This window comes from Hibiscus syriacus, unplaced genomic scaffold, assembly GCF_006381635.1.
Source record: "Hibiscus syriacus cultivar Baekdansim isolate YM2019G1 unplaced genomic scaffold, ASM638163v2 tig00117005_pilon, whole genome shotgun sequence".
Classification (NCBI taxonomy): Eukaryota; Viridiplantae; Streptophyta; class Magnoliopsida; order Malvales; family Malvaceae; genus Hibiscus; species Hibiscus syriacus.
The window spans coordinates 171,368-243,456 of NW_024063519.1; the positions used below are offsets into that span (position 1 = coordinate 171,368).

The following is a 72,089-nucleotide window of genomic DNA, read 5'->3' on the forward strand; positions in this document are numbered from 1 at the left end:
CAGAGAAACTCTCGCTCATACTCCGCCACTGACCGGTCACCCTGATTCAAGTGTAGGAACTGCTCTATTAGGTCATCGGTATGAATCTGTTCGATGTACTTCTCTTTGAACTGGGTGAGGAACTGTGTTCTCAAGTAGGTCTCTCTGGCTCCATCGCCAACTCTACAGTCTCTCACCACTCTATCGTATCACCCTTAAGTAGGGAGGTGACGCACTCTAAGTTACCCGCTGGGGCGAGATGCAATTGTCTAAGGGTATGGATCGTCTCTTTGAGCCACTGATCCGTTGCGATAGGATTATCATCCTTAGAATCGAAGAACTTGGTGGACTTATATCGGTGGAGTCGCTCTACTAGGGACTCTTGGGGAATGGGCACTAGTTGAGCTGGGGGCACTGGTGGTGGAGGTGGTGCAACTAAAGAACTAGGGAGAGACCAAGTTATATGCCTAAGTATCGATGTGAAGTCCCTGAATAAGTTAGCCTCCTCTACCCCCGCATTTGTTGGATCTTGACGATCGCAGGTATTCGGGATAAATTCCTCACTAACTTTGGGTGGTGGTGAGGCATGACTCTCGGCTTTGCCACCATGGCTATAAAATTTATCTTCTTCCATCGGATCTATCTGAAATTAGAAAAGAACGAGGACTAATATCATCATTCCAGTCATTTAAGTACTCTGGACTCTCTACAGGCATATACATATATAAATATCGACTGACTCTAACCCACAATTCCTAGAAACAACTAAACCTGAACACTCTGATACCACTAAATGTAACACCTTAATCCAGTTAGACCCAAAGATCCATGGATTACAAAGTTACATGTGACTTCTAAAATATTGACCTGAAATTTTCTTTTAAAATTGCTTGTAAATCTATGAAATTTAGACATTCATAATGTAATATAAAAACATAATAATAAATTGAGTTTACAAATAATAAGGAGCTCTTAAAATACATCCGTAAAATAATACAAAATACTTAGTTTCAAAAGAGTTACGATTGAATACATAACAAGGAATATAATAGTACATGCCTTCTAAAGATGACTCAAGACGTACTCTGAAAGTTCTTTAGGAATTTGAATCTATTACACTAGAATATCTAATGACGATAGCTCCCACGACCTGCTCCCTAAGAACCTGCGCACGAAAACACATTCCGAACGCCAAGCTTACGAGCTCAGTGCCTCACTGGAAATTGTATTATACTATATGCATTCACTAGATGAAGTGACAAGTGGCACAGGTCTAACTGTAAACCTATTGAACTGCTAATATGTGGTTGGTATAATATTTTGGCTGAGGGATTCTACATCTCGGAGCTTACACACCCCTCTAGCACTGTCAAAGCACCATTGGGTACTATTGATTGAGATCCAAAATTCTGCATCAAAACGTACACCCACCGACTTACTTCATCGAGTCTTGGGGTATCTACGCCCAGTCGGTTGCTATAGTGTCGTGGCACTGACTTGGATCCACTGACTGTCATATTTCTGCTAAAAGGAACTCGGGTGTCCTGATTGTTTTCCGTGCGTCAACCAATGCTAGTTTTATGTAAACCTAACTGTTTATGTTTATACTATTATGATATTAATTATTATTGCCACTTGAAGTCTTATTTATGGATATATTGAAGTGTTGGGTTACCTCGAGTCTAATTCCCTTAAAAAATTGACATTTTTGTCCAAAACAGACTGAAAGTATTGATACTATCCAAAGAGTATCAATACTCCTATTAAAGTTTCGATACTTTATATAAGTATTGATACTTTTAAACATTCTGTTCTACATAGTTTCAAAACCTTTTGAGAGTTTCGAAACTATGACCTGAAGTATCGATACTCTTGCCCAGAAACTTACGAGTTTACCCGAGAAGAAGAACAAGTTTCAATACTATCCCTATAATATTGAAACTCAACCTGCAAAGAGCATAAAATAGGTGCAAAAACTCCTATTATACTATCCCAAAGACCTTAGTGAGGTCCTCAAACATTATTAATGTAGATACAAAGGAGCATAAATAGGGCCTTAGGCATGTTTATAACTCTAAAGCATGAAATCTACTATGAGAATGCTTCAAGCTTATGCAACCTACTACATTTCATCTAAATGACTTACATATGATATAGTTGAGTTTATACTGAGTTAGCTTTGATGCTAAATTGCTGAAAACACCCAATGCTCAACCAAGGGTGAGTTTTTCCTTCCCTTTAGCTTTAGAGCTTTCTTCAACCTCCCTCACTAAACAAGATTCAAAACAAATATTACTAGCTGAAAGTGAAGGCTAAGAAGGGTTTAAAAACACTTTCTATAGCTAGAAAACATTGAAAACGAGCTGGATTCTCTGAATTCCTTAAACCCCTTCAAAACTCTTTTTGGCATCCATTACCAAACCTTGCAAGAGTTGGCTTGAAATTAAACTTGGGAAGAGTAGAATATGGTTCTTACCTTGGTTTAAAGGGATAAACTGGAGATAAACTAAAGTTCCCACCTTTGCTCAAGTTTTCTAAGAAGGAACGTGAAGCCTTGGAAAAAAATGACAAAGGAGAGTTGAGAAAATGAGGAAGGGAAAATAGACGTGAAATCAACTTCAATTAAAGGATTTCAGCTTTATTTTTGAACAAGGGTATAATTTCTTCCTTGGTCCCTCCAATTCTGACTACAGATTAAAAACACCCTTTTTAATCTATATTGGGTTTACCTCAAGCCCAAATCCTCTTTAATTTGGGTTAATGCTTCCTACAAGCTAAAGAATTAAACTAAGGCCCACATCAGGTTAGCCCAATACTTCTAACCCAAGATTCGGGGTGTTACAATAAGCATCATCTTTATCAGTAGATGCGGTGTCAAATCTAACCCGGAGAAAAAAGATAAGCAAAAACAATGGTCAAACGACCAAAAACTACTAAAAAGACATAGAAAAACGCATCACGAAGACAAAATTATTCTTATTAAAAAACTAAAAACATATTAACATTATTAAGGATCAAGTAATTCCATAATTCCCAAAATCATTCATATGCACACAAAAATAATCAAATTTAGTCTATTCTCTGACTTTTTTTTAATATTATATATATTGAAGGTGTTGAATTTGCATTGATCATGTTTTTATGTAGAAATAATTATTTGAAAACTTGGAATTTTGGTTGATGTCATGGATGAGTAAGTTCCTCTAAGCTAATTATTGTTATGATATCAGCAGCTACTAACAATTATATAAAGTGGGTAGATTTCTGTCATTCCATATTAGATAGAGAATGGGCCTTTTCCCTTTGAATATTTGGTTACTACACTCAATTAAATAATGAAATGGAAAGAAAAGGCAAAAGAGACATAGGAAGGAGTCAACAGTCTAATTTTTTATACAACTTGGTTTTAATATTAAAATATAACCTTAAATTTTAAATTTTACTCTAATTTAATTTGATTAGAATTATAACTTTTTTTAAGGAATTTTATATATTGTTTTCAGTATGAATTGGATGGAACCTACAGAAACAAGTGAATAATTTGACTTGCAATAAATCAAATATATGACAAAGACAGGTTATTAAGGTTCATGTCCAAGCAAATAATTAGCCGCAAATTACGGCTCTATTGTTTTATATTTTTTTTAATAAAGGATCCATTAATTAATTAGCTTCTTCTTAGGAAAAAGACAAAGCTTTTAGTTTGTTTATCAATTATTCAAATCTTTAAGTAATCAAAGGGTTTCTTTGCACTGTAATAAATTAAAATTTATAAAAATATGAAGAAGAAAAAGGTTTCTGATCATTAAAATAGAAAGGGTTAACTCAAATCGAGTAAAAAACGTGGTTTTTATTTTAAATTTCGAAAGAAAAAATGGGGTTTACTGTTTGTTGCTTATGAAGATGCATGTCCACAAGTTTCACTCTTTGTTTAGGTGGTGTGAACCTGATGATTCGAAACAAAACAAATACTTTACATTTTAAACCAACCTTTTAGGCTCTTAATCTATTTTGTTTTCAAAGCTTGATGTTTCTGACCAATTCTTTTGTAAAACTGATGAGTTTGGTCTGTCCTGTTGTAATTTCAGTGTTGTTGTTTTTTACTTTCCACTTTGAGTTTATTAAGTCGTGTATAAATAAAGTCACTTTAAAGAAAAACTTTCCGTTTGGGTTAATAAACTATTTAGTACTTAAGTTTAGTTTCAATATGTAATTTGATACTCGAGTTTTTTTGTCCCAATTTGATATATAAATTTGACTTTAAAATTCAGTTTGGTATCCACACCAAACAATCTAATGAATATACACAGGCACACATTTGGACTAAAAAATCTTGTCGTATAGTATTACAAATCAGTTTGGTGTATCCATCTTTTGTATTTTTTATGTGCTGAATTGTATAACTAATATATTGTGTAATTCATTCTGATTCAAATAAACTCAATTTAAAAAGTCCTATTATAAATTACTCTTAAAGTCCATTGTCTTGATTGCAATGGTAATATAAACCGTAATCTATAAGTTAATATGAAATGCATGCTCTATGTTTCCTAATTGATGCGATTATAGAAATTAATTCATGATTTTATTTTTGACTTATAATTATAATATTAGTATATTGAATACAACAAAATTTGAAGTTAGAATGTGAATTAATTTTACATTGAGATTTATAATGATTTAGAAAAATTATGAAGAGCTATTCCGAGAGAAAAATGTAGAGATGGTTTAGGGTTGCTACGTGGATTGTTTAAAGTTAATTCAGATGGTGCGTGCCAAGCTGCTACAGGATTTTTTACGTGTGGAGGAGCTGTGCGTGACCACACATGAGCTTGGATTATGATTTATGGGTTGTTTAAGCCATCAGATAATGTTCTATTCTTGATGAAGAGCAGTGGTGAATTTTTTGAAGGTTTAACTGTCCCGTGGAATATGGATTTGCGATTGATTCTTGTGGAAATGGATCAAAATACTATTTAAATCTATAAGAATTATTAGTTAAATATTATTTTAATAATTTTGAATTAAATTGATTTCCAATTAACTCATAATACTAAATTCAATCAAAATTAATAAATAGATATAAAAATTATAATTTATTTAGTTTTTTTAAATAGTATTATATATTTAGTTAAATATTATTAATACGAAATGCAAGATATAGTAAAACTAAAAGGAATGAAAGATGGAGAGGAAGTAGTTGCGATGAATGTGGAATAGCGGCAGAATTAGGCATCCAACAAAAGGTAGCTATTAGTACACATCAATGGGATGACTGACTACCAATGAACTACTTGTAGTATTTCTTGGTACTGCAACATAAATATGATATATAACATATATCAATCACTTGCACAATTTGGCGGTCTTAAAAGCCAAATTCGGCAACGACCCTTCATTAACACCCTCTTTCATAAGCGGCAAACAACATTGATTCAAAGCTATTATTTCATCTGATCTACTCTACCAATTTCTATGGACGGCATCGCGGGCCAATGGATGGAGCCGATTTGGCAGAATGGCATTTTTGGCCCTTTAATTTTCGCATGTTAGTCCTTAAAACTTTTGTTTTTGTTAAATTAATCTACTATTTACATTTCTTATTAAAAATATTGATGTTAATTATTTTTTATTTCAAAAAATATTAAAAATTATAAAAAAAAAAAGAAAAGATAACGTTGCCATTTCATAAGGATGCATTAGTTAATTTTTATTTTTTGATGATATGATAAAAATAAGTAAGTAATTGACAACATTTTAAATAATTCGTTTCTATTTTGTTACATTTGAATCCAATTGACAAAAAGGTTCAAATATCTAAAAATATATAATAAAAGTTTAGAGACTAACATGATTAAATTGATAAAGTTAAGGATAAAAAAGATTGTTTTACTTTATTTATTTCATATTATATTTATATTCATGGAGTAAGAATATATTTATATTAATATATATTATTAACGAACGATTATAAGTTAAATTATAAATGAAATAATTATTTGATTTATAATAAAATTTTGCTTGTATTTACAGTATAACATTATAATTAGAACAAATTAAAATCAATTATTACAATACATAATCAAATTAATAACTAAAGTATTTTGAATTTATATACTAAATTTGAATAAACCATATATAATAATATTTAAATTCAAATTCATATAGTTACGTATTTTGACGGTTTCATTCCGTCATCCTCTAAAATTGTGGATGTATAATGTACAATAGCTTTAATATACGGATGAAGTAAGACGTTATCAGAAATATTAATATATATTTTTTAATATTTTTGATAAAATATTATTTAAAATATTATTTTTTTTAAAAATATTAATATTAAACGCTACTTAAATATTTAATATTTACGGTAAAATATTATCTAAAATATTTTTTTAATAAAAAATATTAATATTGAGTTTTACAAGAAATTAATTAATGAAATTAATATTTTCAATAAAAAAATAATATTTCAAGTAACACTTTATCAAAATACTAAAAATATATTAATGTTTTCAATAATAAGTTTTTTCATATATATATATATATTAAGACTATAGTAGAGTAGAACTATTATATAAAAAAGCATCCTTTGATTATAACCCGGTTATTGGTATTCTTCGCTGACTCTTACTCCGCCTCTCCACGCTCCATTCGGGCGAGTTTTTCCACTCCTGCGTTGTCTTTTTATCATCAAGTGTTTCCCAAATGGAGACTAATATTTCCAGATTTATTGATTTATATCAATTCTTTTTTTTGAAGAGTCCATGATATTCTTGTAATATTCTGTAACCCAATCCTAATCAATTATAAAGTTTTGATGTAGAGTATTTTGTTTGTCCAAAAATACCCAAAATCTCATGCTTTACTCTTTTTTTCTTAACTAATTATTTTATTCGAAGACTATTATACTATCTATATTTGTTTTGATGAAGTGATGCGTTCCATCTAAAAATGTATATAAAAAATAAAATAATTTTTTAATCATATAAATAAAAGGTCGAGTAAAAAGTGTGGGTCAGGTGTGAGTAAGACTGGAAAAGTTTCCATACTAGAAGCCAATTTTTGCTCCTGCCATTGAAAGATGTTTTGTCAAACCCTTCTTTATACAGTTGTTTTTATCTCTCTATCCTCCTATCTTATCGTCCTGACTTTTTATATATAAATATTATATATAATTCAAACAACATAAAGAGATGGAACCCTGAAAGTCCAAAACCAAAAAGCCATTTGAGAACCCGGCAATTAAAGTTTAGGTTTTTTCTCTCACCTCCTGCCACTTGAAGCTTCTTTTCCCTCTTTTTGTGCCTCCAGTTCATAATTACCCCATGTCGGATCATGGATTTAGAGACTTGTACTACTACCATACGAGTGCGTTCAACAATGATCACGATCAGCAGAGTTTTGGTGGTGAAACTGATAGCACCTATAGGGCTTCACCATCTTCCGTTGATCCTTCGTACATGAGCTTCACTGATTGTTTACACAGTACTTCCATGGACTACGATTCACTTGAAAAAGCTATTGGTCTGTCACCGTCATCGTCGAAAGTGTTTTCCTCAGTCAAGGCAGCTCCGGACGATGAAGCAGCTGGTCGGTGCGGAGGATTTAGTAGGTAATACCGGTGAAGTTATGGGACCTCCTAATTCTTCCATTTCTTTTCGTACATGAGCTTCACTGATTGTTTACACAGTACTTCCATGGACTACGATTCACTTGAAAAAGCTATTGGTCTGTCACCGTCATCGTCGAAAGTGTTTTCCTCAGTCGAAGGCAGCATCCGGACGATGAAGCAGCTGGTCGGTGCGGAGGATTTAGTAGGTAATACCGGTGAAGTTATGGGACCTCCTAATTCTTCCATTTCTTTTTCCTCAAGCGAGGCAGGATGTGAAGAAGATTCAGACAAGAGTAGGAAAGATGGGCAGCCAAAGGGATCAGAAGATGGAGGCGAAGTTTAAAGAAAGGGTAAATTAGCTATGATTTTTCGCTTCATTTACATGATATTGGTTACTAATCCAGGGGCATAAGTGTAATTGTCTGGGTTTATTGTATTTAACAGGAACAAAGCGAAAACGAAAGCAGAGAAGAAGCAAAGAGAACCACGATTTGCTTTCATGACTAAAAGTGAAGTGGATCATCTCGAAGACGGGTATAGATGGAGAAAATATGGTCAAAAGGCCGTGAAGAACAGCCCATATCCGAGGTTTGGTTCTTTCACTTTCTTAATTTACAACCAAAATACATATGTTGTAATAATCTTTTTATCTTTTAGAGAATGAAAAACAAAATCCTGCAAAACCATACCTGAAACCTTCATCTTTGCATTACGTCGTCCCCTCTTGTGACTACACCAAGAAGAAGACTCAATTTATGAAACTTAACCTGCAAGCAATAACTTGAGGGTTTCAGTATTTGCCTTTGCAAACTACTAAACTTTTCTTTTCCTTTTTGTTTGATTCTCAATATTTGAATATGACTAGACTTTCTAGGGAAACAAACACATACTTGTGCAGCTTCTTCATCACTATCAAAGTTACATTTCTGATTTTTTTTTTAAAAAAAAATCAATGCAGAAGCTACTACAGGTGCACTACTCAAAAGTGTACGGTGAAGAAAAGAGTTGAGAGGTCTTTCCAGGATCCGTCGACCGTAATCACAACATACGAAGGCCAACACAACCACCCACTTCCGACGACACTGAGAGGAAGCGCAGCTGGGCTATTCCCGCCTTCCATGTTAGCCCCATCGCCACTGGGAGCGCCAAGCTTCCCTCACGAATTGCTCATGCTGATGCCTAATCATCATCATCACATGAATAACCAACCGCTGCTAATTCCATGTTTGCTCAAAACGTTAGCCCTCTTCAGCAGTACGCCCCCCAACTCCAGGTTCCTGACTACGGACTTCTTCAGGACATGGTTCCTCCCAGGTTCCTTAAACATGAACCGTGAGTAACCAACTCCCTTAGTTCCACATCTCTTCACTGTGCGTGTATATATATATAATATGTGATTTAGCTACTTTTATTACTAGATTCTTCTAACTTCTCTCTAGAGCCTAAGAATTATTCTTCAATTACTGGTCTGAAAGGGCCTAACACCAAGAACTAGACGGAAGTGAGATTTTTTTTCTTTTTTTCTCCCACTTGAAACATGGTTGAGTTGAGTCTGTCACATAGATTTAGAGGAAGAAAGTTTCTTTTGATTATGGTTGGTTTTTGAAGAACAAGAAACCTGGTTTTAAGAGGATTGCAGACTTGTAATACTGGATTAACTAAAGTTATGTCATTTGTATATGCATCTTTGTTTATCTTTATCGTTGATGCAATTATTGGTGTAGAATTTGAAAATTATAAATTTATTATTATTATTATATTATTATTATTATTATATTAGAGGACATATATCATTCTTAATTATTGACAACAAAATTAATATTGAAGATTCTAAGGTAAATAACACATTTTTTTAATTATTGAGGTTATTTGATAAGTTGATATTAATATTTTTATATATTATTTATAATAGCTTAAAAACATAAATATGGGGAAGGTACATTAATTGTTTGATCTAAAATTTCAAGGCAAATGACCTAACATTCCCTTTATTTGATATTTATATTTAGACTTTTTTTCTCAATAATTTTATAAAATAGTACAAAAACCATACAATCAATGTACGCGACATTTGACGTATTGTATTGTATGGTATAGAATACTTAATTAATTGAATTTAACGTAAGTTTCTATCATTTAAGATATTTTTATTTTTGACTTGAGAGACGTAGAAGCCACGTTTTTACTCGAGTCTCGAACGAAATTATTGGAGATTAGTTTCGTGTTGAGATCACCAAATTCAAGGGTACCAAAATACAAACCATATAATTCAAATAAAAAAAAAATATGATCCTGCTTGGAGCGTTGAATATATAATATAGTTATATATTAACCTAAGCAAATTATCTCAGTGATTAAAGTAATAATTGTTATTCTTAGATATCTCGAGTTCGAGCACCAACAGTTATAACAAGATGATTAAATGTTTATTGTCAAATGATTGACAATATTTAGAATATATACTATTTTATGATCAATTTAATTTAATAAAAATATAATATATATTAAGAAGTTCATGAGTCGTGGCAGTCAAATTGTGGTATGAACAAAAAAAAAGGAAGGAAAAGTTTCGATAATTATACTTCATTAAGAAATGAGGCGCCTTTTATTGTGTGTGTATATATTAATCTATAGTTACTACAAGACAATATATGTTCAAAGATAACTCTTAAGTATTTAATATTGAAGCTCACACATATGATATTCTCGGTGCTCGAACCACACTCGTACTCCCGACATTCCTGGTGTTTGAATCCGAAACTTCAATAAATAACAATAATTAATTTACCACTAAGGTCACTCGATCCGTATGCATATATAAATGTATATATAAATGAGTATTATTGTAGTAAAATTTTGAGAGAATAATGATATAAATAAAGTGTTACTAGTTCTTAAAATAACATTTTGAAAAAGTATTCCGGTGCCTTATTAGCATGTGCCGTTATTTTCTTCCACACTATTAAAGATGTACATAGAAAATATAATTAATTTTATAATAAACGTCGAATTCACTAATTAATTCCAACTAATCTTATCATTATATATTTAAAAAAAATCTTATCATTATAAAGTATATAATATATTACGGATTTATATTAGTATGGATCGAGAGGCAGAATTAACATTTGACTCGAAATAGAAACTCGTTGAAAGAGATATTGGTTCGGTATAGAATAAAATAAAATCCAATTAAATTAACAAATAACACCGCTTTAACATTTAAACCTGTCTGCACTTTTTGCATGAAGAAAGGTAAAATAAATAAATAGAAGAGTTTCCTTAAATATATCCAGATTGAGATTTTAATAAACTGCGACCAATTCTACAAATCAAATGTATTTATGATGGGCGATCGAGAATTGAAATTATATATACTCCTTACCAATAAAATATTAAATAATGGTCTATTATATCAGTACGACAACTTTGGAATTATATATCCTACATTAACAGCAATCAATCAAAATCAAATTTCAACTTAACTTCCAGAAAAAGGAAAATAAAATAAATTTGATTATGGCCCACGATAAAGGTTTTAGTTTTCACATCAGATTCACCCTCCTATCGCATTATAATTAGGCTCAAATATAAAATAATTGATTAAATTATTTCGTTTTTATGAATTGGTGTCTAAATTATTTTTTGAACCATCTAGGTGTTTAAAGTTACAAACATTATCATTTTAGGTGCCTCAAGTTCTAACGGTCTTTAAAAAAATCCGTTAAGTGACATGTGTCATAATATAATAATTTTGAAATTATTTTTTTAAACTTAAAAATATTTTATTTTTTAAAAAAAACTCCATTTTTTCCTAAAATGTCAATGAAACCCACAAAGTATTAAAATATCTTATTCTAGTTCCATTTGCTCCAACCAACGGTCATCTCGGCCACCATTCAAGGGCGACCGGTCCCATATTGTTGACCAACCACTAACCGATCATAATCCTTACTATCATCTCAAAATACAATTCTCAATTTTAAAAAATCCCAAATACTCAATCTCTTAAATTTTTTAGTTGACAATCTCTTAAATTCCTTTAGTCGATCATGATGTTAATCGTTTAGCTGACTGTGGTAGCTAGCCATTTGGTCGAATGTGGCAGCCGTCCATTTGGTCGGTTGTTTAGTTGACCGTTTGACATTTGGCCATGGAAGCAAGGGAGGGAGAAGGGGTGGGACGCAGGCTGGGGAAATGTTTATATATATATATATTAAATTTTTTAAGAAAAAAAAAATTTCAAAATTCTAAGATTATGACACATGTCATTGTACGAGGTTTTAACAATTGTTACAGTCGAGACACCTAAAGCAATAACGTTTATAATGTTAGACACTTGGATGATTCAAAAAATAATTTAGACACAAATTCTTAAAAGTCGGTATAGTTTGAACACTTATTTTATATTTAAGCCTTATAATTATAAAAAAATTAATAATCCAATATCCATATTTTTAGGTAAAACGATGATATATACTTTCGTATTTTCTTAATCACATATTAGTGATTAGATTGTTACCAAAAAATAATAATGGAATTAAGTTAAAAAAATATTAAATTATATTTTTAATTCGTTAAAAGTTTTCTATACTATTTATTTATAAATATTATCGTTTGAAAAGCATTTTTACTATCTATAAAAAACATATTTACCATTTACAATAGTACCAAACTTGAACTTAAGAAGCTTTAATCGAAAGTACACGACATAATTTTTGATTAAGGGCACACAACATAATTATTATTTATAATAATAAGGTATTGCACTAAGTAATTTACTCAGTTAATCAGTATAATATTAATATAATTAAACATTCTATCTATTTTTTAGAATTAATCACTGATATCTGATATATTAACCGACTAATTCAGATTGGGTACTGTAGAGACGAGAACGACCCTTCTAACTCAATTCGCTCTATTCGCAAACGCTAGGATTCAAACATCTAACCTTGTTTAAGGGACTTAGGTGGCGTTTGGTTCGCTGGAATGTTTATGAGGGAATTAAAATCTGTAAAGGAATTGAAATCTGTCAGGAATTGAAATTCAATTTCATATTCTGTTTGGTTGGCAGGAAATGTAATTGGAATCCAATTTCATATTCTGTTTGGTTCGCAGACATGTCAGATGAATTTGATTTCAGTAATGTAAAATGATAGAATTACCCTTCTTGGTTTTTGCTTTATTTTAGTTTGTTTCACAACTTACATGTAGTAATATATTATAAAAAATTTAAAAATATTAAAATTTCATTTTATTGATTGATTATTCATTTTAATAAATTATAAAAATATGCTAATAAACATCATAAGTTAAAATCATCGCAATCAAAATATGTTAATAAGTTACCAAAAGATAGAACAATATTTCGATATATTCCAATCGGAGTATGTTAATTAGTTACAAAAAAATATACCAAAAACTATTTTTATTCAATATATGAATTAGAAACCCGACCCGACACGACACAAAATAATAATAAAAATTATTTTTATTCAATAAAAACATTGACTTAATTGAAAAATATATATAGAGAGATATTATTGTAATTATTCCTAAATATATAAGGTAAAATTATATATATTTTCGGGTAGGGTATTTTTCACCCTAAACCTAAACTCGACCCGACTCGATTATCACACTTAAAAAAACCAACCCGACCCGACCAAAATAAATTTTCACCCGACCCTACCCGAATATATGAATTAGAAACCCGACCCGACCCGAAATAATAATAAAATATTTTTATTTAAAATATGAATAAGTTACTAAAAGATTGATGATGGTAGTATGGTCAAATTTCAATTCCCTCCAACAAGAGAATTGTTCCATCCATTATTGGATTGAATTCACTTTCCTCATTTGATGAAATTTGAAGCCATGTGGGATTCCAATTCCCTTGGAAAACTTGAACTAAACATGAGAAAGTGATAGAATTAGATTTCAATTCTCCCCAATTTCAGGGGATTCTATCTAACCAAATGCCACCTTAATTTCATCCCACTAGCTGGTTGTTGATTGTTTTTATCAAAACAATAATAATAACATTATATCTGTAGCAATATTCTGCTGGAAATAATTAGTATTTTACAAACTTCCGTTTCTTTGAGTAATTTATGTAATGTTCTCTCTGATTTTTCCCTTATACCACGCACAAAACTGAAAGCAAAATAGCAACCGGAGGCCCAACTAGCAACCATGGCAAACAACAACCTGTTGGGGGAGTGAAAACGACGTCATATCCAAAATCCTTTTTAAATTTTCTCCACGCTACTCATAGATCTCATTGGTCTCCGATTTTATTATTTTATTTATTAAAAATGAAATTGTTGTTTTGGTGTTGTATTTATGAGCACGTCCTAGCACAATCTCTCTCCATTCTACACATTGGTTTTTCTATCTTCGGTAACTATTTCTTCTGTTTTGCCTTTTCACTCTTGATTTAGATTTTTGCATTTTTTTTGGATTAGTTTAATTCGGCGTTGTTGCAAATTTTAACCGTTGCAGGAGGTTCCTGTTTTATCCAGAAAATAAATGGTGGTTTCTGGGCCAATTACGCCTGGACAGGTACGGTTTCGAATTTGAATTTTATTGGTTCGATATTTTATTTTTGTTAAGTTTAATTTAGTTTCGAGATTTGTAATTTTATTGGATTTAGACAATGTGGTTTATTAGCTGAAAGTATTCGTAGTTGTTTTTGCAATTATTGAACTTGTGGTTTTTATGTACTAATTTTGGATTCTGTTTATTTGCTTTATTATCGATAATGTATGTAAGATTCAGGCCAAACATTACTTTTACTTTATTTTTTTGTAGAGTTTCAGAGCTTAATTTAATATCTCATGAATTTTAGTAGAAAATGATTTTTTTCCCTTTTAGATTAACAATTACGGTACTTCTGACTTGTGAAGTTTGATTTTAATTTCCTCACTCTGCATTGCTGAAATTTCTTGTTTCTTCTAAAGAATTTATGAACTTTCTATAGTTAGTAGATTACTTAAGTGGCTATCTTGGTTTGATGTGTGAAGAGATTTTTCTCGCTTCTCATTGACAATGTATAGAATCTGATGCATTATGGTTTTTTGTGATGATACTAGTGTTCATAGTGTAAATCTTAGTGAATGGTCTTGGGAAATCCATGTAGTTTTACTTGATATTTGATTAAAAGAACTTAAGTACGTTTGTTATAATGCTGGAATCTCATTTTAAACCTCTCAACATCTATTTGCAACTGGGCTTTTATTTTTAATCTTTTAAACTTCTTAACCATGCATTTTGTGAATATTTCACTCTACTATTCTAACCTTGGTTATGTCACTTGTTCTTACTTTTTATAGTGTTTGATATATCTTTGAACTGTTATACTTGTTCTTGAAATACATAAATTCATTTTATATTTTATAATTGTTGCAGGTGTCTTTTCTCTCAGGAGTTATCCCAGTTTTTATTGCATGGATATATTCAGAATTCCTAGAGTTCAAGAAATCTGCATCTCTCGCTAAATCATAAGTAATCATTTGGTGTAGGAGTTAACGGGTGCACAAATTTGATATGCAGCTATCACTATTCTTTGACATTATTGAACTAAACATTTTCCGATTCTGACAATTCATTTGCAGCCATTCAACACTAATCTGGTGATTGGGAAATGAGAAGATTAAAGAAGATGACAGGGCTGTTTTGCTTGAAGGGGTCTAAACAGGATCTGCATCTACAAAATTCCATGTTTCTGCCATCAAAACGAATTTGATTAGGTCGCCTTCTTTAAGTTTCACTCATTTTAGCATTTCCCTTATTATTTCCAGGTTTTTGACTATGGAAGACTCTTTCCAGCTGGAACACCGGGCCACTTTGAGAGCAATGTTAGTGATATACAGAAATACACTTTTTGTTGGTAGCTTTCTGTTTTGTCTTGTATTTAACTAGGCAATCTATTGCAGGTCTGAGTTTGGGGCTATTCTGGTGTACTTCTACTTATGTGATCGCACAAATTTACTAGGAGAATCTACCAAGGTGCTTTTCTACTTGTTTGCATTATTGATTGTTGTTCATGCTTTTATACGTTTCCCTTTTTACTTCTCTTTCCGAAAAAGCTACACTTCTGTACGGTTGCACCTGCACCTATTGGGGTCTTGATTTTCACTTGTATATATTATTATATTCTTTTGTGATTTCTGGTTATTTCTGCATATCTGTGTAAATATTGTTCACTGTTAATTCCTCTCCCCTTTAAAATGACACAAGAGGATTAGTTTTTATTCAATTATTTGTCGCATTCCAGTATCCTTGAAGCTCATTGTTTGTTGTCCCTATTTTCCTTTTAGTTGAATGTTATTAACAACATTTTTTATTCCCTTATACTTGCATCCTTGAGTCCTTAATTTGGGTGTATATTTAGTACTTTGAAATAAGCAGGTTGTGAGTTGTGACCACAATGTCCTTTCGCTTATAGTTCGAAATAAATGAATGCCATACATTGTCTGAAAGTACCTTCTCTGGTGGTTGGAAATGTTTGATGGTTATTTCCCCCCCTTCAAATGGTTTAAGGTAGCTGTGTATTTCACATTGATGGTTGGTTAAGGTTTCTACTTTGCTTTCTTATGTTGACTAACACTATAAGGATTATTTATTTGTTTTATTTTATTTCTTAAGTGTGTTTCTTTGGACAGAAATACAACCGTGACCTTTTCCTCTTCCTGTACGCTCTTCTCATCATAGTTTCCACAATGACTTCTTTGAGGAAACATGCTGACAAATCAGCTTTCTCTGCGACTACCATGCAATACCTCAGTTGGCATCAGACGGAAGAGTGGAAAGGATGGATGCAGGCATATGTTCATTGTTTTACTTGTAACCTGTGAATGAGTAACTACTTAAGCTTAGGCACTCCCCAAATACCTATTTTAGAAAAGGTTGTTCTCTAGATTGTATTTCCTTGTTTCTATTTGGTCATAGCTAAGCTACCTCAATTATGATTTGTATTTCGATCAGTTTTATTTTTCAACTCAATAGTTGTTCATTTGACCTTTTTTTTATCCTTGCTAATTTGTTGTAAGATTGATAAGAATATTTCCCATAGATTGGGAAACTATTGTATGAAATGCTTTATGATAAATTATATTAGTGTTCAATCTTTATATCTATACTGATGTTCACATGGGCTAATTTTTATCACTGCCTTTAAACCAAAAAAAAAATCTTTTCACTGCCAGATTAATGAGATTGCTTGTGTCTGCAGTTCCTTGAAATTTATGCTATCTACTGATCATTGCTTCGGTTCTCACGTCTTTTTTTTCTGCAGGTGCTATTTCTAATGTACCATTAGTCTGTTGCGACGGAGATATGTAATGCAATATGTATCTTCATTGCTGCATATGTTTGAATGACTGGATTTGGCAACTTCTCATACTATTATATTAGAAAGGACTTTAGCCTAGCACACTTTACTCAGGTGATATTCTCTTTCTGGGACTATAATGTGCGTCAAGAAACCTGTGGTCCTTATATAAATTTATATTTGGTGCAGATGATGTGGAGACTAAACTTCTCTGTGGCATTTTGCTGTATTGTTCTCAACAATGACTATATGCTTTACTACATCTGCCCGATGCACACGCTTTTTACCCTAACGGTGTATGGAGCTCTTGGGATTTTCAACAAGTATAATGAAACACCATTAGTGATGGCTGTGAAAATTCTTGCATGCTTTCTTGTAGTCATATTTATTAGGGAAATTACTGGAGTTTTTGAAATATTCTGGAGTCCACTAGCTTTTCTATTAGGTTAGCAACCTATCTACTCCAGTCTTCTACTTTTCATTTATTTTATTAGCTTATAATTACGCCTTAGAATGACCATGTCCTTATATTCAGGTCATATTCCTCCTCTTCTTTTTTGTTTTTTGTGGAATGTCTTACTTTGAAACATGTGTACCTCACATGCGAATGAATCTCGGTTGAATTTCATTTTCAGTATACTTATTTTAAAGCATGTTCGTTCTTCTTGCCTTGGATATGTTGTAGTTCTTTGCTTATATCACCTTCCTTTTTTTTTCTCTCTTCAAATGGCAGGGTACACTGATCCTGCAAAACCTGATCTTTCCCGATTGCATGAGAGGATTTTAGATCTGGTCTGGACCGCTATATATGGATAATCGGAATGAGGTTTGCCTACTATCATCCCAATGTACGTTAAATTTATTTGTAACACCCTACCCATAATCTCAAAACACGTTTCTTTATTTTAAAATTAATAATCACACAAAATCATAATTTGATTTAAATATCAAATTTTAAATTCAATTCAGATAACATTTTAAGAAGTTATGTATAATAACATATCTTAAATCAAAACTACCAGAATTACTTGATTTGAAAATCGTTTCTATCATAAATAATTACGATTTAATAAACTAATATTCATAATTAATAATGTCCTTTGTAAAACTAAACATTCACAACTTAAACAAAAACATCTTAGACAGACTCGAGTCAGAGCAGTTAAAAACTTCTTTAATATGCATACCACTACCAAATAAATTAACAGACATGATGTCATTACCTATTGATTCTGGTGGTATAACTGATTCCTCGAAAATGATGTTGATGCGCTCCCTACTTTTCTTCTATCTTGCACCTACGTGTGAAACACTCACATGCTAAATTTTCACTTAGTGAGGCAACCAAGTAAAATAAAATAAATAAAATATTTAATTTATAAACAGACAATATCATATAAAAACATTAATAAAATAAAACATGTATAAAATTAGTTGTCAACTTGTGATAAGAATTTATTATAAAAATTTATAATTTAGATTGTACTTTGCTATTTTAGATATGTACTTTTATATTTCAGTTCGTATCATTGCAAAATTGTACTTTTCTTTTTTAAATCAGATCATTTCAAATTCATGCTTTTCTTATTTATATTAGACATTTGCCCACTGTATTATTATGAGAATACGCGGTACACGAGTCAGATAACGAGTGAGCGTGCTATATACAAATTTATTGTTATAACAGATTGCACCGAGTCACTCCACCTCATGTACCACTAAGGTACCCGAGTCAGATCACGAGTGACCCATCTTGGTGCCATATAATGCACATATAAAGCAAATCAGATGCACCGAATCACTCCACCTCTTGCACCACTAAGGTACGCCGAGTTAGACCACGAGTGATCCACACTAGTGCTATATCAGAAACATATTCAGATTCACTCAACCTCATGGCATGTCATTATACCACTAACCCTCATTTTCATACAATGGATTTTGTATTAAACCAATTACTAATTTGCATATAAAAACCATTCATCCTTATAATCGAATATAAAACCATTTATATAAAATCAGATTTGGGCAGTTCATTCCCAAAAATATTCACATGTCAGGAAATAAACTATCAAATAAAATAATTTGGGTTATTCAAACCCAAAAATCATATAAAAATCATTTAGTAAATCGGTATAAAGATATTTTAAAAAATAATTCAAATTGACATCAGTCGAAAACCTTTGAGGTTGGCTCATCGTAAGTTGTCCTCATATCGAGTATAAAATAAGTAAGTTGCACTCACCTGGTGCCTCGCGAGCTTATCCTACGATCACCTTTATAACCCTCGTATCCAGTTCATTTTGATCTTGATTATAATCACGATCTACTCGATCGTTGATTTTCAACATATAAACAATTCACATACATTAGTACTCGTACTATTATAATAAACTTAAATTTGAATCGAAATTCTAAAAATTCAACTAAGGTTTGATGCTAATTCCTACCACGAAATCGAAATCAACCTTAACTAAATTCTATTTTTAAGTCCTTTAACTAATCGCTCATTGTAATAATTCCTTAAACCATTCAGCTTTTCACTTGTAGCCTCTAACTTTTCAATATATTCCAATTAGTCCTCAACCTTTCATAATTTTCCAAACAAAAGAGTTACAAAAACTGGTGAACAGTAGGAGAAAGGTGCATCCAATCAGATCATATAATTTAACAGAACTGAATTATATCAGTATCTTCCTTCAGAAAATCCTGTGGAGAAGAATATCAAGTAATTTGTCGCAACTTTATAACTAATCACCGTAATACTTCAAACTCAAAGTATGCTTTCTGGCAAGAAAAGTTCAAATCTTTTTTATGGACACCATCCTTTTTCAATGGGTGGTGAACAGTACACAACTAAAAAAACTTTAGTCAGAATGGCTTTCATTTTAATAACAAAGCCAACAAAATTAAAATGCTCGGACAGCACAATCATTTCTCTTAGTATTCTCCAAAATGCAAGCACACGAATAACTCTCTATCGTCTTTTCTTTGTATATTATGTGAAAGCAAAATTGTGCGAGTTGTACAAGGTAGCGCGCACATAACACAGACTGTAAGCTAGGAAAAATGCATCACAATTAGGAAGTAAAGGGGATTTGTGTACATGCAAGTAACGTTCTTTGCCTATCAAGAATGAAATTAAGGCCAGGATAAGAGTTCAGGGTTTTGCAAGACCCAACAAACCACATGGGAACTCTACGTTCATGTCTCCTATATGATTTGTGGTTATGTCATCCTAGTAAACCAACCTTAAACCATTGAAATTAAACTTCTCCTTCAACCACAACTCATCAATTCAAGCATGAAACTTAAAGAATTTTACACCAAATGAAAGAGAATCTTGTGTAGAATATTTTTCCTATTCACACTTAAGCCAATATCCTAAGAAAAATGGATTAAAAATTAAAAAAAAAGTTCCCTCACCTTGGAGAAGAATCTCACGGCTGATAAAGAAGAAAGGAGCAGATTTTTCTATGAATTTTGTAGTATCTTTCTACTTTACACTTGTCTAATGCCTATTTAAAAAGATTTAAAAAAACGTATTTTTGCTAAAAGACATTTCTACCATTAGTGAATCTAAATTATATTTTTACTTATATATGAATCATATCAATTTAAATTATAATAAATTCAAAAAAATCTTATTATATATGAATTATATTAATTTAAATTATAATAAAAATAAAAAAATAAAAAATATATAACTATAATAAAAAATTATTTTATATAACTAAATATAAATATTTTGATATATAAATCATGGATTTTATTTATTTTTAAATAATTAAAATAAATTATTTTTAAGAATGTAAGTATTAAATTGTTAAAATAAAATGTAAATGCATAATTGAGTGAAGCTCATGCATTAGTAAAGATAAAATTATAATTTTCTTTCAAAATCAAAGTTAAAAAAAACTATAAATCCTAAATTTTACGGTTGATTTGAAATTACCTTTTTTACCGTAATTTTTTTTTATCTTTTTAGTATTAATTTACAGTCAAACAGACTTTTAACTGAAATATTATTAGAAAACATTATTAAACCAACCCTAAATAAAGAGTTAGGAAGATGTCAGAATTCAGCTGATTTCATTGCAAAGGCAAATGGTCCTCAATCTTATAAGCAAACATAAAAATATAAAATAATATATGTTTCAAGCAGATATGGGGAATAGATATCCGACTATCACAACAGGCATTATCTCATTGGAGCAACAAAAAACAATAACTACATTTTGATAGATGAGCTTCACCAAAATTATCCAACACCCAAAGTGCTACGAACCAATAGGAGTTGAGATATATATAATCATAAGATAAGGATCATTGTTCCAAGCACTCCATTACACGTGCGTTTGATTCACAGAATGTAAGATTACTAGTGGGAATATAAGATTGCCACAGAATAAGATTATTGAGAATGTTGTATTTTGTTTTTGGTTGGCTTAGTAGAAATGTAAGATTTTCGTGTTTGATTAAATGAATAAAAAATTATTGAAATGTATATTTGACCAAATTATCCTTATTATATATTTGTTTTTTTTACAAGTTGAAAATATTTATATATATTTTAAAAAAAATTAAATTCATAAAATTTATATAATTTTTTTACAAAATTGAAAATATAAAAAAGTTTAATAAAAGGGTAAAATTTTATTTTAACCCCTGAACTTCATATAAAATTTTAATTATAGACATTTTTTTGTAAATCTAAAATAGTTTAAGGATAAATTTATAATTTATCCTTCGTAGAATTTTTATTATTCAATGACAGAAGAATGATATTTTTTAAAGAAAAAAAATTAAATGCATTTTAATCCAAAATGCCGGTAATCAAACAATACCTAAGGAAAGGGAGGTAATGACATTCCCAGTAATATAACCAAAAAAATCCACTGTTGGTAATCTTACATTAACGAAAATGAAATTTCCGGACTAATCAAACGAGAAATATGAATTCCATTCCCATAGAAATCCTACATTCCCCGTCCAAACGCTCCCTAAGTATCTTGACTACATTATATGCTAAATTTATCCTTTCAATTAAGATAAAAATTATTGACAAGTCAATCATCGAGCTGCAAAGCACGATATTTTCCACCCTGCATATCTTACGAGCAACTCAAACTCTGTAATTTGTATTTTACTGTCATCATATTCAGAACTTCATAAAAATCTATTGTATATGGTTGTCTCTCTCGAAATTCGTTTGTTGTCCTATTAATTTGTGGTATTAATATTGAATTGTGTAACGAAATCCATTTCAAGACAAGTGAAATAAAATAAATAAATAAAAAGATGGATGTTGATGTTGATGCAGGCTGCTGTCTGTTAAGACTTTTGTGGATGGAGAGAGTGCCAAGTGGAGATGCCAAGAAAATATCGAAATCTTGAGCTCCCAATGAGATGAGAGATATAGATACTTAGCAGCGATAAGGGATTGAGGAACCTCACTCACAAGTCCCTATATAAACACCCCCCCTTCTTGCGTATCGTTCCCGGAAAACATCTCACTTTGAAAATGACCGCTGCAACCATGGCTCTCTCTTCCCCATCCTTCGCCGGAAGGGCTGTCAAGCTTTCTCCTTCCACCCCTGATATCCAGGGACGTGGTCGTGTTTCCATGAGGAAAACAGCCACCAAGCCCGCTGTCTCCGGTAGTCCATGGTACGGTCCAGACAGAGTTTTGTACTTGGGTCCACTCTCTGGTGATCCCCCATCTTACTTGACCGGAGAGTTCCCCGGTGATTACGGTTGGGACACTGCTGGTCTGTCCGCTGACCCAGAGACCTTTGCTAAGAACCGTGAGCTCGAAGTCATCCACTGCAGGTGGGCTATGTTGGGAGCTCTAGGGTGTGTTTTCCCCGAGCTCCTGGCTAGGAACGGAGTTAAGTTCGGTGAGGCCGTTTGGTTCAAGGCCGGATCTCAGATCTTCAGCGAAGGTGGACTCGACTACTTGGGTAACCCAAGCTTGATCCACGCTCAAAGCATCTTGGCCATCTGGGCTTGCCAAGTTATCTTGATGGGAGCCGTTGAGGGTTACCGTATTGCTGGTGGACCTCTCGGTGAGGTAACCGACCCATTGTACCCGGGTGGCAGCTTCGACCCATTGGGTCTGGCTGATGACCCAGAGGCATTCGCTGAACTTAAGGTGAAGGAGATTAAGAACGGCAGGTTGGCTATGTTCTCCATGTTCGGATTCTTCGTCCAAGCCATCGTCACCGGGAAGGGACCATTGGAGAACTTGGCCGACCACCTTGCTGACCCTGTTAACAACAATGCCTGGGCCTACGCCACCAACTTTGTTCCAGGAAAGTGAGCTTTAGAGAGCCGGAGTAATTTGTGTTTCAACTTTTCTTTCTTCATGTCATATAAATTTTTTCTAATCAATGAGAACTTGAGGTGAATTTTGTGTGCCCCAATTGCACCTATAGTTTGCTTGTTTACCTTCCTTAACTATATAATCTTTTTAATTTTCATTTTATTTCAAAAAGGAAATGATAACGTTCACACGAGGGGCAAACGAATAATTAACCCATTGATTGAAAATTAGGACGAAAGGAAAAAGATTCCACGTTTCATAAACAAAGCTGCTACTAAAATGCATCACAAACAAACCAATCCCAACAAACAATTAAAAAACTATACCAGCCCTCGTTCTATACAAAGATTAAAATTAACCCGATTGTCCTTGTTCATACGTTTACCCAGCATCCTAAGTCTAAATGCCTCTTTAATACTCCTCAACAGTTCATGCCCGTGAACAGACTTCCCCTGAAACATCTGCAAATTCCTCTCCTCCTAGACAAAGTAGATGAAAGAGTTCCAAGCCAATTTCAGAATGTCATTAATTACAAGTGGGAATGAGATTATATGTGCGTATAAGATTACTATGAATGTTGTATTTTGTGTTTGGTTGGTTTAGCATGAATGTAAGATTAACGTGTTTGGTTAAAGGAATAAAAAATTATTTAAATATATATTTTATCAAATTGTTTTTAATATATATTTATTTTTTTAACAAGTTAAATTCTACTATAATTTTACTATAATTAATTTATATATTTTCTTTAAAAAATTTAAATTCTTAAAATTTATATATTTTTTACAAAATTGAAAAGATAAATAGATTTAATGATTGGGCAAAATTTTATTTTAACCTTTGAACTTCATATAAAATTATAATTATGGATTTTTTGTAAATCTAAAATAGTTCAAGGATAAATTTCTAATTTAACATTCGTAGAATTTTTTTATTCAACGACAGAAGAAGGATATTTTTGAAAGAAGAAAAATTAAGGGCATTTTAATCCAAAATAACGGTAATCTAACAATACCTAAGAAAAGTGGGTAATCACATTCCCGATAATATACCCCCAAAATACCAGTGTTGGTAATAAAAGATTACCGGGGGTTGTGAAAGTTGGCCAACCAAACGGGAGAATGAGATTACATTTCCCCAGTAATCTCAGATTACTTGAACCAAACACCCCCTAAAGTTCTTTCTCTCTTTTTTCATTCGTAATTGATAGACGACTGCACCGACCTTTGTATTGGTTGTCGTTATAGATATTTCTAAATTTTCCTTTAATTTATTATATCACATTTTTATTTTTATTTTATTTTTAATTTTTAATAACTATGTATTTATCATGTTATTTTTCTTTATAACACGTTTATTTATGATTTTATGATACGTTTTTCATAGTTTGATTGTTATTTTAGTTTATCTTTTTTCTCAATATTATATTTGACATTCTCACGACTGATCAATATGTCACTTATTTATTATCATGTTGATCTTTCATGTTTCAGACCATTATATTGGATTTAGACACGTAATTTACGTTTGAGAATAGTTTTTTTACTTCGCGTAATTCTAATTTGTAATTTTTGTGGTCTTTTAGTAGTTTTATTTTATTTTATGAATTGACTCCGTTGTAGTCAGATTTGATGTTTTGTTCGGGTTTTTTTAGGTTTTTAACATTTTTCTTATATGGTCCTTATGTGACCTTAAGTGACTAATTTTTGTGTTAATTGTTATAGGAAAGTGTCATAGTTATGTGGTTAGTTTACATTTATTGTCGTAAACATTTATTATAATTTTATATATTTTATTTTTTGAATAAAACTAGTGTCTTTTATAAAAAAATATTATAAAATGTATATTTAGAATTTATTCATTAAAATCATTTGATGTTTTTTTGTTGTATGTGAGATTATCCTAGGTTTCAAAAACAAGAAGTCCATATATAATTAAAAAATAAGTTATTTATTTAGTCATTCATATATTATTTCATTTATGTTTTAACTATTTATTTTTTTTAAATTATACATAATATTATGTTTTAATTATGTTTCGATCACTCACCATTACAAAATTAAAGGTGATACTGACATGATATTTTTGAAATGATTTTTTTAATTTCTACGTAATTGCTCTTTTATTATTTTTGACAAGATAGATTGTTGAAATCGAACCATGACCCTCTTTAAAGAAGACACGCTTGTGTTGTGTGAGTAATTGAGTGTTTAATAATTTTTTTATTGTTTTGGCATAATATCAAAAAATGACCATAGTTTTTGACCAACTAGTCACATTGGTCCTTATTCTTTTTTGGAATATTTTGACCCATAATATTTCATTTTGAGGCCAAAAAACCTTTAAGTGAGTGCAAATCAGTAGTTAACAAATGGATAATGCTATAAAATAGGGGTTTTGCCCTAAAATAAAATGTTGAATGTCCAAAATACTGCAAAAAAAAAAGGACCAAAGTGATTATTTGGTCAAACGTTAGAGACTTTTTTGTCATAAATTGAAATGTTAGGGTCAAAAATACTCCAAAAAAGAAATAGGGATCACAATAATCATTTTGTTAAATGTTAGGGGCTAATTTTAATATTATGCCTAATGTTTTGTATTTAAAAATTAATATATTTATTAGATAGGTTGTTAAGCATAATAAAAATACAATTTACAAACAAATTAATTTTTTTTACCTTCTCTTATAATTCAAATTTTATTTTTAACATTTATTATTACAGGCTCAAAATTTATGTTTGCTCTTAGATCACCAAAATCTCTTTGTGTAAAATATAAATATATAAATAATTATTAAATATATAAGTGCTATTATTTTTGAAATTATGTAAGTCAAAAAATATAAAATCATCCTAAGTTATTAATTGATTTTCTTTAATAATTTAAGAGATTATAAGATAGTATTTATTCATAATTTTTTTTAATAATTATCAACATAAGTCTTATCGATGTAGCCACTTAAACTTAAGAATTACTAAAAGAATAATACTCTCTTAACTAGTAAAACCATTTAATGACTTCTATTTTTGAATATATATATATATATATATATATATATATTATGCTTTTATACCTGTTACGATTCAATATAGTTTATAAGACATTAATCGTATTATGAAAGTATAGTTTAAAATACTATTTTTTTTTAAAATTCTTATAGATCTTATAATATTTTTTTTATCTAAGTGTATCTTTAAAGATTCAAACTAATTTTCTAAAAAAAAAGTAATTTTACGATATTTTATTATTAAATAATTAAAAATTATCTCTAAATAAATATTATCTTTTATATATCTTATGTTTACTAATTAAAAAAAGTTAAAAAAGATGCAAAGTTCATAAAACTTGTTATCTCAATCTAAAGTTAGTTGACCTAGTAAAATAAAATACTATATTTTATTGATAAGATCAGAGTTTCAAATACTAATATTTACGTATAAAACAAAATAGATTAGAAACATCGTCTCATAATAAATTTATGCGAAATTAGATCTAATTTAATTTGGTCAATATATCAGATGATTAATTAGAAAAACGAAAAATCAAATGAGCACGATACGCACAAATCGTCAAACCTCGTGGGCCCCACTGTTTCCTCTGTCACGCGTGCATCCAACGGTCACTTTCCCTTCCGCGTTACACGGAAATGCCCTAAATCTGACCGCTCAAATCCTACCCCGCACACATCTCAATAAAATAATAATCTCTATAAAAAAAACAAAGGAATATTAAATGCTCTCGCCAAAAGGAAACTTACCGCATCCACTCTCTCAATTAAAACTCTGCAGCTTTCTTCAGCGCAAATCCAGGGGCTTCTTTTTCAGACCAGTTTTCCCTATTTTCTTCCTCTCTTGCTTGGCTGTTTTGTGTCCTCCGATCTATCCATTTTATTTCTTTGAGTTCCGATTCTGTAAGATTTACCGAACTCAATCTTATTTTTCTATTATTTTCTCTGAGCTTTTATTTACGTTTTCCTCTTAGAAAATATGTAATATATATTTTTGTAGTATTTTTGCTAGACTGTGTTTTCCCTTCATCTCTATCTTATTTGCTAATTATGTTTGTGGTTCCATTGAGGATTTTTTTTATTTACTGAAAGTGAGGTTTTCTAAATTATAACTATTTCTCTCTCTTTTTTAAAATTTCTCTGAGATAGATCTGTAACAAAATATAACTTTTTTGTTTGTGTTTTACATCCAGTGAGCTTGAATTATTATTGATCCGTTTGTTTATTTCATTAATCTTTTGTTGCAGATCACTCATCACTTGATATCTTAATATGAGTATCTGTGTTTGATTTTAACTGTTATTTTGCCATTCTTTTTGACAGGTTAAAAGCTTGGATTTATTTTTCAATAATCACTCCGGGATTGAACCAAAGATTAACAAAATGCCGCGGTCTTTCGTCAATTGTGTGCGCTTAGTGGTTTTCTTTCTTGTTATACTGTAATTTTTTTTATTTTTGGTAAGTTTTCTACATCTGAAAATTCTGCCGATGATTGTTTATTTGCCTTATAATTTCCAGAATGAAATGGATGTTTACATTTTTATGTGCATCACGTACGTATCCATCAGTTGTTTTATTAAAGGAAATTATTCTGCTGCTGTAGGTTCATTTCAATTGAATTTGAAAGGGAATTCAATTCATTCATCTTGTGCCATCGAAAATTTTGACCTTAAGGTGTGAGAATGTACATTGCAGTAACCATAAAGAGATATCGAGCAATTAAGGAAGTTGGGAAGATTAAAATGAGCGTTGGTGTTATTGCATACTGTAAGCTAGTTCAAGTTTGTCAGGTATGTTGTATTGTTTCAAATTTCGTGTTGCTGTTTCATCCTCTTATATATGTTTTTGCCCTTAGGATTGTATGAGAGTCCTAGATAAATCTTTGCCATGACAGATATGGTCCCATTACTGATGCTGCCCTAGTATGCCTGGATTAGGTTGAATGGGCCTCTTGTTCTGCAGTTTGTCAGTTAGCTGATTTGAAAAATCTGACTTCTTAATGCCCACAAGCATATGTATTTTCCAATTGTTATCGTTGAAGAGAGAGAAATTATTTTCAAATTTGAATCATTCTAGACGTTTGTCATTTGTTTCTCTTTGTTGTTGTGGGTTTCCTCTTGCGAGCACAACCAATCTGGACACAAACTAAACATGCAAACTTTTGACCATTTTAATTTGATTCCTTATGAACTAGAAAGTTTAGAGTGACTCCAAAATGCCAAGCAGGACTGAAGTTTTGGTTCTTATAATTGACAGAGTAACTTCATGTTTTAAGCTGCACATATTACCTGTGCAATTCTTATGGTTTTATTGACTTCCCATGTGCTATTGCAGGCTGAGTATTTCCGTCAGTTGCTGAAACCTGTTACGTAGTCTGGTATTACAGAACTCTTTGAAATTGGGATCTGGGTGAGTGTTGTTTGGTAGTGTTGTGTATAAGACTGAGAGAATGAAAAATCTGATTGTGTTCATGGCAATTTGGAATTGGTAGTTCAGTCATGTTGTAATGGCGATCCAGTAGTTTAGTCATTTTGTCTCACCTAAATTATAGTTAAAACTTTCTTCCCACTGAAAAGTTGGATAATTGCACATTCAAAGCCAAGAAGCATCTTTGTTGTGAACCTCTTAAGTAGAAATTTCGATGCAGAGTCATCAACAGTTTTACCCCCCAAAAGCAGTGCCCACATATGCAGATCAAGTTGGCGATAATTACATGCATATCCCAGTTGCATCTGCTTTTGGTACTGTTTTTCCTCCATGTGCTAAGCCATTGCCACCCATCCATGGTATCGAGTTCCAACCCTCAGAGGTTTGTCCCAAGAATTTCATTATCTTCAACCAGACTGATCACAGAAACCAGATCATGTTCAATCCTGCTGTTGCAAACAATTTAAATGGTCCTGGATTAAATGGCTTAGCGAATTACATAGATGGAAGGTACGTCATAAAAGATGTTAATGATGTGGAAAAAGAAAACTCATCCTCTTTGAAAGAGGATTCAGATGACATTGATGCACTCCTCAGCTCAGAAGAGGAGGAACAAGAAGATTATGATGAAGTTAGCACTGCACGGACTTATGGCAATTATGAAAGTGACGCTGATTCTCGCTCTGCCTATGGTTCAAAACCAAGAAAGGACAACTCATGTTCTTCTACTCTGAAATCCTCTGGTGGTGGTGACGGCTTTTCTGATCCAGAAAAACAGCTGAAAATGAAGAAAATGGTTAAGGTGTTGAGAGGAATTGTTCCAGGTGCTAATGATATGGGTACTGTAGCAGTTCTTGATGAAGCGGTTCGGTACCTGAAGTCTCTCAAGGTTGAAGCACAGAAGCTTGGAGTTGAGAATTTCATTAATGGAGATTAAACTCGTATTGCGGTAATGATTTCCTCATCTTCTGAAAGGCAAGTTTGTCATGTGTTGCATACCATTCCTTCACAGTCTCTCTGATGGTTTGCAATGCAGAGATAAAGAAGACAGGTATTTAGAATTAATGTTTTGTGTTTTAGTTTCCAGTTATGCATGCTTTAATGGTGTGCCAGGGCACGGATTGTTACTTAAAACTTCAGAAGCTCATATATTGTTCCTAGGAAGGAGAGAAAAGTTGGGATGGAATTTGTCTATGTAATATGGCTACTAAGTTCGTAGTTGTCATCATCTTTATGGCACAACTGCTTTGAATGTTAATGACGTACTTTAAAATATTCACTATTACTTTCTCCTACGCCTGATTTTTTATTGCACTTGCTCTTTATTTATTCCTCGCCGTTGCATAAATGTTGTAAGTACTTGTTAACTCCCTGATGAGCACTGATCACCTTTTGTGAGCACCACTTGCACCACTTTATTTTTTTAACACTAGACTTAATTTGTTGGCAGTCCAGAGACATGTGCTGTCTGTCAATACATTTATACGGTGCCGGAACCAGTCTATGTATTTTGTTTTTCAGTATTCGAGCATGAGTTGCATACATCTGTCAGTCTTGATTCCTTTATACATAATATGCTCTTTTTTATGTGCTGATATTTAGAGACACGATAGCTCATTGACATGCATGCATGGTGCTTTTCTTTGTGCACCTTTCCCCCACAATCCCTGCCGCTCCTGATCCGGTAGCTAGTGCTGTTAGTGGCGTACCAGCTCGACCTTTTATCTGTTTTCCAACTCCTGCCAAGTTTGTACCTGTTGGTTCCCACTTCTTTTTGACGACTCTGATTTCGTTCAACATAACGTTCAACTTGTTATGTGTTTTCAGGATTCACTTGGTTCTCTCTATTTGTTTATGGAAAAAAATTCATCTTTGACTTAAAGTATGATATAAAATAAACAATAGGGCGATGCATTACTATCCAAAATTAACATGGAGGAGGAGGATGTCATAACGAAACTGACCAACCACAGGCAACTAGTGCTACAACATTGCACGGCTCATGTCAGAGGTTGGGGTTGGCCTATAACTTGGGGCCTCGCTATAAATTTTGTAGCCCAGAGTTGACTCTGTGAGACTACTTTTTGGGAAACAGGCTGGCTTTATTCAGCGAGTGAAGAAAAGTAAAATCAACATCATGATCATTATGCCGATTTGCCCTACTTTTGATGGGTTTTCCGCCACTAACGACGGAAAATAGAAGAATGAGATCGAGAGGAACTCGAGCTTTATGAGGGGCTCGACTTCAGGTCCACAAAGCATGGCTTCAAACAATTTTTGACCTATCACCTTATGTCACTTTCTCTTGGATTAGGGATTGGTGGCCGTGGGTGGGTGTTCCAACTTTGTCAAGTTGAATGTTGCTTGAAATGGAACCATATGTTATGTTCGAGAAGCAGGGTAGTTCCTCGTGCTAAGCTTTTGGTAGTACACGCTTTAAAGCTTGAATCTATTTTATGTTCTTTCAAAGGAAGCGTCACGACTTTAATACCATCAGTGACACATGAGAAGATAATTTTGTTTAATATCGACTTTAAAAAGTGCATGAGATCAAAAGGTACGTTAAATATTAGTATTTGAAAAAACAGTTGTGTATTTTAAAAGTATGCTCAATTCGAATGTGAATAAAAATTATGTCATATTTGAAAAGTGTTTTTAATTGTTATATTGTGATTTGTTTATTTTTTTAATTCATAAATTTTTAATCAAGATATAATTATAATAATTATATAATTAATCAGTTCTATTCTATATGAATTTAATTTTTATATTTTATACCATAATTCTCTTAAAAAATTTAAATTTTATATATTTTCATAAAGAACTACAATTATTATAAGTTTATTTATTTATAATAAAAATATTTTTATACTTCTATCATGATTTAATATTATAATATAAAAAGGTTAAATATCATTGATATACTTATCATCCCAACTAAAATGGTTATTAATGACTAGAATTTTTAAAAACGCTTGTTTTTTTATTTTAATCGTATTTCTTTTATCGTAGTTTATAGTACAATTGAACCGTATGTTATGTTAAAGAAGAATGCTACACGTGCCAGGTTTTTGGTTCTTGTATTAGCTTTTTCTCAATACGTTTCATACATCATCATTGATTTTGTTTATTACTTTACCTTCCGTATCGGTAGTTTTTTTCTTGCTTTAACATGGGAGGTTAGATGCTTTGAAGATTTGTTTAGTGTGTTTATCAATGACAATGGCTTTAAGTGAGGAACCCGTTCGAGTGTGGTGCAAACTCAAGTGGCATATCAAATGCCTTCACAGTTGGAGAAGGTTAAATATCAAAAGCCACACGTACAATAATAATAAAATCCACTAATTCTATGCTATTTATATGCTCTAAATATTAAACGTGGCAAAGCCAACCTTACGGCTGTGTTCCAACCGCCCTCTACAGTCGACTTGTTTGCGCAACCCAACTCTTAATCAATCTGACTGCTCCAAGTTTCGGTTCACATTGCCTGGTTAGGAATAAAAGCACACGTATTCCTGTATATACCGGCAATCATATAGGACTACCTCTCGATACCTGCGCTATCAAATCTCAATTCATTAAAAGAAAGATGCGTCAGTTCCATGAACTAATATCGACTGCAACGGGTATTGTGTTCGCTACGGAACCACACCTCGGAGGCAAAAGAAACTGCAAATCGACTGGCCTAAAAGAAACTGCAAGGCATCACTGAAGCGTTGACTCCAATTCCTAAAAGAAATTATTTTGGCCTCAGATACAGACCAACGTATCATGATAGAGTCAGAGATGCATAAAAGCTTAAAGAAAGGAGGAAGGCAAGAGCACAGGGAGAAGATGTTATTTGGGGACCCATGGTCATACCTCCACTCTCCAAATCTTTTGTGTCTGGAGGATTTGTGACTGACACACTGAAGCAATCAAGGGACAGTGTAGAAATAGAAATAATTGAAGATTTGATGGGAAGCTTGAGCATCAATGCTATCACTGATGATTCTACTGGAGAATGCTCATTGGCATCCATTCGTCCGTGTCGTCCTGGTTTCGTTTTGAACAACTACACTGTTGAAAAACTCCCCGTGTTCTATAAATACTTGTCAAAGTAATGCATAATAACAAATCTGTCTCATTTTGACCCAAGTATAATAAGGTTTTTGTAAAAGACAAATCGTTATTCGTCATTGCTTTAATGAAATGATGTTTTCTATTCATTCTATTCTTAGCAAGTATTTCACTTAATTCTTTAATCTCTTTATTGATAATTGTTGATAAATCGGACAAAGTAAACGAAAGAACACAAGAATTTTAACGAGGTTTGGCAATGTGCTTATGTCCTCGGTGCCTAGGCGGCGCTAGAAAATTTTATTCAATTCTCATAGGTTTAGGTTACATCTCTATTTATAATAGAAAACCCTGGTACATAATTAAAAAATTAACCCTGTACCGTACCGCGGGGGCGCATCACCCGCACCCCAACCCACATAATCGTAACCCCCTCTACGAGACTTTCTTTGCAAGGACAGTTGATGTTCACTTCACTCACTCCGCTCCATCCCCTGTCCTCTTTACCGGTATATTTATGAGTCATACCTTACAAATCTCCACCTTGGCGAATATCCTGCCCCTTAGGAAACATTCAATGTGGGTTGGGTTACCTTACTTCTTTAACAACTTGAAACATTCAACAAGTCCAAGCAATGCTTGAACTTGTCTGCCGTAACTGGCTTGGTGAACATATCAGCGGCATTCTCATCAGTGTCTACCTTCTGAAACAAAATCTCTTCAGATGCAACCAACTCTCTGATCTTGTGAAAACGTACATCAATGTGCTTAGTTCTAGCACGATATACCTGATTCTTAGCTAAGTGAATAGCACTTTGATTGTCGCAAAGCAGCTGAACTCCACCTTGCTGAACACCCAACTCCTTCACTAAACCAGTGAGCCATAAAGCTTCTTTTGCTACTTCAGCCGCTGCCATGTACTCAGCTTCAGTTGTAGATAGTGCCACTACAGATTGAACAGTAGACTTCCAACAAATAGGTCCTCCACCAAGAGTAAAAACATACCCTGTCGTAGATCTTCTATTATCCAAGTCACATGCATAGTCTGAATCCACATATCCTACAACCAAAGGATTATCTCGTTGACTACCAAAAACAATTCCATGTCCCACAGTACCCTTTAAGTATCGAAAGATCCACTTGACTGCTTCCCAATGTTGCTTACCAGGTTTAGACATGAACTTACAAACTTGACTAACAGCATGAGCTAAATCAGGACGAGTACATACCATTGCATACATCAAGCAGCCAACAACATTATAATATGAAATCTTTGTACGGGTTGAAACAGTCTCCGAGACAGTGGTATAAACGGTTTGACTCCTATATGATCAAGATTGGCTACAACCGATATGAGTATGATTGTTGTGTCTATGTTAAGAGCCTTGATGATGGTTCTTTTATTTTTCTATTACTATATGTTGATGATATGTTGATTGCTGCGAAGAACATGGATGATGTTATCGGTTTGAAAACTTCAGGTTACCGCATGTAGATCTGCTCCTCTAAATCACCATGCAAAAAAGCAGTTTTAACATCCATCTGCTCTAAATGCAAATCCCAACTGGCCACCAATGTAAGTACTGCTCGGATTGAAGTGTGCCTGACCATAGGAGAAAAACTTTCATCATAATCAACTCCTTTATGTTGTGAAAAACCCTTTGCTACCAAACGAGCCTTGAACTTGAACTTCTCCCCCTCTTTTTCTGTTACTGCTGGTTTCTTCTTATACACCCATTTGCAACCAATCGGATTTTTACCCTCAGGAAGGCGAACCAACTCCCATGTACGATTGTGATTCAAAGACTCCATCTCCTCAACCATGGCTGCCATCCACTTGTCGTTTTCCTGACTAGTAACAACATCATGAAAATTAACCGGATCATCACTGCTAACAATAAGTGTAAAAGAGACCAAGTCTTCAAAACCCAATCTACTCGGAGGCTTTATATTCGTCTGTCTCACCCTATCTCTGGCGAGACTATAATCCTGCAAATCATCCGTAGTGGAACCACCAGAAGTCGGTTGAGAAGTTTCTGGTTTCTCAACTGGAAACTGCTCGAAATCCACCACTGTCGTGTCTTTCTTCTGTTGCAACATGGATTGTTCATCAAAAACAACATCTCTACTGATCACAATTTTCTTCGCAACTGGATCCCAGAACTTAAATCCTTTGACACCTTTCTTGTAACCCAGAAAAATACACTCCTTCGATTTTGCATCAAGTTTGGATCTCTCATCAGCAGGTACATGCACATAAGCAGGACAACCAAAAATCCGTAAGTTATCAAAACTAACATCATGACCAGTCCATACCTCTTCTGCAACTTTCCCAGGCAATGATACCCTTGGCGATCTGTTGATAAGATAACACGCCATGTTAACAGCCTCGGCCCAGAAGTGTTTGGGAAGCCTCGCATTCAACCGCAAACATCTGGCTCTTTCATTCAACGACATGTTCATCCGTTCCGCAACACTATTCTGTTGTGGTGTCTTGCGCACTGTAAAATGTCTCTTAATCCCGTGCTCCTTACAGAAGTGTACGAACTGTAAATCTGTGTACTCCGTACCATTGCCAGACCGCAAACACTTGATTTTTCATCCTGTTTGGTTTTCTACCTCAGCTTTCCACAGCCTGAACTTCTCAAAAACTTCAGATTTCTGTTTCAAAAAATACACCCAAACTTTCCGTGAAAAATCATCAATAAAAGTAACATAATACCTAGATCCACCCAAAGACGATGTTGTGGAAGGCCCCCATACATCAGAATGCACATAATCAAGAATCCCTTGAGTTGTGTGCCTCGCAGTCTTGAAACGGACTTTAGTCTGTTTACCAAGAACACAATACTTGCAAATATCGAGCTTACAACTTTTGACACCATGCAACAGATTTCTTTTGTGTAATTCTGTCATACCACTTTCACTAAGATGACCAAGACGCATATGCCATAGTTTTGTAGTATCATCACAGGACTCAACAGAATGAACTCCACCTGCAACGGTACTCCCTAACAATCTATAAATATTTCATGCAGTCATCTTTCCTTTCATCACAGTCAAAGCACCTTTAATAATCCGAATGGTTTCCCTATCCTCATCAGCCTTAGGGATAAAACCATTCTTGTGCAAAGTGCCCAAAGAAATTAAATTCTTCTTCAAATATGGGATATGTCGAACACCACTCAATGTTCGAACAGAGCCATCATACATCTTAATTCTGACATCACCAATACCAAGAATATTACAACATCGATCATCACCCAAATAAATAGAACCAGAATTAACCGACCTGTATGTCAAAAACCATTCCCTATTTGGCGTGATGTGATAAGAACATCCAGAATCAAGAATCCACGCATCCGTCAATTGAGTCGTTAAAATAGAAAGCATATCACCCTCACTGCAATCAGAATTGTCATCCTCGACCACGTTCACAGACTTGGATGAAACATCACGCTTCTCATCAGTCTGTTTTTTCAACTTCGGACAGTCTCGCTTCATATGTCCCGCCTCCTTGCACTTGTAATAGTGAATTGTCTTCTTATCCCTAGATTTGGATCTGGAATTTCGCTTGTCAGATCCTGCCTTCTCTGGCTTCCGTCCACGGTCTCGATTACCCTTATAAGCTATCGGCTTGAGAGTTTTCTCCTGCATTCTGCTTCCGCTGGTTGTGAGCCAACAAGGCTGCAGTAATCTCCTCAACGTTGATAGTCTCTTTCCCATATGTAAGAGTAGTCACCACGTGTTCGTAAGAGGGAGGCAACGAACACAACAAAATCATCGCTCTGTCTTCATCCTCAATTTTTACATCAAGCCGAGCAAAATCAGAATCGATTTGATTGAAGATATTCACGTGTTGTGCCAAATCATGATCGTCCTCCATCTTCAGCCCATACAGCCGCTGCTTTAGATACAGTTTTGTCGTTAAGGATTTGGACATAAACTGACTTTCTAACTTCCTCCAAATTTCGTCTGGAGACGATAGATGCATGACGTGATACATAACCTCGTCCGCCAAGCATAATCGTATGGTTCATGCTGCTCGTTATTGTAATTCTTCCCAATCTTCCTCTTCCATCGACGCCGTCTTTGTAGGTCGCAAAGCCTTTAGGATCCCCTGCTGCGCCAACAGATCCTTCACCCTCGTTTGCCATAATCCGAAGTTACCCAGACCATCGAATTTCGTGACTTCAAATTTTGCTCCTGACATCTGATACCAATTGTTGATAAATCGGAAAAAGTAAACGAAAGAACACAAGAATTTTAACCAGGTTCGGTAATGTGCTTACGTCCTCAGTGCCTAGGCGGTGCTAGAAAGTTTTATTCAATTCTCATAGGTTTAGGTTACATCTCTATTTATAACCAATTGTTGATAAATCGGACAAAGTAAACAAAAGAACACAAGAATTTTAACGAGGTTCGGCAATGTGCTTACGTCCTCGGTGCCTAGGCGGTGCTAGAAAATTTTATTCAATTCTCATAGGTTTAGGTTACATCTCTATTTATAATAGAAAACCCTAGTACATAATTACAAAATTAACCCTGTACCGTACCGCGGGGGTGCATCCCCCGTACCCCCAACCCACATAATCGTAACCCCCTCTACGAGACTTTCTTTGTAAGGTTAGTTGATGTTCGCTTCACTCACTCCGCTCCATCCCCTATCCTTTTTACCGGTATATTTATGAGCCATACCTTACAAATCTCCACCTTGGCGAATATCCTGCCCCTTAGGAAACATTCAATGTAGGTTGGGTTACCTTACTTCTTTAACAACTTGAAACATTCAACAAGTCCAAGCAATGCTTGAACTTGTCTGTCGTAACTGGCTTGGTGAACATATCAGCGGCATTCTCATCAGTGTGTACCTTCTGAAACAAAATCTCTTCAGATACAACCAACTCTCTGATCTTGTGAAAACGTACATCAATGTGCTTAGTTCTAGCACGATATACTTGATTCTTAGCTAAGTGAATAGCACTTTGATTGTCACAAAGCAACTGAACTCCACCTTGCTGAACAACCAACTCCTTCACTAAATCAGTGAGCCATAAAGCTTCTTTTGCAGCTTCAGCCGTTGCCATGTACTCATCTTCAGTTGTAGATAGTGCCACTACAGATTGAACAGTAGACTTCCAACAAATAGGTCCTCCACCAAGAGTAAAAACATACCCTGTCGTAGATCTTCTATTATCCAAGTCACTTGCATAGTCTGAATCCACATATCCTACAACCAAAGGATTATCTCGTTGACTACCAAAAACAATTCCATGTCCCACAGTACCCTTTAAGTATCGAAAGATCCACTTGACTGCTTCCCAATGTTGCTTACCAGGTTTAGACATGTACTTACAAACTTGACTAACAGCATGAGCTAAATCAGGACGAGTACATACCATTGCATACATCAAGCAGCCAACAACATTAGAATACGAAATCTTTGTACGGGTTGAAACAGTCTCCGAGACAGTGGTATAAACAGTTTGACTCCTATATGATCAAGATTGGCTACAACCGATGTGAGTATGATTGTTGTGTCTATGTTAAGAGCCTTGATGATGGTTCTTTTATTTTTCTATTACTGTATGTTGATGATATGTTGATTGCTGCGAAGAACATGGATGATGTTATCGGTTTGAAACCTTCAGGTTGCCGCATGTAGATCTGCTCCTCTAAATCACCATGCAAAAAAGCAGTTTTAACATCCATCTGCTCTAAATGCAAATCCCAACTGGCCACCAATGCAAGTACTGCTCGGATTGAAGTGTGCCTGACCACAGGAGAAAAAATTTCATCATAATCAACTCCTTTCTGCTGTGAAAAACCCTTTGCTACCAAACGAGCCTTGAACTTGAACTTCTCCCCATCTTTTTCTGTTACTGCTGGTTTCTTCTTATACACCCATTTGCAACCAATCAGATTTTTACCCTCAGGAAGGTGAACCAACTCCCATGTACGATTGTGATTCAAAGACTCCATCTCATCAACCATGGCTGCCATCCACTTTTCGTTTTCCTGACTAGTAACAGCATCATGAAAATTAACCGGATCATCACTGCTAACAATAAGTGAAAAAGTGACCAAGTCTTCAAAACCCAATCTACTCGGAGGCTTTATATTCGTCAGTCTCACCCTATCTCTGGCGAGACTATAATCTTGCAAATCATCCGTAGTTGAACCACCAGAAGTCGGTTGAGAAGTTTCCGGTTTCTCAACTGGAAACTGCTCGAAACCCACCACTGTCTTGTCTTTCTTCTGTTGCAACATGGATTGTTCATCAAAAACAACATCTCTACTGGTCACAATTTTCTTCGCAACTGGATCCCAGAACTTAAATCCTTTGACACATTTCTTGTAACCCAGAAAAATACACTCCTTCGATTTTGCATCAAGTTTGGATCTCTCATCAGTAGGTACATGCACATAAGCATGACAACAAAAAATCCGTAAGTTATCAAAACTAACATCATGACCAGTCCATACCTCTTCTGCAACTTTCCCAGCCAATGATGCCCTTGGCGATCTGTTGATAAGATAACACGCCATGTTAACAGCCTTGGCCCAGAAGTGTTTGGGAAGCCCCGCATTCAACCACAAACATCTGGCTCTTTCATTCAACGACCTGTTCATCCGTTCCGTAACACCATTATGTTGTGGTGTCTTGCGCACTGTAAAATGTCTCTTAATCTCGTGCTCCTTACAGAAGTGTACGAACTGTGAATCTGTGTACTCCGTACCATTGTCAGACCGCAAACACTTGATTTTTCGTCCTGTTTGGTTTTCTACCTCAGCTTTCCACAGCTTGAAATTCTCAAAAACTTCAGATTTTTGTTTCAAAAAATACACCCAAACTTTTCATGAAAAATCATCAATAAAAGTAAAATAATACCTAGATCCACCCAAAGACGATGTCGTGGAAGGCCCCCATACATCAGAATGCACATAATCAAGAATCCCTTGAGTTATGTGCCTCGCAGTCTTAAAACGAACTTTAGTCTGTTTACCAAGAACAAAATACTTGCAAATATCGAGCTTACAGCTTTTGACACCATGCAACAGATTTCTTTTGTGTAATTCTGTCATACCACGTTCACTAAGATGAGCAAGACGCATATGCCACAGTTTTGTAGTATCATCACAGGACTCAACAGAATGAACTCCACCTGCAACGGTACTCTCTAACAATCTATAAATATTTCCTGCAGTCATCTTTCCTTTCATCACAGTCAAAGCACCTTTAACAATCCGAATGGTTTCCCTATCCTCATCAGCCTTAGGGATAAAACCATTCTTGTGCAAAGTACCCAAAGAAATCAAATTATTCTTCAAATCTGGGATATATCGAACACCACTCAACGTCCGAACAGAGCCATCATACATCTTAATTCTAACATCACCAATACCAACAATATTGCAACATCGATCATCACCCAAATAAATAGAACCAGAATTAACCGACCTGTATGTCGAAAACCATTCCCTATTTGGCGTGATGTGATAAGAACATCCAGAATCAAGAATCCATGCATCCGTCAATTGAGTCGTTAAAATAGAAAGCATATCACCCTCACTGTAATCAGAATTGTCATCCTCGACCACGTTCACAGACTTGGATGAAACATCACGCTTCTCATCAGTCTGCTTTTTCAACTTCGGACAGTCTCACTTCATATGTCCCGCCTCCTTGCACTTGTAACAGTGAATTGTCTTCTTATCCCTAGATTTGGATCTAGAATTTTGCTTGCCAGACCCTGCCTTCTCTGGATTCCGTCTACGGTCTCGATTACCCTTGACATATAAGCTATCGGCTTGAGAGTTTTCCCCTGCATTCTGCTTCCGCTGGTTTTGAGCCAACAAGGCTGCAGTAATCTCCTCAACATTGATAGTCTCTTTCCCATATGTAAGAGTAGTCACCATGTGTTCGTAAGAGGGAGGCAACGAACACAACAAAATCATCGCTCTGTCTTCATCCTCAATTTTTACATCAAGCCGAGCCAAATCAGAAACGATTTGATTGAAGACATTCACGTGTTGCGCCAAATCATGATCGTCCTGTATCTTCAGCCCATACAGCCGCTGCTTTAGATACAGTTTTGTCGTTAAGGATTTGTACATAAACTGACTTTCTAACTTCCTCCAAATTTCATCTGGAGACGATAGATGCATGACGTGATACATAACCTCGTCCGCCAAGCATAATCGTATGGTTCCTGCCGCTCGTTGTTGCAATTCTTCCCAATCTTCCTCCTCCATCGACGCCGGCTTTGTAGGTCGCAAAGCCTTCAGGATCCCCTGCTGCGCCAACAGATCATTCACCCTCGTTTTCCATAATCTGAAGTTACCCAGACCATCGAATTTCACGACTTCAAATTTTGCTCCTGACATCTGATACCAATTATTGATAAATCGGACAAAGTAAACGAAAGAACACAAGAATTTTAACGAGGTTCGGTAATGTGCTTACATCCTCGGTGCCTAGGCGGCGCTAGAAAATTTTATTCAATTCTCATAGGTTTAGGTTACATCTCTATTTATAACCAATTGTTGATAAATCGGACAAAGTAAACGAAAGAACACAAGAATTTTAACGAGGTTCGGCAATGTGCTTACGTCCTCGGTGCCTAGGCGGCACTAGAAATTTTTATTCAATTCTCATAGGTTTAGGTTACATCTCTATTTATAATAGAAAACCCTGGTACATAATTACAAAATTAACCCTGTACCGTACCACAGGGGCATATTCCCCGCACCCCCAACCCACATAATCGTAACCCCCTCTACAAGACTTTCTTTGTAAGGACAATTGATGTTCACTTCACTCACTCCGCTCCATCCCCTGTCCTCTTTACCGGTATATTTATGAGCCATACCTTACAATAATTATTCTTTTGGTAAATATTAAATGAAATTCTTGTCCACAACCAAATATACTCATTTTCCATTCGCAGGTCTCCAGATATCAACTGTTCGGATAATGATATTTCTAAACTACAAATTGATTTTGAAAATAACATATGTCTTGAAGAGTCTGAGGGTTATGAAGATGATGAGGAATGTGAGTTAAACCCTGAACTTGTTAAAATGATGGAATAAGAAGATAAACAAAAATTGGCCCATAAAGAGAAAACTAAAACAATAAATTTGGGAACAGAAGAGGATAAAAATGAAGTCAAAATTGGCACTTCACTCTCACCGAAAACAAGAGAGGATCTTGTAAGTCTTCTAAAAGAATGTAAAGATGTATTTGCTTGGTCTTATCAAGACATGCTGGGATTGGATATTGACATTGTGAAACACAAGCTACCGATAAAACCGGAATGTAAGCCTGTTCAGCAGAAACCTCGAAGGATGAGGTCGGATATGCTATTAAAGATAAAAGAAGAAGTAAAAAAATAATTTGATGTTGGTTTCTTGCAAGTGGCCAAATACTCTGAATGGGTAGCAAACATAGTGCAAATCCCAAAGAAATATGGCAAAATTCAAATGTGTGTCGACTACCGGGATCTCAAACGAGTGAGTCCCAAAGATAATTTTCCACTTCCCCATATCGACACTTTGGTTGACAATACAGCTGATCATTCTCTTTTCACCTTCATGGATGGCTTCTCAGGATACAATCAAATCAAGATGGACCCCGAAGATATAGAAAAGACAACGTTTATGACTATGTGGGGCACATTTTGTTACAAGGTGATGCCCTTCGGACTTAAGAATGCTGGAGCAACATATCAAAGAGCCATGGTTACTTTGTTCCACGATATGATGCACAAAGAGATAAAAGTATACGTGGATGATATGATTGCCAAATCACAGACTGAGGAAGAACATGTAAGGGTTTTAAGGAAGCTATTTTTAAGATTGAGAAAATATCAGCTCAAACATAACCCAACCAAGTGCACTTTCGGAGCTACTTCAGGGAAATTATTGGGATTTGTAGTCAGTGAAAATGAGATAGAGATAGATCCTGATAAAGTCAAAGCGATCTTGGAACTACTACCCCCTAGAACGCAAAAAGAAGTACGAGGATTTCTGGGGAGGTTAAGTTATATTGTCATATTTATCTCTCAGTTGACCGATAAATACGATCCAATCTTTCGATTACTGAGAAAGCAAAACCCAGGAAAATGAGATGATAGTTGTCAAGAATGTTTCGATAAAATTAAGAGTTACCTGACTAATGTCCCAGTTCTAATGCCACCAATCCCAAACAAACCCTTGATCTTATATTTAACTGTCTTTGAGAAGTCAATGGGGTGTATATTGGCTCAACACGACGAGACTGGAAGAAGAGAACGAGCTATTTATTATCTCAGCAAGAAATTCACTGATTGTGAGACTCGATATTCCTCGATTGAAAAGTTGTGTTGTGCTCTAGTATGGACTACTAAGAGGCTGAGACAGTATTTGCTATATCACACCACCTGGTTGATATCAAGACTGGATCCATTAAAATACCTGATGAAATCGACGACTCTAACTGGAAGGATGGCAAGATGGCAAATGTTGTTGTCCGAATTTGATATAGTCTACATGAATCAAAAAGCGGTGAAAGTAAGTGTTATTGCTAACTTCCTGGCAAGCAGAGCATTAGAAGACTACAAGCCAGTAAAGTTTGATTTCCCAAATGAAGACTTAATGAGTATATTTACTGCAGAAGAAAATGCTTCGAAAGATGAAGCTTGGAAAATAAATTTTGATGGTGCCTCGAATGTTGTAGGACATGGAATTGGGGCCATACTAGTTTCGCTAGAATGAGATCATTATCCTTTTACTGGTAGGCTCGCTTTTGAATGTATAAATAACATGGCAGAATACAAAGCTTTTATACTGGAATTCAAGCTGTAATTGAGCGCGAAATTAGAAACCTGGAAGTATTTGGTGATTCTGCTCTGGTTATTTATCAACTTCGAGGGGAATGGATGACTCAAGACCCCAAATTAATAGAATATAAGAACTTGGTGATGAAGTTGATCAAAGAGTTTGAAGAAATTTCTTTCACTTATCTTCCCCACGAAGAAAATCAAATGGCAGATGCCTTGGCTACATTAGCAGCCATGTTTAAGGCCGATGATCAATCTCGAATGATGCCTATCCGAATGAGTATAAGAGAAATATCAGTATGTGAAGTATCAGGCCTACCCAGCTGAGGCAACTGAGAATGACAAACGAACTTTGAGAAGATTGGTAATGGGGTATATCCTCGATGGAGAAATTTTGTACAAAAAATGTAAAGATCAGGTGCTTTTGAGATGTGTGGATATAATGAAGGCCAAGAAAATACTTGAAGAAGTCCATAAAGGGGTTTGTGGAACGCATGCTAATGGATTCACAATGGTTAGACAAATCATGAGGTTTGGATACTATTAGTCAACTATGGAAGGAGATTGTATCAGATTTGCTCAAAGATGTCATAAATGTCAAATCCATGATAACCAAATACACGTTCCTCCTTTGTCACTCCATGTAATGAATGTGCCTTGGCCATTTTCAATGTGGGGCATTGATGTTATTGAGGCAATTTCACCAAAGGCTTCAAACAGACATCATTTTATTTTAGTGGCTATTGAATGCTTCACCAAATGGGTTGAAGCTGCCTCATATGCTAATGTCACAAAAGGGGTGGTTTGCAAGTTTCTAAAAAGAGAAATTGTTTTTAGATATGGAACACCCGAAAGGATCGTCACAGATAATGCGCTTAATCTAAACAATGATTTAATGAAGGAAGTCTGCAAAAAGTTGAAGATCAAACATTACAACTCAGCTCCTTATCGCCCAAAAATGAATGGGGCTGTAGAGGCAGCAAATAAAAACATCAAGAAGATTATCACAAAAATAACTGAAACATATAGAGACTGGCATGAGAAGTTACCTTTCCCACTGCTAGCTTATCGTACATCCGTTCGAACATCCACTGGGGCAGCATTGTTCTCTTTGGTATATGGGATGGAAGCAGTTTTACCTATTGAGGTGGAAATCCCTTCTTTGAGAGTATTGATGGAATTGAAACTTGACGACGCTGATTGGGTACAAAGTTGGTTTGATCAATTGAATTTGATTGAGGAAAAAAGGCTGAGAGCTATTTGTCATGGCCAGATGTACCAAAGAAGGATGATACGAGCTTATGACAAGAAGGTTAGACCTCGAGAATTTCATGAAGGCGATTTAGTGTTAAAAAAGATCCTCCCCATGCAGAAAGACTTTCGAGGGAAGTGGATGCCGAACTGGGAAGGTCCCTATGTGGTAAAAAAGCCTTTTCATGAGGAGCTTTGGTGTTGACAGAGATGGATGGAGAAGATTTGCCTAATCCTATGAATTCTGACTCGGTCAAATGATATTATGCTTGAAGTAAAAGAAAAAAGAAAGAGAAAAAAAAGAAAAATGAATAAATGAGGGTTCAAGGTGAAAACCCACAATGGGCATCTTGAAACCAAAAAATGATTCGAGTTAAAATCTATGATGAACGACTCGAATAGTCAGGGTGAAAATGGCAGATTCCCTCGAAAGCCTAACGGTTAAAGGAAAGACTCACATACTTACACATCTTTTGTACGATCTGAATCTTCGAGACACATGACAACTTTCAAGAAAGATTTGGGGAGAAGAAATAGAAGGACCCAACATTTTATATTTACTGTATTTTTCCTTTATTCTTTCTGTGATATTTACTTGTTTCTTGTCCCAAAAGATTATACTTTCTCATTGCCTCTTTTCACTGAAATTTTTGAATTTGATTCATCGTCCTTTCATACACTCACCAAAATACGGATCAAATAATAATATTGGTCATTATGTCTTACTCTGAAAAATGTCAAAATATGGGGATTTCAAAACAAGTGTTTACCAGAGAGCACATACAAAGCACGCTTCCCAAAATCGTTACACGAAACACTGAAAAGATAGGGTAAGTCAAAGGAACCAATTTCAACGTAACCTTACTTCTCTCAGGCAAAGGAATCCCAATTTAAAAACGCATAACAAAGAAGGGTCATTCCGATCGAATTTTATCAGAAAATCAACCAGTGACCAAAGAATCAACAAGGCAAGATAAACTTTCTTGGGGTAGATCAAAGAGACCAAGTCAAAGAATATTTATTGAGAGATTAAGAAAGTAACCACAATTAAAGCCCAAGCATGGGTGAATACATAAATATTGCATATTCCGATCAAAGTGCAAGGGGATTCCAAAGGTCAGGATCGAACTGAGCATAACCCTTTAAACATGCATTTAGATCATCCTTAGGGCATATTGTCAACATGAAATCATATTATATGAAGCAATGGATCAATCAACATCCACTGACCATATCTTCTCATCACGTAGGAGCAGTGTCAACCTTAGATAACCAGCCGTCCCCATCAGAGTAGAACCGTGTTATCATACTTACTAAAGATGACCAAGAACTCTTCATCACGTATGAGCAGTTTCATCCCCCCGACCAGATTTCCCCAACAGAGTGGAAACCGTGTCAACCTCAGATAACCAGTCATCCCCATCAAAGTGGAACCGTGTTATCATCATTCCTAAAGATGGCCAAGAACTCTTCATCACGTATGAGTAGTGTCATCCCCCCGAACAGATTTCCCCAACAGAGTGGAAACCGTGTCAACCTCAGATAACCAGCTGTCCCCAGCAGAGTGGAACCGTGTTATCATACTCCCTAAAGATGGCCAAGAACTCTTCATCACGTATGAGCAGTGTCATCCCCCAACCAGATTTCCCTAGCATAGTAAAAACCATGTCAACCTCAGATAACCAGATTTCCCCATCAGAATGGAACCGTGTTATCATCATTCCTAAAGATGGCCAAGAACTCTTCATCACGTATGAGCAATGTCATCCTCCCGACCAGATTTCCCCAGCAGAGTGGAAACCGTGTCAACCTCATATAATCAGCCGTCCCCAACAGAGTGAAACCGTGTTATCATACTCCCTAAAGATGGCCAAAAACTCTTTATCACGTATGAGCAGTGTCATCCCCCGACTAGATTTCCCCAGCAGAGTGGAAACCGTGTTAACCTCAGATAACCAGTCGTCCCCATCAGAGTAGAATCACGTTATCATCATTGCTAAAGATGGTCAAAAACTCTTCATCACGTATGAGCAGTGTCATCCCCCGACCAGATCTTCTTATCACGCAGGAGTTGTGTCAACCCTAGATAATCAGTCGTCCCCAACAGAGTGGAACCGTGTTATCACCCTTTCTAGAGATGACCAAGAACTCTTCATCGCGTATGAGCAATGTCATCTTCAGCAGCAAATTATCTCCAAGTTAACCAAAATTCCTCAACGAGAATGAAACATCATCATTTTTAACCTCAAAATTACCTCCAAAAGAATTTCATCATTAAACAATGATTATTCGAAGAAAATAGGAGCCGATCAAATAAGAGCTCGAGACTTGTTGACAATCCAAAAATTAGTGTTTTATGTCTTTGCTCTATTCCTATTTTAACAGTAATGAGTAAAGAGGGTCAGCTGTAATAACCAATTTTTGGACTATGCCTTGATGTTCCCTTCCACTCACTCATGTCCCACGTGAAGTTGCCTCCCACTATCATCCTCCACCAAGCTTACCCATGCCCCACGTGAAATATTTTCCACTAACAAGTCCATTGCTATTCCCCACGCCAACACTTTGCTTAAAAATAGCTCCCATAATTGGTTGTTCCCCACGCAAACACTTTGCTTAAAAACAGCTCCAATAACCGGTTATTCCCCATGCCAACACCTTGCTCGAAAATATCTCCCACAATCGGTTGTTCCCCACGCCTCGTACATGCTGCTGCCGCCCATCACTCCACCATTGAACAAATCGAGGAAATATTAGAAAATTAAGAGTATGGAATTAATATTTGTAATGGGTATATAACCCAACTGAAAAACAATGTAAAGGACGAAAGCAGAGCAGTAAGAACATTGTAACAAACTTTCTCAGCAATAAACATTTTCCAGCATTTAAGATACATAGCAAAGAAGTACTCTAACCTTGTTTATTTATTTATTTTCAGTTTATTTATCAAGTTCTTAGATTACAAAAAATAAGGATTTAATTTGCATTTTTAGTTCTAAGTTTCATGATATTTCCATAGTATCTAAGAATAATAATAATAGCGTAAGTTAGGGGTGTAGTTTACCTTGCTGTCATGGGTTCGCCGGGGCTGCCAGTGTCATTGGGGAGAGGGTCATGCTTAATCGGTGTAGGTTTAGGTCTTAGCGCCACAGTTTGTGGTGGCTAACCAAGTGTTCTTTTCCTCTATCAAGAAAGGGGAGGGGAAATTGAGGGTTTAAGTTTGTTTAGGAAATTTAGATCCTTGCTCGGATGGATTTGAGAACGTGAATGGCCTTCATTTTGCGACGACGATGTTAATAACCATTAGGGATGAACGGTGATGCGTGTTGAGTAGGGAGAGGAAGATAGAAGGTGAGGGAAGAAGATCATCGGGCATACTGGAATGGGAAAAAGAAAATAGGTTATATTTAGAAAAGTTTAGACAAATCATGCTAAGGTCCTCATACCTTTAACGTGTTTTACATTTGAATCACTAAATCATGGTATAATCATCCATTAGATCTTTGAACTTTAGAAAACAGATGTTATTATAGTCCTTAAGTTAAGGCTAAATCACTGTTTAAGTCATTGTCTTTAGCATAGATAACTTTTTAATCAACTTTTCGTGGGAAAATATTTTTTAGGTCCTTGTTGTTTTTGTAACACTCCAACCCGTACCCGACCTGAATACGAGTCTGAGATGTCACATTGACTTTTCAAACCTTGGCACTTAAAGAAAAACCCCGGGGAATTTAAAACTTTGTTTAAAACAAAATACTTTAATTTACATAAAAGAGACCACAAACTACAAACTTGATTAGAGTACTCATAATTAACGACTTATTACATGCCAACACTCTATACACAACAAAATACATACTTTGTCGATTACTTCTGATCTGATCTTCTAGTAATAATATTGTCCTTGCTACTTTTATTCTTGCTCTTCACGTTTCTTGGTGCCTACGTGTAAATCACTTACACGCTAAGTCATAGACTTAGTGAGGCAATAAATAAACATTTAACAACCAATTCATGAATATGCATTCTTATCATTTGATCATGACATTTCAACATGCATGTATCTATTACACGATAACATATATATAAGCATGTCATGTACATGTAAAACTTACCTTCTTGTGCCACTTTCACTTTAATTTATTTTTCAATTGTATTGCTCATGTATATTATTGAGAATATATGTATGCGAGTACACTGAGGTTGTGCACACATATGATGTCACCACAGCTCGTATAAATGTCCCGAAGGACCTATCATCCCGAAGGATGTCATCTGTGTCCCGAAGGACCTGTCATCCCGAAGGATGTAATCTGTGTCCCGTAAGACCTATCATATGTCTTATAGGACATATGTAACCCTCGAATCTTGGCATGCCAACTATACCTATAACTCTCGTATCATATACTATGGCCATTTATTATGAATACATTTCTCATCACTTGTTCTTTCTCTTCTATCACATACCACATGTATGTGTAACCATGTATTTCATATCATATCACATGTATCACGTATTACATATTCATATGTCATTTCATATCATATCACATGTATCACGTATTGCATATTCATATATCATTTCATATAGTCACATAGCTTATCTCATTTCACATTGGTCATGTCTCATAACATATATCACATATGCATATTATGTAACATATATAATAACCTATACTCATTTCATGTATTCATGCACATATAAGAATCACCAATCAAATAACATTTTAGGAGTCACTTCTTACCATAGTAACTCCATCACTGACTCATCGCAAGCCAATATTCGTTCAATAATATAAGTACAATTAAAATTGCACTCTCCTTAGCCTTGTTTGATTTGAATCAATTTTAATCCTTTGATTATTCCAGAACTTGTTTAGGCTCAAAATCTACATAAATATAACATTTCAAAACAACAATCAGAAGCCTAAACCTTAACCTTGATGTTAACAACTTAAGCCAGATTATTGAACCAAATTTCATTTTTCTTTTAGATTTTTCGTTCAAGAAGGGGAATCGATTCCCCTTCATAGGTATCGGTTCCTTCTGCCCAGAAATTGTACTTTAAGCCCGAAAATCATCAATTCCTCACTCAATTCTTCTATATTAAGCCCTTTTCATGACATTAAACTCAACTACCATTACTTAAACCAACTTACATCCATGAAAATCATCTATAACTTCAAAATTCTATCCCTAATATGTAATTCAAGAATCATACTAAATTTTCCATATTATCCGAACTTAATTCCAACACTTCTATCTTCTTATTCTCATAGATGACAAGTCAAATTCAACTTAAAATTCAACTCATCAACTCTATTTCAAAATTTCATTCAAAAACTCAAAATCTTTAATTTCTCCTATACCTTTCATCTTGTTGTTTTAGAACGAATTAAGCTTTCCTTAAGCTTAATTATCATCTAGTGATCAAAACCTAACCTTTAATTTAACAAATAATCAACAACTCAGAAAACATTTACCTTTGCTTAGCTTCCACGGTTGGGAGAAGAAGAAAGGAAGAAGAAAGAGTTTTCAGATAACTCTTTCCCCCACCCCCCACGTGATTCATTCATATTATTGGGGAAAAATATCTTTCATGCTAAATGACCATTTTGCCCTTTAATTTTTTGGATAATTACTATAAACTTTTAGTAAATATTTCTGAACAAATCATTGAATTATTCAATCATCTTACTTTAATAACCAAATTATGAAACTTTACAATTTAATCACTAACCCGTATTTTGGGATGTTACAAATCTTTCCCCCTTAAGAAAATTCGTCCTCGAATTTTCATTGTACAGATATATGGGAACTGTCTACTTATATCATATTTGCACATCCATATTATACTACAGATCCACCTCTTTTAAAGATCCATAAGGTCTAATGAATGTAGGACTGAGCTATACTATACAGAGAATCTTATTCGGAACAAGACATTAATAAATACTTTATCACTTATCTAGAAATTCCATTTTTTTCTTTAAATATAAATATAGAACTTCTGTTAACTATCCACTATCTTAATTTTTTTTCACTTTTCTTCAACTTTTTTGATCCAATCCGTCCATACAAAATCTCAATATTTCTATTCAACTAACTTAATAGTTTCCAGCATTTCTTTTACACAATGTCACAAAAAAACTATTTTGATATCTTTCTTTACTTGCAAACCTACTACTCATTAAACAAACTCAACAATAACTCTTCCTATGACAACATTATCTGACTTTAAATCTTTAACTTTCCCTTCGTGGTTGCAATTACTAAACTTATTTTCAATCAACAAGGAATTACATTCATTTCTATCTTTTCACTCATTAGATTCTACTCCTTTTAATCTTTATAAATTCGTATAAATATAATGTCGCTCATCATGGAAATAATAAGGTTCCATCCATACGGTAATCTCAATCCTTATCACTCAACATCATGAGTCCATTGATTTCTTTCATCCATCTCTAATGACTTACAACATAAACCAAACATTTATTCTTATACCATCTTCATCCAAATTATTATACACCTTTCTTTCTAAATTTTACTCATATAAATCTTGAAATTGATGTCAATACTCTTTTTTTTTCATCTCAAAAGTAACATACTTACCTTTAACAACTTGATTATAGAGAATACTATCATTCAAATATATCTCAAGTTTCCTTCATACATATAAATAAATCCTTATCTCTTTTACTATATTTACATGGCTAAGAAACACAACCTTAAACCAATACATGTTACGCTAGGTTAACTTAGTATGACATTCTTTTTTCGATCTTTTAAACTCTATTATACGCTCCCCTTTGTATAATTAATTTTTTTCTAATACGATACTTTAAGAAAACTTTATCGTCTTCATAAAATCCAATTTATTTCTGTCTCAAGTCTGCCTAATACTTCTGTCGATTAGATGTCATCTTGAAATTATCTTAAATTATCTTTACTTTATCCTCAACCACTTTCAATAAATCCTGGAAAATAAAATTCTGATCCTTTAACTTGAACCAAATTAATGATGTCCGACATTTTCTCCCAAATAAAACTTCATACAGAGTCATCTTAATGCTCAATTGATAATTATTATTATAGACAAATTCTACTAAAGGTAAATAATTTTCCCATGATTCTTTGAACACAATCATACATACCCTTTTTAAAGTATGAATAATATGTTAAACTCACTATTTGTCTATGCATAGATATCAATGCTACAATTAATTTAAATTCCTAAGACCTTTTCAAATATTTCCACAACTTTGAGATAATCTTAAATCTTCATCAGATACAATTAAGACATACAATTTACAAAATCCAACAATCTTTTCATATAACCTTACATACTTATCCAAGAAATATTTACCTCAGTATGATAAAGGATACTAACTTAATCAGTTTCTTCATAAACCTCCAAATTTAGTCTCTACTGAAATTCTGATACAAAATTCATAACTCTTTATCCTTTCCACTTAGAATTGAAAAATTCTTACTTTTATACCAAACTTATACTTTACACCTCATCATAACCCTTTTCATTCTTAAACCTTTAAACTCTATCATTTAATTTCCTTATCTCTTTATTCCTTCACAAATCAAAATCTCCTTGCAATCTAAATCATTTCATTCATTTTTGTACTCCATAACGTTTTTCATATCTATATGAAAAACATCATAATAACACCTATACTTATATTTGATTACTAATATTTATCACATTTTCATAACCTTAATATTTAACATTATTTTCACATAACTTTATTCTTTATCCTTTCTTATACTTGCATTATTTTTATTTCTCAAAGCGCCTTTTAAAACCTGTAAATACTCTTCTCATTGCCTTAATCATATATATATATATGATCCAAATACTTAACCATATTCAAATTCATGTCATACTTGATTAATTCACTTTATATTTTCTTCCAATCAGAATTATCTCAACAATTGTTTACTTAACTTATCAAATCCACATTCATTCTCATGTATCATGAAATTTTATTTGTTCACTCCCAACATTTCAACATCTTCCATCTTATAAAATAATTACTGACATATCTATTTTTTAAACTTTTTCTGAAACAATATTCACATCAATAAATCTTCTATTATTCCCATTACAACATTTATTTATCATATTTTAGCTCAACTGCATAGCAACTAAATTATCTCATCTAAATTTTCCACTTTATAATAGTGGATATCCTTTAGCATTATTTAATAGCACCTTAATTTTTTAAACGAAATCTTTAATTTTTAATATAGGGTACAACCCTTATCCACTCAATCATATACCATATTTTCAATCAAATTATTATTATATTATATATATATATATATATATATATATATTCCAATGATATCTTACTCAACTTTTCAAACTTGGACTTTTACTCACACGTAATATTATTTCTCTGATTAAAATCGAACATTATAACTTCCTTTATCTTATAAATTGCTCACCGACTTACTCATTCTCAAACTTTTCTATTACTCTATATTGTTGAAAACATTTTGATATTTCGATATAACAAATTAAGTTAAATGAATTTTAAGATTTTCCAAATGATTTTCTAAGTATATTCGATAGAATTATTCGAATATCAAAACATTACTCCAAATCTTTCAAAGATCATTTTTAATCCTTACTCAAAGTGTAAAATTAAGTTTTGATCTTAAAAAATTCAAAAATAATTTTACAAAGTATTTCAAACCATTTCAAAGCCAAAAATTCCAGATTGCTCAGAGGGAACTGATTCCCCCTGAATGGTTTGGCTCCGAGAATTCCAGTATGCTCAGAGGGAACCGATTCCCCCCAGGGGGTACCGATTCCCCCCTTTGTATAATGGTCGAAATATTTGAATTTTACTCTTAGGGAACCGATTCCCCATAGGGGGTACCGATTACCCCACGCTCCAAACTATTTTATTAATTGTTTTCACACTAAAACGGCTATAATATTTTCTCTAATCATCCCCAACGTTCAGAAGTAATTCAAGGTGTATTTAAGCAAGCTTAGAAGCCATTGATCAACAACAAGAAACATCAAGCAATTAAAATCAAGAGAGAATCAAAGAGAAAGCATCAAACCTCAAGTTTGAGCATTTCAAGCCTATTTTTCATTCAATATTCATTTTGCTTTCAAAGAACACTTATTGTGCTCAATTGTATTTATTCTTGAGTGTTATTTATTTATTCTAGAATTGTGCAAACATATTTGCCTTGTGTGGTTTCTCTTGTAAGTTTGCAAATTTGTATTTCTCTTTGAGAAAAGAGTGTTCTCAAGAATTGGGGTATATTCTTGAGGGAGTTGTAAGGTTATCTCTTTGGCCTCAAAAGAAAGAACAAATTAGTGAATTTTTTGGAAAATCCTTAGTGTGGATAGCTAAGGTAGTGGACGTAGACTTTGGTTGATAAAGTCAAACCACTCTAAATCGTTATGCAATTTCTTTCAATTTTCTGCAAAAGCTTCCACAAAAATTTTTATTGCCAATTCACCCCCCTCTTGGTCGATTCAGTCAATCGATTAACTCAACAATTGGCATCAGAGCCTAACTCATTTGAAGGTTTAATTGCCTCTTGAGTCAATTCGGGAAGAGTTATATCGATAATCAAAGTCATCAATGGCCTCTGCTTCAAACTTCGACTCCGGTCTCGATTCGATGCCCGTCAACAAGCCTCCTTTCTTCAATGGAGCTAACTATGCCTATTTGAAGAATAGAATGATGTACTTCATTCAAGCAAGTGACATGGGAGCATGAAATGCTGTAGAAGAAGGATACATCAAACCTCTCTCTCATCCAAGGTTGTGGAGTGAAGGAGAGACAAGAATGTTCCAGCTCAACTCTAAAGCCATCCATATCATTTGTTGTGTTCTTGGACCAGATGAATACGGAAGAGTTTCATCGTGTACAACCGCCAAAGAAATATGGGACAAACTTCAAGTCACTCATGAAGGTACCGATGAGGTAAAGAAATCTAAAATTAGTATTCTAACGCATAGCTATGAAAATTTCAGGATGAAACCAAATGAAGATATCAAAGCTATGACGGATAGATTTTCAACGATTATCAATGATCTCAAATCATATGGAGAGATCATTTCAAATGAAAAGCTTGCGAGGAAGTTAGTATACTCCCTCTCAAAATCGTGGCAATCAAAAAAGACGGCAATCATCGAGTCTAAGGACTTAACGTCCTTAACTCTTGAAGAACTAATTGGGTTACTCCTCACTCATGAAATGATGCTCGAAGATGAGGTAGACCTCGAAAAGATTGACGAGACACCAAAGGAGAAAGAGAAGAAGAAAAACATTGGAGTTTCTCTCAAATCCACAAAAGATGAGAGTGATTCGAATGACGATGACGATGACGGGGAAATGGCATTATTTTCCAAACGATTCAAAAAAATGATGAGACCTTATCGAGGAAGAAAATTCAAACGAAATGAAGGCCTCGAAAATGAACCGAAAGAGAAGGACTCAATCATTTGATACGAATGCAAAAAGCCAGGGCATGTCAAATATGATTGCCCACAATTGAAGAAAAAGGGTCAATCAAAGAATAAGCACAGGGCTCATGTGGCTACATGGAGCGATGAAGAAAGTTTCGATGAAGAGGAACAAGAAGTACCTAACTTGTGCTTGATAGCATTTGGGGAAGATTCTAAGGTAACCTCTAACTCATCCGATTTTGATGATTTTTCCTATGATGAGTTATTAAAGGAATATAATGGGTTGGCTTCGGATTATGAGAAATTATTTTTAAAATATAAAAATGATGTTTCAAAATTGAAAAATGAAAACAAACTCATATCCAAAACCAACAACGATCTTGAAAGTAAAATCAAAGATTTGCAAATCAAACTAGAAGAGTTTGAAAAGAAAAATTTAGATTTGCAAAATTTACTTTCAAAGATCAATGATGATCATCAAAAGAAAATTGATGATCTTAAAACTTCTTTTGATAAAGTTGGAACAAAACATTTTAAAAAAGGTGGAAATTCAAAATCCAATTTTGTTAGAAAAAGTTTTAGAAACTACAATCATAGAGGTCCCCAAAGAACCTCTAATGGAAAAATCGTTAGAAGTATGTGGGTTCCTAAAGAACTCATTACTACTAAAGATAAAAATATCCTACACAAATGGATACCTAAGGGGACTAGGATTTTGGAAACTAATGAATATGGACCCAAAAGAATTTGGGTACCAAAAATCAAAAATTAATCTATGTTTGTAGGGAAAGGAGCATTGTTACAAGGCACGGGAAACAAATTCAAATTCATGGTACCTTGATAGTGGATGCTCAAGACACATGACCGGAGACAAAAGCCGGTTCATTGAGCTTAACGCCAAAAATGGAGGAGAAGTGACTTTTGGAGATAATTCAAAAGGTCACATTGAAGGTATTGGTACAATAGGTAATACCTCTTCTATACAAATTAAAAATGTTTTATATGTGAATGGATCAAAGCATAATCTATTGAGTATTAGTCAATTATGCGATAAAGGATTCAATGTCTTATTTGAAATTAATGGTTGTAAAATCATTGACATTGCATCTAATCGGATTATGCTTGTTGGTCATAGAATAGGAAACATATACATGGTGCATTTAGATTCTTTTGATATGACTAATTTATGCCTAGTTGCTAAGGATGAACATGATAGTTGGTTATGGCATAGGATACTAGGACATGCTAGTATGAGTGTTTTGCAACGGTTAATTCAAGGAGACCTAGTAAGAGGGTTGCCTAAGCTTAAATTTGATAATGATAAAATATGTGATGCTTGTGCTAAAGGAAAACAAAAGTGAGTTTCTTTTAAATCCATTAATGATGTATCATCTAGTAGAGTTTTACAATTGATCCATTTAGATCTTTTTGGGCCAACTAGAACTACTAGCTTGGGTGGAAAACAATATGCATTTGTCTTGGTAGATGACTATTCTAGATATACTTGGGTTCTATTTTTAAGTACTAAAGATGAAGCATTAGAACAATTCATCACGTTTTCAAAAGTAATCCTAAATGAAAAAGGTTACTCTATAACTAGTGTTAGGAGTGATCATGGAACTGAATTTGAAAATCTTGGATTTACTGAATTTTGTAACTCTAACGGTATTAGCCATAATTTTTCAGCACCTAGAACCCCTCAACAAAATGGAGTTGTTGAGAGGAAAAATCGAACTTTAAAAGAAATGGCTAGAACCATGCTTTGTGAAAATAATTTGCCAAAATATTTTTGGGCAGAAGCCACAAATACCGCTTGTTATGTTGTAAATCGAGTAATGATTAGGCCAATTTTAAAGAAAACTCAATATGAAATTTTCAAAAATAAAAAGTCTAACATTAGTTATTTTCATCCTTTTGGATGTAAATGTTTTGTTTTAAACAACGGCAAAGAAAACCTTGGCAAATTTGATGCTAAAAGTGATGAAGGAATTTTTCTGGGTTATTCCTTAAATTCTAAAGCCTATCGTGTATTTAATAAAAGAACTTTAGTTGTAGAAGAGTTTATACATGTTGTTTTCGATGATAATCCCCTTCTGAGGAAGGATTCTTGTGTGAATGATGATGTAGGTGTTATAAATACAAATGACGTTAGACATGACGTTGGAGAACCATCATCAAAGGAAAAAACAAAAAATGAGGAAACTCATGATCCTCTTGAGAATCCAACCATTGAAGAAAGGGAAGTATCTTATCCAAGAGAGTACAACTATGTCAAGGATGGTGAAATTATAGGTGATCCATCTAAAGGGGTAACAACTCGATCTTCTCTTAGAAATATTTGTAATTATGTTGCATTTATCTCATGCATAGAGCCTAAGAATATTAAAGAAGCATTAAATGATGAACATTGGATTATGGCTATGCAAGAAGAGTTAAATCAATTTGAGAGAAGTAAAGTATGGACATTAGTTGAAAGGCCTAGTAACAAATCTACTGTAGGTACTAGATGGGTATTTAGGAATAAGCTTGATGAGAGTGGTAATATAGTGAGAAACAAGGCTAGACTTGTTGCTCAAGGGTATACTCAAGAAGAGGGCATAGACTATGATGAAACATACGCTCCCGTAGCTAGGATGGAAGCAATTAGAATGTTATTAGCATTTGCATGTTTCAATGAATTTAAATTATATCGAATGGATGTTAAAAGTGCATTTTTAAATGGTTTTATAAAAGAAGAAGTGTATGTGGAACAACCTCCAGGTTTATTAGATTCAAATTTTTCGGATCATGTTTTAAAATTGACAAAAGCTCTTTATGGTTTAAAGCAAGCTCCTAGAGCTTGGTATGAAAGATTGTCAAATTTTTTAATTGAAAAAGGTTTTTCAAAAGGAAAGGTTGACACTACATTGTTTTTGAAGCATAAAGGTAAAGATTTATTAGTAGTTCAAATTTATGTTGATGATATAATATTTGGTTCTACTAATGATGTTCTTTGCCAAGAATTTTCTAAGCTAATGCAAAGTGAGTTTGAGATGAGCATGATGGGGGAGCTCTCATTTTTCTTGGGACTCCAAATCAAGCAAAGAAAAGATGGCATCTTCATCAATCAAGCTAAGTACGTCAAAGATATGCTCAAGAAGTTTGGACTGGAAAATGGGAAACCTCATGACACTCCAATGAGCTCTTCAACAAAGCTTGACTTAGATGAAGGAGGTAAATGTGTAGATGTTAAATTATATAGGTTAATGATTGGATCTCTACTTTATCTAACTGCAAGTAGACCGGACATTATGTTTAGTTTTTGCTTATGTGCTAGATTTCAATCATGTCCTAAGGAATCACATTTACTAGCTGTTAAGAGAATCTTTAGATACCTTAAGGACACTCCTAGTTTAGGACTTTGGTATCCTAGAGACTCTAGCTTTAACTTGCATGCTTTTTCTGATGCGGATTATGGAGGATGCAAATTAGATAGGAAAAGCACCTCCGGTACTTGCCAATTCCTTGGAAATATGTTAATTTCTTGGTTTTCAAAGAAACAAAATTGTGTTGCATTATCTACCACTGAAGCCGAATACATTTCAGCTGGTAGTTGTTGTGCACAAGTTTTATGGATGAAACAACAACTTTTTGATTATGGAATTGAAGTAGGTACCATTCCTATCAAGTGTGACAATACTAGTGCTATTTGTCTCACTAAAAATCCCATCCAACACTCTAGAACTAAGCACATTGAAATAAGACATCACTTCATTAGAGACCATGTCACTAAGGAAGATGTAGTTCTAGAATTTGTTGATAATTTGCACCAATTAGCGAATATCTTTACAAAACCTTTAGACAAGGAACGATTTTGGACACTTAGGAGAGAATTAGGTTTGACCAACCTATCTTCACTGAGTGTTTAAAATAATTTTAACACTTTTAATAATAAATGAAAAATGCTTATAATAGTAATTTTTGATTGCATTCATTGCTATTAGTTAGGGGGAGTTTATGATTCTTGATGAAAAATTAATTTTATGTTCAAATATCATTTAAAGATTAATTGAATTGTTTGAACATGATTAATTTTCAATATATGAGTTGCCAATACCACTAGAGGAAATTAATTTAGCATTTTGGGTGTTTAAAATCAGATTTTAGCATTTTGGTGCAGAGGGAACCGATTCTCCCACAGGGGAATCGATACCCATGGGGTTCTGGTTAAACATGGGCAGAACCCTTATTTTTGTTCAAAACCCTATATTTTATTCCTTGCCACCAAACTCTCTCCCTATCTCCATTATTGCCTCAAATCATCGATTTTAATCGGAATTCACTTCAAATATCATCTCCTAAACTTGCAATCATCATTAAAATCGTGCAAACAACATCAAAATCCACTCAATCTCATCCTTCAAGGTAAAATTTTCTAAACTCCCTATTTTATTGATTTTGAACATAGGACTTGTTTTAATTAGTTCTAGGATGAACTTTAGATCGTACATTGATTGTTTAGTGATTAGAAACTAGATATTACAACCAATTTCATCAAAAACACAAGAATTTTCCAAATTTTTAAAATTTTTGAAATTAAAAAAAATGTTAATTTTCAAATTATTGTGTTTTGATTAAATTATGTTGATGTTATGAAAACTATACATATATTGTTTCTCAAAACCATATTTTTCAAAAGTTTTTCAAAAACTTTGCCCATTAGGATTGATTTAGAGAATCTTGAAATATTGAGGACTCAATTGAGTTTTGGATTGATTGAATTGCATACATGTGTTTTCTAAATTACAGGTTATCAATTCTATTCCGATTTCCTAAACCATGTCCAATCCTAAACGTGCTAGGTCATCATCTAGTCGCTCACACCGTCAGCCAAATCCACCTCCAAATCCTCCTCATATTCCAATTTATAATCCTAATCCCATTGATCCTAACTTGACTATCCAAAATTCTTGTTTCAATCATCCTGGTCCTAGAAATCATCGTTTTTGGTATTATCAATATTTCGACTCTTACAAAATCCGGGAAGAACGTATTCCTTCTCGTCAAGTTATGTTAGCTATCAATTTTAAATATCTTCCTCTTTTACAAGAGTGGAAATTTGATAAAATATTTGACCTTGAACCCATCGTTTACCATCAACTTGCTCGTATTTTCTATTCTAATGTCGTTTGTGTTAAAAACCAAACTGAAACCGAAACCATAGGAATTTGTTCCTACCTCCTAGGAAAATTCTTATATATTGACTCGGCTTACATAGCCAATACATTCGGACTAGATAATGATGGTATTTCAAATTAAAAACAGGTTTTAGGATCTCGTTATAAAAGAAGGGATAGTGCAAGTATCTTAGACTTTCATGAACGTTTTCTTCATCTAATGATTTCTTGGTGGTTTCGACCATCCGGAGGTCGTTATTCTACTCTTAGAGCCTTAGATCTTTGGTGGTTACATTGTTTCAAAAATAATATTAAAATTAACCTACCTCAAATTATTTTTGTTGAAATTGTTGAAACCGTAAATCTTGTTCCTAACAAGAAACTCTGTTTATCTCTTGTTTACGGTTTCATTTTGAGTAATCTGTTTTCCAAAGCTGGGCTTAGAGTCGGTCTAGATGCCGTTTTTCCCTTAAGAAACAAATTAACCTTCTTTCCTTAACAAGAGCGGGATGGATTAAGGATAAGGAAACCTGTGAATGAGTTCGATCTTCTGCAAATACTCCGGGAGCTAGTTCTTCACAAGCTCCACCCGAAGTTGACGAAGATCTCGAGCTTGAGCAATTAATGCGAGACATCGATGAAGCCGAAGATGAGCCTGAGCAGCCCGAAGAGTAAGCACAACAAACGCATCAAATGCCTCCATATTTCCAATCCTTTATGGAGACATTCGATTTTCAATACGCTACCATGGATTCACGCTTTTCTTCTATAGAGTCCCACTTATCCACAATGGGAGCTCAACAATTAGAAATTCTTCGGGAGATGCGTGCAAACAATGAAGCAACCAACGCGCGTATTAATGACCTCACTAACGAAATGGTCGCTATGCGAGCTTGTTTTCCTCCTCCTGATCCTGATATGTGATTCTATGTTTTTCTTTAAACTCCAAACTTATTGTTTTAACATTTTGAATATTTTGGAATGTTTGAATTTGTGGATTGATTGACTTTGAATTTGTTTGGATTTATGAATGGTTAGAAATTATCTATTTGGTGTGATTAAATTTATTGCATCATTTACTTCATGATTAGATATATGACCAATTTTGCCATTTCACATTAATTATGAATATTGATTATGAAACTAATGGCTAACGTTTCTCTTGCTTGTGATCTTAGCAGCTTATATTATATATAATCAATTGGCTAAATGATTTCACAACCTTGTTTAAATTCTTTAAAATGTCTTTTTGATTTAACAAAAAGGGGGAGAAGTCAAATGTGTTTTAAAGTGTTAGTGTTAAAGTAACTGGGAGTAATTTCAAAAACTTGATTTCAAAATCTTAAAATTACTAAAATGTTTTGTTATATCAAAAAGGGGGATATTGTTGAAAACATTTTGATATTTCGATATAACAAATTAAGTTAAATGAATTTTAAGATTTTCCAAATGATTTTTCTAAGTATATTCGATAGAATTATTCGAATATCAAAACATTACTCCAAATCTTTCAAAGATCATTTTAATCCTTACTCAAAGTGTAAAATTAAGTTTTAATCTTAAAATAATTCAAATTAATTTTACAAAGTATTTCGAACCATTTCAAAGCCAAAAAAATTCCAGATTGCTCAGAGAGAACCGATTCCCCCCTGAATGGTTTGGCTCCGAGAATTCCAGTATGCTCAGAGGGAACCGATTCCCCCCTTTGTATAACAGTCGAAATATTTGAATTTTACACTTAGGGAATCGATTCCCCATAGGGGGTACCGATTCCCCCCACGCTCCAAACTATTTTATTAATTGTTTTCATACTAAAACGGCTATAATATTTTCTCTAATCATCCCCAACGTTCAGAAGTGATTCAAGGTATATTTAAGCAAGCTTAGAAGCCATTGATCAACAACAAGAAACATCAAGAAATTAGAATCAAGAGAGAATCAAAGAGAAAGCATCAAACCTCAAGTTTGAGCATTTCAAGCCTATTTTTCATTCAATATTCATTTTGCTTTCAAAGAACACTTATTGTGCTCAATTTTATTTATTCTTGAGTGTTCTTTCTTTGTTCTAGAATTGGGCAAACACATTTGCCTTGTGAGGTTTTTCTTGTAAGTTTGCAAATTTGTATTTCTCTTTGAGAAAAGAGTGTTCTCAAGAATTGGGGTATATTCTTGAGGGAGTTGTAAGGTTATCTCTTTGGCCTCAAAAGAAAGAACAAATTAGTGAATTTGTTGGAAAATCCTTAGTGTGGATAGCTAAGGTAGTGGATGTAGACTTTGGTTGATAAAGTCGAACCACTCTAAATCGATGTGCAATTTCTTTCAATTTTTTGCAAAAGCTTCCACAAAAATTTTTATTGCCAATTCACCCCCTCTTGGCTGATTCAGTCAATCGATTAACTCAACATATATCTTCTCTTAAACATTCAAATCCTTATCTCACATACACATACTTAAACTTATTTATATCCCTTTAAAATAATAATTTTTTTCTTCTTCAATTTTCATAACTTCTAACAGAGCTTTTAACCCAATTTACAAAGATTGTCTTTAACCCTGACTTATCATCAATTAACTCCTTATTTAATATTCAAATATCAGACCCTACCGCTTTAGTCTGTCTGACTCTCATCTAATTTGATTCTCTGGCAGAGAATGCAACTAATTCATATCTGGTTTGAAGTTGAAAGTTAGAATCTCTATCTTTCTTTAATGGTGCTTAACTCTATTAAACACTAATTCTCTTAATCATCTGAAATTTTTTGTTCTCCAATCCTTTTATTCTTAGCTCTCTATAGAATTTTAACGCGATTAATCATTTCTTGAATTGAGAACAATTTCAAAACCAGTAACACTCTTTTTAATTTAAGGCGCAAGCCCTAAACAACTAATTGCATGTTCTTCCTTATCCTTCCTAATCAAAATTAACACAACAATAAATTTGTTTAACTTATTAAACTTATACTCATACATATGCATGTGTAACTTCTTTGTTAATCTCATATATTCAATCTTCATTTGTTTTATGAACTGATCATTCATGTACTTATTCATAAATTCTTCTACAAATGATAACCACGTCACTTGATATTTTAACATTCTTATGGTGACATTTATTGACCATACTTCTAGCTTACCTACGTAGTAATAAAACTACTCAATTTAACTTCTCCACTTTGGAGAAATGAAAATTTTCTAATATTATCTTCCTACCATTTAATCAAATTTCCATAACAATGGAACATTTCTCAAATTCACCCTTAAACTCGGGTGTTCTCAACTCTTTTCAATACATTAATTCTATGAATTATAGAAGTATAAAATTAAAACACATCATAATATCATTCAACATCATGAATCACTCTTTAATCTTATACATGCATTCCTTGAGGTTTTCGCTCTTCTCCCTGCCTGGCCAGGGCAGGTGAATGCTATTAACTTCAGGTCTATCACCTTGTATTTCACTTTAGAAACTCTTATGATCATATATCTAATATAACATAGTATTTTAATTTTATTAGCAAGACAATACACTTACTATTCCATCAGATCAAAAGTTTTCACTATTTTGTTGGCATGTTTACCTTATAAAACACTCTAGACTCCGGTTTATGCCGAGAATCGACTAAACCTTAGCTCTGATGCCATTAACTGTAACACCCCAACCCGTACCCGACCCAAATACGAGTCTAAGGTGTCACATTGACTTTTCAAACCTTGACACTTAAAGAAAAACCCCGGGGAATTTAAAACTTTGTTTAAAACAAAATACTTTAATTTACATAAAAGAGACCACAAACTACAAACTTAATCAGAGTACTCATAATTAACGACTTATTACATGCCAACACTCTATACACAACAAAATACATACTTTGTCGATTACTTCTGATCCGATCTTCTAGTAATAATATTGTCCTTGCTACTTCTATTCTTGCTCTTCACGTTTCTTGGTACCTACGTGTAAATCACTTACACGCTAAGTCATAGACTTAGTGAGGCAATAAATAAACATTTAACAACCAATTCATGAATATGCATTCTTATCATTTGATCATGACATTTCAACATGCATGTATCTATTACACGATAACATATATATAAACATGTCATGTACATGTAAAACTTAACTTCTTGTGCCACTTTCACTTTAATTTATCTTTTAATTGTATTGCCCATGTATATTATTGAGAATAGAGGTATGCGAGTACACTGAGGTTGTGCACACATATGCTGTCACCACAGCTCGTATAAATGTCCCGAAGAACCTATCATCCCGAAGGATGTCATCTGTGTCCCGAAGGACCTGTCATCCTGAAGGATGTAATCTGTGTCCCGTAGGACCTATCATATGTCTTATAGGACATATGTAACCCTCGACTCTTGGCATGCCAACTATACCTATAACTCTCGTATCATATACTATGGGCATTTATTATGAATACATTTCTCATCACTTGTTCTTTCTCTTCTATCACATACCACATGTATGTGTAACCATGTATTTCATATCATATCACATGTATCACGTATTACATATTCATATGTCATTTCATATCATATCACATGTATCACGTATTGCATATTCATATATCATTTCATATAGTCACATAGCTTATCTCATTTCACATTGGTCATGTCTTATAACATATATCACATATGCATATTATGTAACATATATAATAACCTATACTCATTTCATGTATTCATGCACATATAAGAATCACCAATCAAATAACATTTTAGGAGTCACTTCTTACCATAGTAACTCCATCACTGACTCATCGCAAGCCAATGTTCGTTCAATAATATAAGTATAATTAAAATTATACTCACCTTAGCCTTGTTTGATTTGAATCAATTTTAATCCTTTGATTATTCCAGAACTTGTTTAGGCTCAAAATCTACATAAATATAACATTTCAAAACAACTATCAGAAGCTTAAACCTTAACATTGATGTTAACAACTTAAGCCATATTATTGAACCAAATTTCATTTTTCCTTTAGGGGGAATCGATTCCCCCCCGGGGGAATTGATTCCCCCCCAGGGGAATCGATACCCCCTGAACATACTGGAAATTTTTCGTTTAAGAAGGGGAATCGATTCCCCTTCATAGGTATCGGTTCCCTCTGCCCAGAAATTGTACTTTAAGCCCTAAAATCATCAATTCCTCACTCAATTCTTATATTAGCCCTTTTCATGACATTAAACTCAACTACCATTACTTAAACCAACTTACATCCATGAAAATCATCTATAACTTCAAAATTATATCCCTCATATGTAATTCAAGAATCATACTAAATTTTCCATATTATCCAAACTTAATTCCAACACTTCTATCTTCTTATTCTCATATATGACAAGTCAAATTCAACTTAAAATTCAAACTCATCAACTCTATTTCAAATTTCATTCAAAAACTCAAAATCTTTAATCTCTCCTATACCTTTTATCTTGTTGTTTTTAGAACGAATTAAGCTTTCCTTAAGCTTAATTATCATCTAGTGATCAAAACCTAACCTTTAATTTAACAAATAATCAACAACTCAGAAAACCCTTACCTTTGCCTAGCTTCCACAGTTGGGAGAAGAAGAAAGGAAGAAGAAAGAGTTTTCAGATAACTCTTTCCCCCCCCCCACGTGATTCATTCATATTATTGGGGGAAAATATCTTTCATGCTAAATGACCATTTTGCCTTTTAATTCTTTGGAAATTACTATAAACTTTTAGGAATATTTTCGAACAAATCATTGAACTATTCAATCATCTTACTTTAATCACCAATTCTGAAACTTTACAATTTAATCACTACCCGTATTTTGGATATTACAGTTTTTGCCACATTTTAGTTAAATCACTAGGTCGACCCTTTTTTGTTTCTTCATTCGGCTGCATGTTCAGTTTTATCTTATTTTAGTCACTTGTTTATAAAGTTTATTTACTTTATGTATTCATGTTATGGTTTGCCATTTATATATTTACATTTTAAGCCATATTATGATATTTATATACATGTATCATGTTTCAAATATACTCATGCATTAATATTTTTTATTTTTATTTCGTGCACATGTTGTATCATATGTAATATATATATATATATATATATATTTATTTATTAAATTTATGTTATGTACTTGTATTCATATATGAAAATATATTATAAATGTTTATTCATTTCATTAAATACGATTTATTTTATTTGTAAAATATATAGTTGTCAATATTTTTTCGAATATTCTCAGAATAACGATTTGTAGAATGGGCATGGAAAACATCGCTTGATCGAAGTGGTGTAATCCGATATGACATTTGAACAAATGTGAACTTGAAATAAAATTGATTTTATTTTTCTAATTAATTCTTTTTTATTTTAAGTTAAATAATGCGATGGATGTTACCAAAAACGATGCATTTTATGCGAAGATCGATTTTCTTTTATATTCGATTCACGTTTTTTAAACATTAATGAGGAGCGAATTCTTTATAAATTAGAAATAGTCGAGTTAGCTTTCCTGATGGAGGATTGTTAATTTTGAGTTTTCCTTTCGAGTTAAAGAATTTCTCTAATTAATTAATTTGAAGCAAATTAATCAATGTTCATAAATGGATCATATTTTTAAACTTTATTCGATTCATGAATTTCACCATTTACGACAACGTGTAAGCGATTTTAGTACCAATTTTGGCATTGTGGGGTGCTCACCCTTCCCCATACGTAACCGACTTCCGAACCCGTTTTAATCGAATCTTTGATAACGCAGACCAGTTTTGTCTTATAAAATGATTTTTTCTTAGAATTTTTAAAGACGATTTTATGTATTCGACTTATCTAACCCAAAGGTCGATGACGACTCCTTTTCTATTTTTATTCAAATCAATTCAAATCACCCAAATTTCCAAATTAAGTCATAACCGTTTTTAAAAACCATGAATAATGGTTTCACCTAAAAATTGTTATGACACCTATAAAATAATATAAAATCAGTAAGTAGAAGTATAAAAACCATGTACGTGCAATCCATGCCAGTGATAAAGCATCTGCAATCATGAAACACAATTAAGTTTATCAAGCTAGAAATAAAACATAGAACGAACAATCATTATAAAGTTTGTGTACCGGAATATCAGTGAAAGAGCCACAAAAGCTGGATGTGAAGCATAGAACAGATACAGTGGCCAAACCTGCAACCTACAGAAACCATATATCAACATAACATCATGAAATAAACAAGATACAGATGTATGATAACTATAAAGCCACCGTACTTTAACAAATATAACAAGTATCAAATCTGAACATAAAGGCCAAGGACGGTATATCTTCAAGCTTGAGACCTAAATGACAAGACTATTGACAACGACACAAAGAATGAAGGGTAGTATGACATACCTTCCAGATCTCAGATGAAGCTCTTTCAGATCTAACATTCTTCATTTTCCTACACAATAGGAGTCCTGATAACGCGAGAGAAAGAAATAGGCAAAAATATGAGTATCCCTAAGAGAGGACAGAATATGTGAGATAAATGAGTCTGTCAGAGCAGCCTAGTAGTAGTGGTGATGGTGGTATTCTCATTTGTTTAGGAGTCTTATGATAAGAAGATAAATCTTATGAGTTTTTGTAATCTAGAATCTAGATAGAAATTTATCTTTAAAGTCCTATTAGAAGTCGGCTACTCATAATCTCCTACTTCAGAATCAGATTTTCTAGCATTAACTCCATTATTCTCTCCTTCTCTCTCGATTTTCTCTTAGATTACAACAGAGTCATCTACTTTGCTGAAAAAAAGTATGAACTACTCAATCAATCACAAAGACTAATCAGCAAAATTTTTCAGGCACTTAGGTCAGCCTTGATGATATCACACATTTAACTGGAAGTGGCAAGTAATCTAAGCATGCATGCTGTTGGATATTAGGGATGGAAGTCTAACAAATATGACTTCTACGTCATATGAGAAGAAATGAGCATGTCTAGTTAAACTGATGTTAGACAAATTTTTGCCATCAGAAAGTTATCACAATAGGGACAATTTCAAACAATGTGAAAAAAGCAGAAATCATGAAAAAGGAAAAGTCCATATAAAATGCTAGTTGTTCACCATAACATGCTAGAGCTCCACCGAACAATAATAGTGCTGCAGCAGAAAGATCTATATAAACCTGCATGAGATAGACAGCCATTACTTCGGACTTGTAATAATAAAAGAACATCAAGAAATTTCACAACACAAATTTTATGGTTTTTTTTTCATTTTCCAACCAATAAATTAAAGGGGGAAAATTGTAAACACTATATCCACTTAAACATTCTCTATGACTGTCAAAGACTAAAAGATGGTACTCTAGGAAAATAACAATAGTTAAAATGAAAATAGTACTTAGATTTTCATACTTGAGCCACTGTTGACGAATCAATAGGATTATCTTCCATTCCTATCCATATTAGCACAGAAAAATCATCATTAAAAGAAATACAAGAACAGTAACCTGGTCAGAGAAAAAATGAATTAATGAGTTCATACAAAAAAGTATTATAGAAACTTTGAAACAATTACACATGGAAACCATGATAAAAAACAAAGAAGAAATTATATCCCTTTACCAGAATCACAATTTTTGATGACTTCCAACATGAATTAAACGGAAAGGATAGCATATTCTGGGTCTATCTGCGATTGATGACCTCGGTCTATTTAAAGAATTTTGTAATAACGCTTCTTCAAGACCCTGTTCTTCCTCTTCATCATCTGCCTGGTGGCAAAGGTCGACCCTAAAAAATTCAGCCACAAAGACAAGGGAATAGCTGATGAAGACAAACTACTTTTCACTCTAAAAGAAAATATGAAAACTTGGAAGGAACTAAAACAGTAAAAGGTTTTAGCCTGATTTATGGAACACTAAGCTCGAGTACCATTGCATTGGATTGGATGCACTGGGAAAAGAAAAAGAAAGCTTGCCCGTATAATGATTGATTAAGAAATGATGATTTAGAGTCAGCAACTAAAGCCGATCTCCCTTTGCTTTTTTTCTATTTCCTTTCTCGAAAATGAAAATGAAAAGTGCATATCTTAATTCATGTAATATCTCCAGTTTTTTGAATTTTTTTAATGGTTTACATGATCATATTCACTGAATAAAAATATAAATAAGTTACTTAAAAGAGAAGACATATCAGAATGACAAAAGCAAGAGAAATGTTGAAAAGAATAAAATTCTGGGGAGCGCTGCAACACACATATTTGCACTAGTTAATGCATAAACAAATCTGCCGCAGGGACAAAAAAAATGTTTCATTATGAGAATCTAAGCATACCCATGGCTATAAAACCACAAGAGAACGACCAGCATAGCCACCCTCTGCAAGCAGCAATGAGAGTCATTTTCCAACGTCTTTTTTGTTAAAACAATTTTAAATCTCATAAAATTAACACACTCAAAATCCATGGTTTCGGGAGTTCGGGAATTTTCTTGGATTTGAAGGATTTTGTGTGTTTATTTTAAAATTCGAACGATGAAAAGTATTCTTTCGAGAAGAGAAGCAACATAACTCGAACTAGCTTCATCGAAAGATCGTTAGAGGAGATTGTAGTATTAAAACATCAAACATTTAGGTATATTTTCACCGATATTGAGTGAGTTTAGTGGAAAGCTAAACAAAGAGAAATTAAATGTGAACGTTCTAGTAAATATCTTGTCATGAATTATGACTATGACGGGCAACGAGTGACCGAAACCGATGAACAAAAAAGTTGATTTTCTACATGGAACAAATTGATTAATAAATTAAAGATTAGTGCCTAAAATAAAACATTTTAAATTTAATGACAAATTAATATACGAACTAATGTTTACGAGAAGAAACAGTCACATTATCACATCATTAATGACTTAACGTGAAAATTTCTTAATTAAATCCGAAACTAATGTTTGAAACTAAAACTATAGTAGGTTCGAGTTCAATAATAAAAAAATAATACATAACTTAAATTTTAATGATATTTGAGATAATTTATTTATTTCTTTTTAGTTATCCATCTTGTCATCCTCATCAAAATAGTAATTACCTCTAAAAAAAAAACACTAAATAAAAAAGTTAAATTTGGGAATTTTTATGCATAACGTCTTATTCGTATACATTAGATAAATTGATTCTCTACTGTTTGTAAACTAGCTGTTTACTTGTAATTTTCTTTTATGCTTTTATGCTTTTATGGAATGTAAATCCATAGTTAAATCATATATTAAATCAAGGGAGCCCATTACATGAACAAATACGATTAATACCAACCCCAAAACAGATATATGCCAAGTCATCAATTTTGCAATCGTTTTGGAATTTGTTCTTCAAATATAGAAATGTAATCATCCCAAAACCCTAAATTGGAAGGAAGAATCGAACACAGAAAGTTGATATTTTGCCTAAATCTTCCGTGTCCCTGCAAATACGTACAATGTATTCAATAATCCAAATCTGATTTATATAAAATGCAGCATTCATAGCGTCAACAAACCCGATCAAGGAGGCAATATTTGTATAGGATCGATGAGCGAGTTATAAATAACGAATTCAAGAAGCAAATTTAACTGCATAATCCGAGATAAAATTAAACTCAGTTACAAACCTTGTTTCTTGCTTCATTTGTGCTTGAATCTACCATCAATGACAAGCTCAGGTAAGAAAACCATGGGAAGAAAAAAGATTGACATGAAGATGATTGAAAAAAAAAGAGGACAGATTAATCACTTTCTCCAAACGTCGATCTGGTATCTACAAGAAAATAGGTGAGATTGCCATATTATGCGGTGTTGATGTTCTTTTTATCTGCTTCTCACCAGCAGGTAAACCCTTTTCTTTTAGTCACCCCTCAATGGAATCAGTTGCTAGTCGCATTATGGGTCCTAGTTTTCTACCTCCACGTGATAATACTCACACTCTTGTTGAGGATCAACGAAAGGCCAGAGTCAATCAGATCATACAGCAATTTAATGTGGTGGCTAGCAAACTCAATGCAGCCAAGAGAAGGAGAAGGTGCTTGCTCGGCATGAAGGAGAGAGAAGCTAATTATTGGTGGGAAACTCCCATCGATCAACTTAACCCCAAGGAGCTAGAAGAACTAGAGCTTCGTTTTGCAGAGCTTCTCGAGCTCTACATCAGCAGGAGCAAGAAGATTGCAGCCACTACTTTAATGCCTACTCCAAGGGATCCTGCTCAGTTCAATCCATCTACTCCAAGGGACTTTAACTGAGTATTGCATCCTAGTGTCTGGAAACTTGATTTTCAAATTTATACTTGTATTTAAGTATTTTAAATCACTGTCAAATAAGTATTCATAATTGAATTTTGAAGAAAATGCATTATTTATATATATATTAGCAATTAAGTATCCATTGAATTGTCAAGGTTTTGACATAAAGCAATTTCAATACATTGATATTACTTAAATTAGCTTAGAATTGGTTGGTTTTAGAATCATAGATTGACTTAACATTAAAGACTATTAAATTATGCCAACAACAAAAATGATAAAGTTTCTAAAGGACATGAGTAAATAATTAATTGGAGAAGTGGTCAAAGAGAATTTGTTTTTTAAGGTCTTGGATTCAAGTAATTGTATAAGTATGATGTATACGTTGTCACAAAA

At 33.6% G+C, this 72,089-nt stretch overlaps 5 protein-coding genes and 2 pseudogenes across 5 annotated transcripts; 6 read left to right on the forward strand and 1 right to left on the reverse strand.

Annotated features, from left to right (window-relative positions):
* Nucleotides 1–6,199: 6,199 nt before the first annotated feature.
* Nucleotides 6,200–17,791, forward strand: LOC120195021 (annotated as a pseudogene).
* On the forward strand, nucleotides 7,217–7,939 carry LOC120194928 (WRKY transcription factor 28-like). The gene is made up of 2 exons (XM_039197095.1): nucleotides 7,217–7,446; nucleotides 7,645–7,939. Exons 1-2 carry the CDS (start codon nucleotides 7,308–7,310, stop codon nucleotides 7,935–7,937), a joined length of 432 nt encoding a protein of 143 aa, XP_039053026.1. The 5' UTR covers nucleotides 7,217–7,307; the 3' UTR covers nucleotides 7,938–7,939.
* LOC120194927 lies at nucleotides 8,039–9,255 on the forward strand (annotated as a pseudogene).
* Nucleotides 17,792–22,439: 4,648 nt separating the features above from the next.
* LOC120194943 (chlorophyll a-b binding protein of LHCII type 1-like) lies at nucleotides 22,440–23,268 on the forward strand. The gene has a single exon (XM_039197103.1). It carries the CDS (start codon nucleotides 22,459–22,461, stop codon nucleotides 23,254–23,256), a length of 798 nt encoding a protein of 265 aa, XP_039053034.1. The 5' UTR covers nucleotides 22,440–22,458; the 3' UTR covers nucleotides 23,257–23,268.
* A 3,740-nt stretch (nucleotides 23,269–27,008) lies between these two features.
* On the forward strand, nucleotides 27,009–30,094 carry LOC120194944 (transcription factor bHLH144-like). The gene is made up of 4 exons (XM_039197104.1): nucleotides 27,009–27,169; nucleotides 27,590–27,724; nucleotides 27,870–28,056; nucleotides 28,601–30,094. The coding sequence occupies exon 4, from the start codon at nucleotides 28,908–28,910 to the stop codon at nucleotides 29,628–29,630; it is 723 nt and encodes a 240-aa protein (XP_039053035.1). The 5' UTR covers nucleotides 27,009–27,169; nucleotides 27,590–27,724; nucleotides 27,870–28,056; nucleotides 28,601–28,907; the 3' UTR covers nucleotides 29,631–30,094.
* A 37,306-nt stretch (nucleotides 30,095–67,400) lies between these two features.
* On the reverse strand, nucleotides 67,401–69,095 carry LOC120194957. The gene is made up of 6 exons (XM_039197110.1): nucleotides 69,050–69,095; nucleotides 68,840–68,934; nucleotides 68,547–68,607; nucleotides 67,835–67,899; nucleotides 67,562–67,633; nucleotides 67,401–67,482 (listed from the first exon to the last, which is right to left on the reverse strand). The coding sequence occupies exons 1-6, from the start codon at nucleotides 69,078–69,080 to the stop codon at nucleotides 67,426–67,428; spliced, it is 381 nt and encodes a 126-aa protein (XP_039053041.1). The 5' UTR covers nucleotides 69,081–69,095; the 3' UTR covers nucleotides 67,401–67,425.
* Nucleotides 69,096–71,315: 2,220 nt separating this feature from the next.
* LOC120195022 lies at nucleotides 71,316–71,693 on the forward strand. The gene has a single exon (XM_039197165.1). The coding sequence runs from the start codon at nucleotides 71,316–71,318 to the stop codon at nucleotides 71,691–71,693; it is 378 nt and encodes a 125-aa protein (XP_039053096.1).
* The last annotated feature ends 396 nt before the right edge of the window (nucleotides 71,694–72,089 follow it).

Bases quoted from the DNA above. Each gene is read 5' to 3' on its own strand.
- LOC120194928 (XM_039197095.1), top strand. From the start codon at position 7,308: ATGTCGGATCATGGATTTAGAGACTTGTACTACTACCATACGAGTGCG. The intron at 7,447-7,644 runs GCTTCACTGATT...ATTTCTTTTCGT, and splicing joins CGTTGATCCTTCGTACATGA to ACATGAGCTTCACTGATTGT.
- LOC120194943 (XM_039197103.1), top strand. From the start codon at position 22,459: ATGACCGCTGCAACCATGGCTCTCTCTTCCCCATCCTTCGCCGGAAGG.
- LOC120194944 (XM_039197104.1), top strand. From the start codon at position 28,908: ATGCAGAGTCATCAACAGTTTTACCCCCCAAAAGCAGTGCCCACATAT.
- LOC120194957 (XM_039197110.1), bottom strand. From the start codon at position 69,080: ATGTTGGAAGTCATCAAAAATTGTGATTCTG. The intron at 67,900-68,546 runs GTGAACAACTAG...TCGCGTTATCAG, and splicing joins TGGAGCTCTAGCATGTTATG to GACTCCTATTGTGTAGGAAA. The intron at 67,634-67,834 runs GTATGTCATACT...TGGTTTCTGTAG, and splicing joins CTTCATCTGAGATCTGGAAG to GTTGCAGGTTTGGCCACTGT.
- LOC120195022 (XM_039197165.1), top strand. From the start codon at position 71,316: ATGGAATCAGTTGCTAGTCGCATTATGGGTCCTAGTTTTCTACCTCCA.